The sequence below is a fragment of the Rhododendron vialii genome, chromosome 11a (genome assembly GCF_030253575.1).
Source record: "Rhododendron vialii isolate Sample 1 chromosome 11a, ASM3025357v1".
Classification (NCBI taxonomy): domain Eukaryota; kingdom Viridiplantae; phylum Streptophyta; class Magnoliopsida; order Ericales; family Ericaceae; genus Rhododendron; species Rhododendron vialii.
In genome coordinates, this window is record NC_080567.1 from 4,042,807 (window position 1) to 4,114,895 (window position 72,089).

At 41.5% G+C, this 72,089-nt stretch overlaps 4 protein-coding genes across 4 annotated transcripts; 2 read left to right on the forward strand and 2 right to left on the reverse strand.

Moving 5' to 3' along the window:
• Positions 1 to 21,243: 21,243 nt before the first annotated feature.
• On the reverse strand, positions 21,244 to 24,560 carry LOC131306780 (uncharacterized). The gene is made up of 4 exons (XM_058333207.1): positions 23,920 to 24,560; positions 23,512 to 23,838; positions 22,837 to 23,192; positions 21,244 to 22,753 (listed from the first exon to the last, which is right to left on the reverse strand). The coding sequence occupies exons 1-4, from the start codon at positions 24,049 to 24,051 to the stop codon at positions 21,244 to 21,246; spliced, it is 2,325 nt and encodes a 774-aa protein (XP_058189190.1). The 5' UTR covers positions 24,052 to 24,560.
• A 15,878-nt stretch (positions 24,561 to 40,438) lies between these two features.
• Positions 40,439 to 41,044, forward strand: LOC131306781 (trihelix transcription factor ENAP1-like). The gene has a single exon (XM_058333208.1). The coding sequence runs from the start codon at positions 40,439 to 40,441 to the stop codon at positions 41,042 to 41,044; it is 606 nt and encodes a 201-aa protein (XP_058189191.1).
• On the forward strand, positions 41,045 to 41,578 carry LOC131306782 (protein FIP2-like). Its single transcript, XM_058333210.1, has one exon. The coding sequence runs from the start codon at positions 41,045 to 41,047 to the stop codon at positions 41,576 to 41,578; it is 534 nt and encodes a 177-aa protein (XP_058189193.1).
• Positions 41,579 to 58,947: 17,369 nt separating this feature from the next.
• Positions 58,948 to 61,022, reverse strand: LOC131306783 (uncharacterized). The gene is made up of 3 exons (XM_058333211.1): positions 60,822 to 61,022; positions 59,369 to 60,363; positions 58,948 to 59,233 (listed from the first exon to the last, which is right to left on the reverse strand). Exons 1-3 carry the CDS (start codon positions 61,020 to 61,022, stop codon positions 58,948 to 58,950), a joined length of 1,482 nt encoding a protein of 493 aa, XP_058189194.1.
• Between the last annotated feature and the right edge of the window lie 11,067 nt (positions 61,023 to 72,089).

The following is a 72,089-nucleotide window of genomic DNA, read 5'->3' on the forward strand; positions in this document are numbered from 1 at the left end:
GAGCTTAGAAGGTTGTCAGGCGAGCTTGCCACCTCCTTCTGCATATCTCCTGGCAGCAGAAAAGCTTGAGACAAGGCAAGGGCAGTGCCTTCTGACTCAACACTGTCCCGAACAGTGATAGCTCGGCTCCCGTGTGAGAATGGAGGAGCCCAGAGGGGAGCAGGAGATGAGGAGGATGTAGGGGGTCTTTCTTGAGTTTCCTCCACTCGTTGACGTTTTTCACGGTGAAGGGTTTCAATCTCTTCAAGGGAAAATCCAGGGGGAGCATCTGTTTGAGTTTGGAGGCGACGACCACGACCTTGAACATTTTGGCCCCGACCACGACCTCTACCAGGAATGGTGAGGAGGCTGCCCAAGTCAATTGGCCGGTTCATCTCTGAAGTTGAGAAGGTACGGCCGCTGGAAGACGAGTTGGATGTGGAACTGGAAGCTTCCTCAGCAAGGGGGATAGGCTCGTCAGAGATTGGAGGAGTCTGGGAACGCCTCTCTTCTTGTTCGGGAACTGGTCTTGAAGGACCAGCTACTGCAGGATTATCAGCTGCTCGGGTTCGCCGATCAATAAACCCACCATATGAAGCTTTGTAGCTGAGAAGTACTTGGGCTGCTCTTGCTCGGCCTGCAAGGTATGTCCCTTCGCCGTTGAATGCAAGTGCTCGTCTGATATCAGCTACGTGAACTTGAGGGGTTATAATGTTATAACCACGGTTGATATTTGATGCTGAAAACAAAAGGCACAACGAAATTAGAAGCACGAAAAAGCTCTTCCTATGAAAAAGGACAACACATATGAAATTAGGGAAAAGCACTAACGTGGGCTCCCGAATATGTGAGGGGCATGAAAACCAATCACTTGGCCGTCCTCATCTCTGGGTTCGAAGTTGCCCGTGACAATCAGGAAGTCGTCGTCATCCCCTCGAGCAGAGTCAGGGAGTTCAAGGACTAGCTTTTTTCTAGAATCCCTACTTTTTAGATAATAAGTAAGGGCATCCCCAGTTCTGGAAATACTGTATAGATGGTGAATATCATACAGGCCTAGCGAAGTTCCTAACATTTGGTTTAAGGTATTTATGCCCATAACTACCCTGAAGAAATTAGCAGAAACCTGCATTGGCGAAAGCCTGTAATACGCTAAGACTTGGCGGAGCAGAGGGGCTAGGGGAAACCTAACTCCGCCTTCAACGACGGCTACTACTGGAATATGAAGGGTGTCAAAATCGAAGCTTTCACGAATGGCATCCTCAGGAGCCAAAACAGTAGCTACGTTGTCAGGAATCCCATATCGAGATCTGAAACTAGCCATGGCTTGAGGAGTACTACAGTGCCTACGAAATCTACCCATTACCAGATAGGATTTTGGAATTCTACGAAGTGTAAAACAATGGGGACAATGAAACCCTAAACTGCGGTTGAAAACAATCCACTAGAGAAATGGAGTTGTAAGAAGAAGAAATGATGACTTACGAGAATAGTCGATGGAATCCTTAAAAGGAGAGGTCTTGAGACGATGAACAGAGCTTCAATGGCGGGCGAACGCTTGAACAGTTTTTTCTTCTGCAGAGGGAGTCTAAGGGGAAGATTGGGGTGTTTTGAAAAATGGGACGAAAACCCAAAAATACCCCAAAAGTGGGTGGCGTACGTGAAACGTCATACCAGACGCCGTTTGAGCGTTCCGTTTTCCCATAAACACGACAGCTCGTATTTAATGGAACGCAATACGATGATCGACGCGTGTAAAGGTTAGGGCTAAAAGCCTGTGACGGCCACAAGAAAAGATGATTTTTTCTTAAGCAAAGTGGTGAAATATTGCACCAATATGTGAAATAAGGTGCAGAAACAAAGTGAATTTGTTCGCTTAAAAGCTTTACTCGTCATCTGAGTAAAATATAAACGAGCAAAGCTGGGGAGCAATTGTAGGGAGGTATTCCCGAACAGGTGCAAAATGAGCCCGAGCATGGTCAACTGAGGGTCAACGCACTGTGGACCACTGATATGAGAAGTCAATAGTCCAGAGAGGTTGTACGATTCTCGGTACAATAACATGAGATGTTATTAGGACCAAATACAAGAAAAGTGACATGAGATGCCACTGTTCATAGAAACTTGTTCGGCAAGAGAGAGCCGAACAGGAGGAAAGCTCCTTACAAAGGATATGGTTCAAATTATTTCCTCAGGACCAGTAACACGTGAGGTAATTGGTCCAGGCCATCTGTTCGGCCATGAGATGGCCGAACAGAGAGAGAAGTACTATTTGAGGGAACATTCTGGAAGGTTCCAGAGTAGTCATATCCCATAAAGGGATAAAGATCCCAAGAATATAGGATCTGAGAAAGATACCCAACGAATATGGGATGTTCGGCTCTTAAAGGAAAAGATTCCTAAAAGGACTCTTTTCCATAAACTGATAAAGGAAACGAGACTCCTTGATATCCTGGGTTTCCTATACGAGTTAGGAATCCTATGGCAACATGGATGCTTGGACAGCAAGCATCCATAAATCTATAAATATGAGGTAAACCTAGAGGTGAAAGGTACGCAATACACTGCATTCTTATTGCTTTCCTACTGATAATTAGGGTTTGATCATTAGTACGAAATACTAACAAAGGCATCGGAGGGCCTTTGCCACGAGAGGCAAAGGTGCGCTCACTCCTTGTCTGTTTTGCAGGATAAGGGTTTCTCTGACGAATTAGGGTTACGTTCAAGAGGCACGTGAAGCCGCTGCATTCCAGTGCTGTTCAGAGCACTACTTGAATTTATCCACCTACAGGAGTAATAGCGCTGAATAGGATTTTGGGGACCCAACTGGGAATTTGAGACATCCAGTGGTGGTATAGCATTGTGCTAAACCCCGAATACAACACATTTTATTTCAAAGTTAGGAAAGCAGACAAGCGTCTTGTGCTCAATTTGCCAGATTCTGCTCGTGACCACGAGGTTGATTTTCTTTACGTAACGGGAGCGTTCGAGCCAATAGGGGAGGACGGCCAGGTGGTGGGTTTGCATTGCCCCCACATATGGGGTTACCCACGTACGCTCCTAATTTCACTTTGTAATTCTCGTTTACTTTCTTCTCATAGCTTTTCTATATGTCCAATTGTAACTTTGAATTTTGCTTTTGCAGCTGAAAACGCTAACAGGCGTCCAAGACGAGAGCTGAGCTACGTCCGAACAGAGGACATCAATAAAATTTTAAAATACTCAGGTGTACTTGGTACCCGAACAGCAGGTCGTGGTCGTGACGCTGATATACTGCTGGGATACGACCCTTCGTACAGAGGGGTTATAGACAGGAGACTCGCCAACCCAAGTACTAGTTCTGCCTCAACTTTGACTGCTCCCCAACCACGAAGTTCGAGATCCTGTGCTGGGGTTACTGTTGCTGGTCTACCTGGTGAAGTTCCCATTTCAGAAGGCATGCCACTTCCTCGTTTAAGACTCAGAAGATCTACACGTGGACTAGTTTCTGAACAACAACCTGAACAACTGGTTTCAAATCGTGATACCAGCCAATCTTCTTCTTCTGGTTATTCTCGATCCCCTCGTAATCCAGGTACAATGACCCGTCAACCTCTTAACCTGAGCTCGTTACTTACTGTGTCAGTACGAGGTCGAGGTCGGGGGGGGGGGGGGGGGGGCGGCCGAGCATGCTCCCCCACCACCTCACCGAACTAGGGGGTCTTTGACACGATCCTCCACCTCTCCTTGGGAACACGATAGTTCCCAGGAGGCTACAGATGCCAATCGGAACAAACGTCCTAGGAACGAGGACCAGAGTACTCTAACTGGACATGCTGACATAACTGGCAACCAGCCCCCATCTCTAAACTCCCAAATGCTTCCTCAAATATGGGCCCCTCAACTCATAAGGGGAGACCGACCCGTCCATATTGGGGACAGTGCTAGTTCCTCTGAGACTGCACTTGCGCTTGCACAAGGCTTGCTGCTACCTGTAGACATCCAGAAAGAGGCTGCATCTTCTCCAGATCGATTGGTGTCCACTGGTCTCGTCAGTGGAATCAAGGTAATAGGTCTTTCTGTACAAGTTGTTCTCGTAGTTTGTGTTTTTGGTAGGCTCTTGATTTCTAATAACCACTAGTTGCTTGCCAGTTTGTTCAAAAAATGATGATGCTGGGTCAAAAACTACAAGAGATTGAATCAGAACGCAATAGGCTCTTAAGAGACAACACCAGGCAACTGCAGACAATTACCAGACTTGAGAGAGAGAGAGATAAAGCTAAAGCTGAACTTGAGGGGACAAAAAGTAAGCTCGAAACTGCCGAGGGCAACCTCAGCCAGGCTTTATCTGAGATCGATGGTACAAAGAAGATAGCTTTTGAAGAAGGCCACCAAAAAGGTTTTGACACAGCTACAGCAAGTTACGTGGAACAGATGCCAGGAATTCAGGATCAAATTTGGGCATCCTGCTGGGAGGCATGTCTTACTAAATTAGGGGTTGCCGAGGACTCTCCTTTCTGGGTTGACAATGATCTGCCGAGCACTCGTGCCCAGAGCATTCAGGATCAAGCGGAGCATCCTGAAGATGACATTGAGCAACAGATTGAAGAGTTTGCCAACGCTGAAAGGGAGACCCCAACAGATACCCGTGAAGCTACGACGGAATGTTCACCTGTCCAGGACCCAGCTAATGAACCCATAAACTTGGAGGAGAATCCAGTCGAAGATGGTGCCTATACTGAGATCAACACCGACGTTCCAGAGGTTCAGAATGTGGACTGATTTGGTAAGTATATGAACTGTTTTGGTTGCTGGTCCTGCGTGACCATAAGCATATTTTGGCCCTGTGAGGCACCAGTACAATCAAATACTTTGTTAACACAGGTATTCGGCCCTTCGTGGCATAACCTTTATGTTTTGTTTGGCTATCTTCGTGTTTGCATCTGTTTGGATGCAAATAGTTTTAATCTTAAGTATTTTGTACTTTGATCCTGTTTTGCTTTCAATACATAGCAAATCTTGTGAATCATCATCGCCCGTACTTTTTCAGGTACTTTAAATGCTCTAAGTATCTCGTACTTTGAGAACGGCAGTTAAGTTTCACGTACTCAAAAAATTTCTAAGTATCACGTACTTTAAAAATACTTATGTTTGATAACATTTAAGTTTTACATACTTAAAAATCCATACAAGTGTTTCATACCTTCTAAGTGTCACGTACTGATAAAATGGTCCAAGTTTCTCGTACTTCAATAGTTGTGGTAACATGCTTGTTTTTCCAAGTGTCTTGTACTTTAAATTCCATACAAGTGTTTTCATACTTGTATTCGTTAAGTTTCACATACTTAAAGAATCATACTTGCGTTTAAGTTTCACATACTTAAACAAGGCATACAAGTGTTTAAGTTTCACGTACTTAAACAAGGCATACAAGTGTTTAAGTTTCACGTACTTAAATATATACCCTGCTCCCCAATATGAATGAGGGAAACTAATCTCGTAGTTCGTATTTAAAACAAATACCAAGAACACAATAGTTTATACTAAAAAAGTAACTTCATTCATAATCTGTAAAACTCAAGAGGGCGTTATTCGTACCCCTTGCAACTAGAGTAGCAAATCGAGAACACAAGAGAGTTTTATTCGTAACTCTCACACAATCACGATGTGCATAAAGAAAAACATATTCATATAAAAGACTTTCTCAAATTATGGACATTCCATGGTTTTGGCACTGGGTTCCCGTCCAGGTCTACCAATCGATAAGCCCCAATGCCCACGATCTCAGTAACTCGATATGGGCCTTCCCAATTGGCTCCCAACTTTCCCTCATTAGCCACTTTAGTGTTGCCCAGCACCTTTCGTAAGACCAGGTCTCCAACACCAAACTCTCGTGGATGCACATGTTTGTTGTAGCCTTTGATTAGCTGCTCTTGGTATGAGGCAAAGTGCACCAGGGCCCGTTCTCGTCGTTCCTCAGCAAGGTCTAATTCAATCTCCAAGGCTCTATCATTTCCTTCACTTTCAACCAGAGTGGTCCTGTTGGTCGGTAGACCTATTTCCAATGGAATAACACCCTCTGTTCCATATGCTAATGAATAGGGGGTCTCTCCCGTAGACCTCCTAGGCGTTGTTCGGTATGCCCAAAGTACCAATGGCAATTCATCAGGCCATTTCCCCTTTGCTTTATCCAACCTCTTCTTAATTCCATCAAGAATTGTTTCGTTAGAAGCTTCTGCCTGTCCATTACTTTGAGGGTAGGCTGGAGTCAAGTAGTAATTTCTTATCCCATACTGGGCACAGAAAGTTTTGAACTTCTTCTGAAACTGGGATCCATTGTCTGTAATCAACGAATAAGGGACCCCAAAGCGAGTGATGATGCTCTTTCACACGAACCTTTCTATCATAGGTTCAGTGATCTTGGCCAATGGTTCTGCCTCAATCCACTTAGTGAAATAGTCTGTTGCAACTAGCAGGAATTTTTGATTCCCAGTTGCTTTGTGTAGTGGACCCACTATGTCCATTCCCCATTGAGCAAACGGCCAGGGACTTGTCAGAGGCACCAGATCCTCGGCTGGTGTTCGAATCATCGGTGAAAACTTCTAACACTTCTCACAAATTTTAACGTACACCTTAGCGACTTCTTGCATGTACGGCCACCAATATCCTTGGGTGATTGCTCGGTGGGCTATGGACCGGCCCCCAGCATGGCTTCCACAAGTTCCTTCGTGAATCTCGTGGAGGAACTTTTGCACCATTTCAGGATGCACACAAAGTAAATAGGGTCCTGTAAAGGACTTCCTATACAATTTTCCCTCTGGGGATAACCAGAACCGAGCAGATTTGGTCCTTATTTTATGAGCCACCTTTTTGTCTGAAGGGAGTGTTTCATCTCGTAAAAACTCCACAATTGGGTCCATCCAACTTGGTCCTTGGTTCACGTCCAAGACCATCTCTATGCTTCTCCCAATACTCGGCTCAGTCAGATATTCCACGGCTATTTTTCTTTTAAACTCAGATGGTACAGCTACGGCTAACCATGCCAATGAATCTGCGTGAGCATTCTTTCCACAACTTATCTGCTCAATATACACCCTTTCGAAGGTATCGAGCAGATCTCTGGTCGCCTGTACATAGGCCGCCATCTTCTCGCTCCGGGTTTCATATTGTCCGGACAATTGATGGACTACGAGTTGTGAATCACAATACACCCTAACACGTTCAGCTTTTAGGGTTTTTGCACTTCTCAAACCAGCTAAGAGTGCCTCGTACTCTGCCACGTTATTTGATGCATTGAACCCTAGCCGAACAGATAGTTCCAACATTGATCCTTCAGGGGGTAAAAGCACAACCCCGATTCCTGATCCAGTGTTGCAAGCTGATCCATCAACGAATAGCTTCCATTCCAGAGGATCTTGTTCGGCTGATACCTGTTTCTTCGTTACAGGTGTCTTTGCTTCACACTCCTTTCTCGTAGGAGGCAAAGGTGCAACTGTGGGTGAGAATTCTGCCACAAAATCAGCCAACACTTGGCCTTTGATTGTTGTGCGCGGCTGATAATCAGTGTCGTATTGGCTCAACTCAACGGACCAAGTTGAGATCCTTCTTGAGAAGTCTGCTTTTCGTAGCAGTGATTTTAATGGGAACTCAGTGTAAGTCACAACTTTATGGCTCTGGAAATAATGTGGCAATTTTCTGGTTGCTGTCCTTAGTGCCAGGACTAACTTCTCGAGGGGCAAATATCTTGTTTCGGCATCTAACAAGGTTTTGCTCACATAATAAATAGGGATTTGCTCGGATCCCTTATTTCTCAAAAGGACTGCACTCACAGCATGCTCAGAAACGGCTAAGTATAAAACTAGAGACTCACCTGGTTCTGGAGTCGAAAGCAGGGGAGGAGAGGCCAAATATCCCTTCAGATCCTGGAAGGCTTGTTCACATTCTGCTCCCCATTTGAACCCTTCTCTTTTCTTTAACAGTTGAAAGAAAGGTCTGCACTTGTCACTTGACCGGCTAATAAATCGATTAAGAGCCGCTGCCATCCCAGTCAACCGTTGGACTTCTTTCGTTGTCCGAGGACTCTGCAGATTCTGTAAGGCCTTTATTTGGTTGGGATTCACCTCTATCCCCCTCAAAGTTACAAGGTGGCCCAAAAACTTTCTAGAACCGACTCCAAACGCACACTTCGAGGCGTTGAGTTTCAACTTGTATCTCCTCAAGATTTCAAAAGCTTCCTTCAAGTATGCTATATGGCCTTGCCCAGTTTTACTTTTCACCACCATGTCATCTATGTAAACTTCCATAGTTTTGCCGAGCAATTTTCTGAACATGATGGTTGCCAATCTCTGATATGTTGCCCCTGCATTCTTCAATCCAAAGGGCATGACATTGTAACAATACAACCCTCGTGGTGTAATAAAAGAAGTCTTCTCTTGATCTGGCCCAAACATGGCAATTTGATGATATCCCCGATATGCGTCGAGGAAGCTCATTCGCTCGTACCCAGCAGTTGCGTCTACCAACTGGTCTATCCTTGGAAGAGGAAAGCTATCCTTTGGGCAGGCTTTGTTCAGGTCTGTGAAGTCTACGCAGACTCGCCACTTTCCATTCTTTTTCTTCACCACAACGGTGTTGGATAACCACTCTGGGTAGTAGACTTCACGTATTGCTTTGGCCTCCAACAAACGGTCCACCTCTTCAATTACAGCGTCAACGTGCTGTATGGCTGCCCTTCTTTTCTTTTGAATGACCAGCTTATGCTGTGGATCTATATTCAAATGATGGCAGATAAAGTCTGCACTCACCCCTGGCATTTCTTCTGGTGTCCAGGCAAATACGTCGACATAAGTGTTTAAGAAACTTATTAATTCAATCTCTTCCTCTGCTGGCAGTGATTCCCCAATCAAAAAATACCTATCTGGATCAGTCTCGTTGATCTGTGTTTTCTTCAAACCCTCAACTACCCTCTCGGTTGGATCCTTACTGATATCCTCAATGGTCGGCTGATCTGGAATTTCCACTGTATTGACATGGTGGGCATTATTGATTCTCTTTATGATGGATACCAAACATTGTTGAGCTACCTTTTGGTTACCCTTGATTTGTTCAATCCCATTGGATCCTGGGAACTTTACCATTTGATGGAAAGTAGAAGAGACTGCCCTCATCTTATTAGGGCTGTTACTCGAAATCGGAAAATTGATCGAAACCGGAAAAACCGGACCGGACCGGATTTTTTAAACCGGTTGAATAATTTCGATCCGGTTCCGGTTTGTAAAATTTTATAAACCGGAAAAATAATTTCGATCCGGTTTATGTGTTTTAAAAACCGGTTGAAACCGGAACCGGTTATATATATGTATAATATATACATATATATATATATATATAATATATATATATATATATATATATATATATATTATATATATATAAACATAGGGGAGGAGTTGAATTATGGGTTTTTGGTTGATAATTTGTGGTGTATATTGGTCTAATAAATATATTTATTAGATAAAAACTATTTTTATGGGCTTAATTATGTTTTTATGGATTTTTTTTTATGTATTGGGCTCAAAATTGATCTTTTTTTGTTGGGCCCAAAAAAAAGGATTGAATTATAGATTTTTGGTTGATATTTTATGAGTTGATATGTGAATTTTTTGATGTGTTGAGCAAAAAATATGGCCCATGAATGAAAACCGGATAAACCGGATAAACCGGACCGAAACCGGTTGAGCCGGTCGAAACCGGACCGGTTTTATCTCAACCGGTTCCGGTTTCTAAAAATCTCAAACCGGATATCCGGTTTCGACCGAAAAATACACTCAAACCGGTCGAAACCGGACCGGTATCACCCCTAGTAACCATGTTCTCCTTATAATTAATCACGTTATAGGAGGATGGTACATCCACCACTAGGAAGTCGGTTCGTAGCACCACTGTCCCGGCCCGAACAGGTAAAGTTACTTTTCCCAATGGCCAGACTGCTGCTGCTCCAAATCCGACCAAAGGGGTTACTGATTGTACCAAGTCTTCTTGAGTCAGTCCTACTTTCTTGAATGCATCGTAATACAGCACTTCGGTGCAACTCCCAGAGTCCACCAGGATTCTTTCCATGTCATATTCCCCAACTCGTAGGGTTATGACTAATGCGTCATTGTGAGGTACCTGGACTCCTCCCAGATCTTCATCTGAAAAAACTATGCCTTCTTTGCATGCCTCTTCTTTTCGCCCTCTCTTCTTTCCTAACTGCATCACATGTTGGTCGTGTTTAATCTGTCTCTGAAGCAATCTCACCTCATTTCTCGTATAAGGCTCGGCTAATCCATGTATCATATGGATTACTCCCTTTAGATTCTGTTCGTAATCCAATTCCATTGCTTTTTCTTTATCCTTGAGATCTTCTTGGATAAATTCTTTATGATAACCTCGTGAGACCAGATCATCAAGATGCCATTTAAACATCTCATAATCCTCTGTCATATGGCCCCAATCCTTATGGTAGCTGCAGTGCTGATTCGTAGCACGCTTTGCATCTTTATTCCCACCTAGAGTTGGAGGCCATTTGAAATATGGCTGATTCTTTATTCGATAAAGAATTCTGTAAATGGGCTCTTTCCAGACCGTATTTATTGAGAAGAATGACTTTGGATCCGGAGCTTGTTTGTCCTTGAACTGCTCTTTCTTTGCTTGCCCATAATCTTTCCTTTCACGATAAGTTTTGGGCTCTGGCTTTTCTGCTTTCTTTATAGGCCCCTTTACTTGCTCGGCAGCCAGCTTACCATCCTCCCGTAGAATGTCATCCTCGTTCCTAGCGTGCTGCTCAATTCGCTCCATTAGTTTTGCCAATGTCTGCACTGGACTCATGTTTAGGGACTTACGCAGTTCCCCCCGAATAGGTAAACCTGTCCTGAACGTGGCTATTGCGTATCCCTCGCTACAACCTTCAATCTCGTTGAAGGTTTCCCAGTACTTTTTTGCATATGTCCTGATCGGCTCGTCCTCTCCTTGCTTCATAAAGGAAAGACTCTCAAAGGTTTTGGGAGCTTTCCTGCTCGTCAAAAACCGTGCAGTGAATTCCTCGGCCAACTGTACCCATGTTCAGATGGAGCGTGAACCCAATCTGTGAAACCAAGACAAAGCTACTTTCCCTAAACTCGACGGGAACATCTTGCACATAATTGCATCATCTCCTTCATGCATAAACATTGCCTGCTGGTAATGCTGTATATGTGCCACGGGATCAGCATCTGTCTCGTAGAGGATGAATGTTCCGTGTTTCACTCTGGTCGGCAACCTAGCCTCCTGTAACTTTTTTGCAAAAGGGGAGGATGCTATATTCTGAAGTGCTTTCCGTGCTGCTTCTCGTGCAGTCATGGTTTCATCCTCTGGTCCTTTCTTGGATCTAGTTCTTTCCCAGTCGGTATCATCAAGTAAATAAAAAAAAGCATAGATTGTAAACATAACTGCCGAGTAATTTTTTGTAATACTCGATCTGAACCGTTAGGATTTCACGTCTTACCAATTATAGCATCGTCACCAAAATCAAAGACCATTCGATATTAGCGACCACATAATCAAAAACATATTTAATGCGTTCGGAGACGTTTCAGTGTTATAGTGCACTAACCGAGCCCCGCCTGAGGCCTTATTTGGCAATCCAAATCATCTATCTTTTACGTAATACAAATTAGATCATTTGTACCAAGAATGAAGTTAATCATTCATACCAAGAATGAAGTTAACTCTATTTGAATAGATATTTGATCAGACAATAATATTCTTTTTAATTAACAATTTGTGTGCCGATAAACAGCTTTCCTTAACCCAATCAAGCAAAAAATTTACAAAAAATCTTATGATTAAGAAGGAAAAAAAATTGAACGGTTTCGATCGGGAAGGTTTCATCGTGTGATCGATGTCGTCGAAACAAATATTGATTTTCTTGAAATTTTGTTTCAAAGAGAGGAAAAATTTATTCTCCAACCAAATGTAATTTTAGTCAGCAAATATTTCTATTCCCTACTAAATTATTTAAATTATTTAGTTGGAAAATGTTTTTCATTTATTAATTTTTAAAATTTGCAAAAAAAATAGATATTCGCCGACTAAATGTAATTTTAGTCGGCAAATATTAATATTCCCTACTAAATTATTTAGTCGGGAAATGTTTTTTCATTCATTAATTTTTTAAATTTAGGAAAAAATAGATATTCGCCGACTAAATGTTTTAGTCGGTAAATATTAATATTCCCTACTAAATGGTTTAGTCGGCAAATGTTTTTCGTTCTTTAATTTTTTAAATTTAGGAAAAAAATAGACATTCGCCGACTAAATGTATTTTAGTCGGCCAATATTAATATTCCCTACTAAATTATTTAGTCGGCAAATGTTTTTCGTTCTTTAAATTTTTAAATTTTAGAAAAAAATTGATATTCGCCGACTAAATATAATGTTAGTCGGCAAATATTAATATTCCCTACTAAATGGTTTAGTCGGGAAATTGTTTTCATTAATTGGTTTTTAAATTCGGGGAGAAAATTGATATTCTCCGACTAAATTTATTTACTAGTCGGCAAACATTATTATTTCCCGACTAAAACTAATTTTAGTCGGCAAACATAATTATTTCCCGACTAAATAATTTTAGTCGGCAATTGTTCAATAATTGGCGACTAAATTTAGTTTAGTCGGGAATTTTAGTCGGCAATTGTGTAATTTCTTGTAGTGATACTCCTCGATCTCTTGTCTCTTCTTATCAAGAACGTCTTCACTACGGTACACACTCCTGGAGTGTGCAATCGATTCATCCCCTCGATGGGATTTAGTCCTTCTCGTGGACTTCGATGCCATCTCTCCATCTCTATTTTTGTAGTTGCCGTGGACGGTAAGGGGGCGGCCCTTACTCGTGGTCCTATTGTGTCCTCCCTCGGGCTTTCTCAGAGCCCCGGGTGGAGATTTATCCCCTCCTCCAACTAACACATCCTTTGGGTCGTGTGGTGTTGCTGGATCTACTTCCACCATGGTCGTATTTCAAAGGGAACTCTTTCGTTTCCCACAGACGGCGCCAATTGTAGGTGGACAAATTCAAGTAATGCTCTAAACAGCACTGGTTTGCAACGGCTTCTCGTGCCTCTTGTTCGGAACCCTAATTTGTCAACGAGACCCTTGATCTGCAAAACAGACAAGGAGTGAGTACACCTTTGCCTCTCGTGGCAAAGGCCCTCCGATGCCTTTGTTAGTATTTCGTACTAAAGAAACCCTAATTATCAGTAGGTAAATATCGAATGATGCAATGTATTGCGTACCTTTTACCTCTAGGTTTACTCTGTTTATATAGACATTCGTATGCTTGGCGACCAAGCATCCCTATTGCCATAGGATTCCCAATTCGTATAGGAAACCCAGGATATCAAGGATTCTCGTTTCCTTTATCAGTTCATTACAAAAGAGTCCCTTTGGGATTCTTTTCCATTACTGGCCGAACATCCCACTCTTATTGGGTATCTTTCTCAGATCCTATATCCTCGGGATCTTATTCCTTAACGGAATACCTCTGTTTCTGGATTCTTCCAGAATGTTCCCTATGCTCCAATACTTGACTAAAGTCCTTTCTTTTGTTCGGCCGTCTCATGGCCGAACAGACGGTTTGGACCAGTTACTTCATATGTAACTGGTACTTGAGCCCGTACAGCCTTCCTGGACCATTGACTTCTCATGTCACTAGTCCATATTGCCGATCATTTGTCTAGCATGATGACTGTCCTGTCTTATATTCAAACCATGGTCCCTCGTACCATTTGTTCGGATATCAATTGCATTGCTTTCAACCCATGATCCCTCGTATCATGTGCTTGGTTCTTACGTCATCTGTTCGGCTGTATCATAACCGAACAGTCTACTTGGACCAGCTACTTCACATGTAACTTGGCCCAAGGTAATCGGAATGTCTCTATCCGCCGAGCAGTAAGTTTATACCCATGACTTCTCATGTCATTGGCCCTTATCGCTGTTCAAAGCACTGACCGGCGATCAGTCATGCTCATTTTCCCACGTGTTCTTATACACCACGTGTTCGGCAACTAGATGTATCTGTTCGGGAATACCTCCCTACACAGCCTACTAGTCCTTCAATTCCAGTGTATTAATCATACAAATTATCTGAGCCAAATGTCCATTGGCTCAGATAATTGGATCTCCGATAACATTGTAAATGTCCCTTGTAAATAAAGTCCGTTATGTATATTGTGTATCTGCCGTTAAGTAATGAGACATTGGATCTCCGATAAAATTATATGCTTGTCTATCGGTCCATACGATCCGATATTGCCCAATATATAATTGTATCATCGATATGATTAGAAAATGTCAACATTGGAGCATTGTATCCCTCTCCCACGAAATCATGAACAATGGTTCTGTCCAGTTTCATCTCTAAAGGTATTGAATAATTTCTCCACCCACAAGGCTCAGCCACCTCAAATCCAATTTCAATTGTCATCCAAATTCGTTGCCATTTATTTGTTCTACCTTTTTTTTTAATAAATAACAACTAGATGAACTAGTTGGATGAGGACAGCAAATTACAAGCCAACAAAAATCAATCAAAAAAAAACCAAAAATAGAAACAAAGGACATTTGGAACTAAGGTTATCACTTTTTGACTAACATTATGACATTAATTTATATATAGTTTGGCAATGAAAGTACCAAATGTACTGTGGAGTTCAGAACCTCAACTACCATTCTCCGAGAAAGTTAGAGCAAGTATCAATTACTGAAAGAGTATATTTTATTTTCAACAAGACTACAACTTCGAATCATAGAGAGCATTTATTTCTTTATAGAAGTCTGGAGTATAGAATAGTATGTGTGACCCACCCCATATTCCACCAGGCCTTTTTGAAAGGGGCCCATCTAAGAAGCCTAGCGAATCTTGTCAGAAATCTACCACCAATATATCTTCACATACTGTATGGAGTTCAGCACCTCAATTACCATGGTCCGACGTTTGACTACCGTATGACCTCAACCAACTTATTCAAAAATTTCATAAGACCGAACTTACTAATCTAAGACAATTACATCAAATATCTGTGTACACCATATAATTAATGGAGTTTAATGCAGTAACAAGACATTTGTTGCATACAAAATTGATTTCATCTGCCTTAAAATGGCCCAAATAATTTACAACCTTAATATGGACATAATCTTGATCACATAGGTCCGTCAATCAAACCTGCGTAAATACAACGTCCATTAAGTTTGTCCCCTCCCTAAAAAAACATAACACCACAGAAGTCCTTGCTGTTTCACACTGCTTGAAATGCCAACATGGGCAGCCATCTGTGGGGATTGCTTGTTTCTGCGTCAAGCCAAATCAACATAATAATGTAGATAGCCACTTTAGGTCACCCCGGTTTGCAAGCATAACACCACAGAAGTGAATATGCTTGACAGTGCCAGAAGGGCTGCCATGACCAGTCTTCATCAACATGCTGCGGATCGTGACAACAAGTCAATATAATAATGTAAATAGCCACTTTAGTGGTTTTTTACCAACACCGCCCATAACATACCCACATAGATAGGTTCACACATGCAATGCACCTATCATCAATTTGATGGAAAAAGCAACTGCCTGGAAAAGCTCGTGAGATATTGTCAATGAAAACAAATGGATTTGTTGGTTTTCGAACATGTATCGAACTCAGCGTTCGAATTTGTGAGATATGCTCCAAATGGGTGTCAGAATGACCTAATAAGGTAGATAGCCACTTTAGTTTTTATTTACCAACACCGCCTATACCCATGAAGAATAACCCAACAACAAATGTATATAACCATAGAGTATGAAGGAAGGGCATTTCAGAAGTTTGGATTGTATTGTTTGTTTATGGGTTTTTGAACGGAAATGGACTGCATCTTGTTCACGCGAAGCAAGTAGAATTTTGTTAGGACAAACAAGTTGGGAAACTTAAGTTTGGATTGTAGTCAAAGCTGAGGTATGAAGAAAGTTGGGATGAGAATTAAGGGGAGCCATCAACCAATCTATGAGGCAAAAAGAAGACGAAGTCAGTATGTTGAGTTTTGATTGTAGTTATCATTGTGGGTTTATGACTATGTGAACCTAAGGTATATAGAAAGTTGGGATGGGACTTGAGGGGAGCCAACAAACATTGTATGAGGCAGAAAGAAGATGAAGATGCAAATTAGTTCCCTATCTCATATTTATTTATACACATCATTTAGTACGATAAATTAAATAGTGATAGTACTACGATTGCTATAGAGTTCAGCAGCTCAACTACCATTCTCCGAGGTAACAGGAGCAAGTAAATATTTCCCAAAGAGTACATTGTTTTTTCACAAAGAATACAATTTATAATCAGAACGAGCACTTTGTAATTTACGTAACTGTTGGGTATGGAATATTTAGTGTGAGGCATTCCCTATTCCAGCTGCCCTATGAAAGGGGGCCCTGTGAATCTTGTCATTAATGGACCCTACCAATAATTCTTGACTAACATTATGACATTATTTGGACATAGTTCCACAGTGAAAGTACTACCAGTACTATGGATTTCAATAGCTCAACTACCATTCTCCGAGGTAACAGGAGCAAGTAAATATTTCCCAAAGAGTACATTGTGTTTTCACAAAGAATACAATTTAGAATCATATGGAGCACTTTTTCATTTACATAACTGTTGCGTATGGAATATTAAGTGTGAGCCATTCCCTATTCCAGCTGTCCTAGGAAAGGGGGCCCACCACGGGGGGCCAGTGAATCTTGTCATTAATGCACACTACCAATAAATATTGACTAACATTATGACATTATTTGGACACTAGCGAATGGCCCGTGCATACGGCACTACCCATGTGGTTGGAATTACCTTTTGAATATTCGTAGTAGCTCAATCACTAAATCGATTCACGAAATAAATTACTTGAGAGAGATAATTTGATCATCTCATACCTAGAACTAAGTGAACTTCTCCACTAATTCATAGACCCCCCTTGCATGTGCATCAAAAACAACTGTGCAAAGCTCGTGAGATGTGGAACATAGTTGTGGAGGAAGTGAGATGTGGAAGTGAGATGGATTGTGGAGGAACTTCATGTTCTCTGATGGCATTGTTGTAATAAATGTGGGGATGTGGGCACTTTAATTAAATGAGAAGAATGCCTCTCCACCATTAAATCAAATCAATCCCAACCCTTGGATCAACATTGTCTTGTGTGGAGGCCCACACTCTTGTGTTTTATTAGGTACATAGTTCCACAGTGAAAGTACTATCATTACTATGGATTTCAGCAGCTCAACTACCATTCTCCGAGGTAACAGGAGCAAGTAAATATTTCCCAAAGAGTACATTGGTTTTTCACAAAGAATACAATTTAGAATCATAAGGAGCCCTTTTTCATTTACATAACTGTTGAGTATGGAATATTAAGTGTGAGGCATTCCCTATTCCAGCTGCCCTATGAAAGGGGGCCCACCACGGGGGGCCGGTGAATCTTGTCATTAATGGACCCTACCAATAAATCTTGACTAACATTATGACATTATTTGGACATAGTTCCACAGTGAAAGTACTACCATTACTATGGAGTTCAGCAGCTCAACTACCATTCTTCGAGGTAACAAAAGTCCCTATGCTAATTCAAATGAAAGAAATTTAGTACCCACTACAAAAGTCATAATGCTAATTCCACCATTATTCTCCTCCATTCCACCGGAGTTGAAGATGTACCTAATACACCATCCTTATAAGTTTCCATAAAGTTGTTGCATAAATCGAAGAACAATACTACTCCAATTTATAATTACAACAATGGAATGAAACACAATTACTCCTATTCGTCATCGGAGTAATCAGATACTTCAGGGTCGGACGCATACTGTGGATCCCTCTTAATTCCTGTAATAGACTCTCTAGGGTCGAAGCCGTCCCTTTCAGCTTCCCTTACTTTCTTGACTATCAAGCCTTGACGAATTAGTCGCCTGCACATGGTAATCTCAAGCTGCAGCCTTTCGCACATGTCGTTATGGAGACAGTTTGGCCTTCTTCCGTCCATCATATGCGCTGACCATGCTTTAGGCACCTTAAGTAGGTACTTATGACATTTTGCTTCCAACTTGTTCCTATGTACAAACATATTAGGCCACTTAAGTAAATCACCGGCTTCACCCTCAAATGAAGATTGGTTCCAATCTAGTTTGAAATAAGCATCTTCAGTTGCATCGTATTGCACCAAAGGTTCGAAAAATGTTCGTTTGCCACGCCTGTCGTATGTAGCAAGCGTATAGTCCAATCTTGGCAGGAGACATTGATCTTCACGTGGATTTACCATTGGCGGTGGTGGTTCATTGGCTATCCTTGGCCACTTATGAAATGAATTGCGCGACATGACCCCGCGGTACCCACGCATAAGGTGTATGGAAAAAGCATCACGAGTCCTTGCTTTGTTGTCGGCCAACCAAGCATCCTTAACAGAAAGCTGTGATTGTCGACGATCGTCCCCTTCATCCATCTCACTTGCTTGTCGGAAACGATGGAAACGGGAGTTGTTCGACAGATCAACACGTGGGGGGTTTACTGGTGGCGGCACTTGGATTGGTAATCCACCATATTCGTCTATCGATCGTTCCACAATTTCCCCGTTTGTTGTGAGAACTCTCATAGTTCTTCTTTGAAGTAAACGATGCAGTTCATCATCTTGTACCGAACCAAAGGAAGGATGGATGTTCGGATGTTGAACAGGTGGGGGGGGGGTGCCCGTGCCCGTGTACGAGAACCAGAACCAGAACCAGAACCAGAACTCTCGCCCTTTTGTAGTCTTCTTCCAAAAGGCCAATTTGGATCCATATCGTAATTGTGAGGAATGATTCATCAATGGCCCAGCAAGTGTGTATATAGACAGGTAACTTAGTTGATTTGACCTTTCACTGGCCTCCTTGTCGTGTATATGGGCCAACTTATTTTCATAGTAAGAGCAAGTAAATATTACTGAAAAAGTATAATTTTTTTCACAAAGACTACAACTTTGAATCACAAAGACCAATTTTTTTTTTTACATAACCGTGGAGTATGAAATATTCATTGTGAGGCATTACATAACTGTGGAGTATGAAATATTCATTGTCGTAGGTGAGTTTGCTTATGTTATTATATAAATGTGGACTATGGAATATTACGTGTGAGCTATCCCTTATTCTATCTGCCATTTTCAAAGGGGCCCAGCGAAGAAGTCCAGTGAATCTTGTCAAAAATGTACCCTACCAATAAATTCCATAAAATATTGGTTTGTACATTAGGTAGATATGTTGAGAGTAGTGATATTTGAGAGAGTATGTTGGTAATGTTATTTATGAGCGTTTGTGTATTTATTTTTGTTTTTTTGTGAAGGCACATTGAAAGAAGTTTGAACAAAATCATGGACAAGTCAGACCCAAAATGGAAGGGCAAAGGCATTGCAGAATGTAGTTCGGGATCAGAAAGGGTACGTCATCGAAGGATTCCCTGACCAGCTGGTGTTGTTCAAGAAGCATTACATCACTGAAGGGAAGGGGAGGGTGTGTTCGTAATGACTACACAAGAAGTAGTTCATAGAGCCCTTACGATAGAGAGTGAGGACACTGATTTCATAGACAACCCAACGTTAATAAATATTGTAAAGGAAGGATACCTTCAGTTGAGTTCAAATACAAAATAATTTATTCTAGAAAAAGAAGGCCCCAATCAAACAATTCAAACCCATTTATTTCTTTAATCCGTAGCCATATCAGTTTACATTTGGTTTTTTTTTCCTGTATGAAGAGGACAATAATGAAGAGGTGCTAAGAACCAAGCCACCCTCCAAACCTTCTTGAAACATATCAAACATTGTGCAAGCACATAAGATTGAAAGCTTTGGTGTTACTCAAAATACAAAGAACCATTGATATGGCCTGTCACCACTAGAATTGAATTGAAGGCTTTGATGTTACTTAAAAATCCACTACAAAACCACCAATACGTAGGACAACCAAGTTGGCTATTAACTACCATGATTTCAACATATGACCATTACACTGTAAGTCTCAGCAATACTTGTAAGAGAGATAAGGGCTAATTACCGTACATGCCAAAAAACAATAAAAAAGTTCAATTAGTGGTACAAGCAATGAAGTGGAAACAATTAACAAATGGCATCCCAACCATGTGGTCGCGGCCTGCTTCACCAATAGTTGGATACCTACTTACCAACCTTTGCTGCCAACAAAATCAGGAAAAAAATTATGATTAGAAGATGTTAACAACCCTACAATTATGCAAGAATTTCAGAATGTGCAATTCCATAAATTTGAACATCAATTCCATAAATTTGAACATTACATCTGACGTCACATAGGAGTAAGTATGGCACAAACTGTACATATTTTTTCAGGTCGATGAATGTAGTTTCGAAATCAAAAATCAGTTTACGATTTCATCGAGCATAAATTTATGGCCATTTCCTCAACATGTGTTGGTGCAGTCAACAGTTCTTAAATTGAGTAATGCTACGTTCAGAATTTATATAGAATAAAATTCCCCAAAATCAAACAAACATGGGTATTTCAATTCTGCAGAAATTGAAATATCTTTTCTCACTTCAACTACATACCAATACTGAAATTGTACTTCAAATCAATTATCCAAAGCATGTATTGAGCAAGTGTATGTGTGACATGTGGTAACATATGCTCCAACTCCTATTAACAAATAAAACAAGTCAATAACCCACATGGTTAGCCTAAAATGCAACATAGCAGTAACTCTAAGCACAATTAAAGGCCAGGGGTATTACAAGTTACTAAGGATAAGGCAAAAGAGTTTGACTTTTGTGTGAGTGTACCTATCATCCTGGTATTGCGGATTGGCATGTGCTACGGTTGTGCCCTGGTTCGTGACAGCGGCTGTAAAAAACTGTGCCCTTATCTTGTGTCTGTGACTCAATCCTTCTTTTCTTCGGTCGGTCGGCCGGCCTTTTCACAATGGGGGGACGTAAAAAAGGATCAGTACAAGAGGCACTCATAACATTATTATCGTTCAGGTCATTGACTGCCAAAAATGATTCAGCACTAGGCATGTCATGCAACGACACTGGGGACATGGTATTCTCATATATCGCCATTTGCATCTCCCTTTTTAGAAAAGGATCCACCATATCGTAAATAGAAAAACCAGAGCTTTGAATAGCACGAGCAGCATAAGCGCAAGGAATTCCAGACATCTGCCAAGCAAGACAACTTCAACTACGTGGGATCAGCTTGACTGCATAAAGTCGCCTAGTGTCATTAGCGACAATGAACTTAGTCGGCGAGGAGTTACGATGCGTAAATTTTTGTGCATATTCTTGAGACTTCTTAATGTCATCCTTAATTTGTTTCCCAACTGGCAATTTCCATTTCCTAACCTCGATATGCTTACGAAGCAACAACTCAGTGGTCTTGGACACGTGTCCTGTCATAAATTGGATGATGTCCAATTCCCTTAATGGCAATAGCCAAGAATTGAAACATTCAGCCAAATTTGTGTACATCTTGTCCCATCTCTTGTAAGGGAAAAAAGCATTCGACCAGTGCTTTGGATTGTTATCTTCCACCCATTTTGAAAGATCAGGACAAATCCCATACAACTTGCCCAAATGAGACTTGAATGAGTCTTCGGTCCTTGCATACGCAAGATCATTAACCACCTTTAGAGCCGTGTTCCGTCTTTCAGCTTTCAACCCCTTTGAGCTAGCAGACTTGCTGAAGTTTTCCTTTAGGTGACGGAGACACCATGAATTACAATCCCCGCCAAAAACCTTAATTATACTACTCAACAAAGAAGTGTTCCGATCGGTGACCAACACAACTTGACGTCCTCCAATAACTTCCTTAAGATTAATCAAGAACCATAACCAGTCTTCATCATTCTCACTAGACACAATGGCATATGCTAGGGGGTACAACCCATCGTCCGCATCATGTGCACTAGCCGATATAACATGGCCCCGATAGTATCCAGTCAAGAAATATGCGTCCAATTTCAACACAGGCCTTAAATAACCTTTTCTGAATGCAGCAATAGAGCAACCATAAGAAACAAATAGTTGCTTAAACTTGCCTTCATTTGTCGACGTCCATATTGCTCTCGTGTTTGGTATGGCTTCAACAAGCCGTCGACACATCCATGGGACTAGGTGGAAAGTCATCGAAGGAGGTCCTGTGATGGCTTCCTTTGCCTTTTCTTTCGCCCTCCATCCTTGACTGTAATTCAGACAACATTGGAAGGTATGCTCAAAGTCCCTGCAAATATCCCTCGGCAAATATCCAGGCTTGTCCACAATTCGGTTCTTGAAAAGCAAGCCCACTTGTTTACTGCGAAAGGTCAACTTATAATTACTAGCATCTTCTACATTATGTAGGTGTTCATTCCTAAACATTATGATACGAACCAAATCAGTGGAACCCTCACATTTTGCCGTAAGCTTCCAAGGACACCCCACTACTTTACATACCAATCGGTAGTACGTTCTACTATTATCCAAGTAATTGAAGCTAAACTTGTTCGATGCAGCAAATAGTAGTACTGATTGCTTGAATAGGTCAGGGCTATCAAATAGTTGACCCTTCCAGGTTAATATCTCATTTGCATTTTCCGGCAAGTACGGTACCAACCCCATCTCTTGGCTAGAACTATTGGTTACCTGACTGGGAGAAGGTACTGCCACTGTTCCTCCAGGCGAGCTAATGTTGTGAGTGACCATCGATTCCCTAACAAAATATATGACATTGGTTATTCAAATGCAAACAAATAAATTGTAAGTGTTAAATTAAGATGAAACAACTCATCTAACCTTGTTGAATCGTAAAAGGTCGGGATATTGTCATTATTTTGTCCTATATCTTCTACGAACAAGTCGACATCATCTTCGTTCAGGTGGAACAACATTGCAACACCGTTGTCATCATTCAATGTTACATACTTTGTCTTGTCCCTCTTTGTGTTATAGAAGTACAATTTACCTTCCAAATTCATGTTAAGGGCACCACAAACCTTCTCACGTAACTCATTTATTTTACTTCCTTCCTCAAGTAGAACAGCTACACACGTCCCACCGTTGTACAAGAAGGTGCCATTGGCATTTAACTTTCGTTCCCCACTCCAGTAGCAAAAACCTGTCAATGTTTTCTTTTCCGCATTCTCCATAACCTAAAAAGAAAATGTACCTAATGTATTTAATTCATGACCCAACTTATGTACACCATAACACAACAAAGTTATTACATTTCGTGTCAAACCACACAGATATAGATACGACAATATTAGATTAACATACACAACCATTAACCGTGTCAACAATACACATACACAAAATATTACCAAGTTTGTAATTTACATCCAACAAATTACCAAGTTTGTAATTTACATCTTAACATTATGGCATTTCAACCCATGTAAGTCAACGAGGTAACGCAATTCCCTCATCCCTAACCCCATAATTAAAAAAAATGCTTCCGCCTACAAGAACCAGCAGTGCCACGAGCAATTTCATCCAAATATTTATTTCCATTGTCCTAGCCTCCTTAATTTTCTTTCTTTCAATTCTCTTCATCTCCTTAATCCTCCACTCATAAACTTGAGTCATGTTATCAAACTCTTTTGCCTTATCCTCATACTCTTGAGCCTTCTTCTCATACTCCTTGGCTTTGTCCTCAAAGAAGTTGGCTTTCTCTCGCATATACTTAATCTGGTCATACAACTTGCCTATCATTTCCTTTTGTTCAAGAATAACAGCCTTGCCACGCTTGCATATGGGATCATCAACCCATTCGAAGAAACTGCAACGGTTTGGATCCTACAAAGTATACCATCAAATGACACTAAACCCTCTCTCTCCTCAAAGAATGAACTAAACAACAAGTGAACATAAACTTACCGGATATTTAGGACACCCAAGAAACCTCCTACCAGGATTCAAATCAGTTCCAGAAGGCTTCAAAACAACTTCATCACCACAATGGCACTTTCTCGTCAAACTACAACCTGAACTAACTGAACTCGAGGACATAGCCTTCAACAATGATCGAATACCATCAACCACAATTGTTATTTTAAAACTTCCCTAATCTAAGTCCATTTCCACAATAGTTTTTTGTTTTCCACCTTCCTATCGTCAATGTACAGTTGTCTAGGGAGAAAGTTTTTTAAGGAACACCAGTCTGGTGCATAGAGCGTAACAAAAGTTCTTATAAGGAGTTACATTAGGTAACTTAATAGAGTAACTATTATATTTTCAGCAAAAAAACATGTTACATGACTTGAACAAGAACCACATTTCATACATATCAACACACCTTTGTAAAGGGACAACCATTGAAATGAGTTAAAATATAAGTCACTGCCCTGGAGCATCCATTATTACATACAGAGCAACAAATTTTCTTACAAGGAGTAACATTAGGCAACTTAAAGAGCAAGTATTATATTTTCAGCAAAAAAACATGTTACATGACTTGAACAAGAACCACATTTCATATAGAGCCACACATCTTTTAAAATGGACAACACACATTGTATATTTCTGCTGTACAAACTACAATTTCCACGAAGGGGGATGGACGTAGGAAGGGAAAGTAACCTTATGCCAAATTAAGGTGATAGCCCAGAATCATCTCATGGCTACACTTAACAATAATTCCATCTCACCCTAAGAAATAGATAAGCATATATTAAAGGACTAACTCATAGTAATCTATATTTCCTTCTTTCTCTCATCCATGGGTGTTTATATTATTAACTTCTCTTTTTAGACAGAGGCGTTGGTTATATTTTAATAGAGATCAAATTTCACAAGAAAAAGGCAAAAACTAGAGTTTTTTAGTAGGGGGTAGGACACAGAAACCATTTTGGGAGCAAAAAAATTTCATACAATTTTATTTGAAAAATTAAACTAATAGATTTGAAAGAGATGAAACATAGAGAAACTAACAGCTGCCTGTCCCTCCAGCACATGACAAAAATGGGGAGTAATACAAACAAAATATGAGACATCCACCTACTCAATACCCAATTCTAGGGTTTCCTTAACCTTTTCTCCAAAAATTATAGGTTTTTATTAACTTTGCATCAATCAACCGAAAAAGAGAATCCATATTTTGCCAAGTTGGACGACATGTCTGCCTTTGAACACAACTTCCAGATTACAGAGACTCATCATTTCGTTGGTCAAAAACAATGCCAATGTCCATTGTTTTCCCAAAACCAAACCTAGTAGTACTTATCCTTGTCCACATATTTCCTATACAGAAACAAATAGACAGCACATGCAAAACCATTCTTATCAATTGAACAACTATTGTCCTTTCGAATTAATTCGTTTTGAACTTTAAAAAGTTACAAACTTGGATACATAGGTTTGCAGATAACATAAACAAGCATTGAAACAGTAGTAATGTCATCAAAACAACTTGATAGTATCAATCTAAAGTTAGACCAAGGAAGAAAAACAAATAAATAGCATTCAGCGAATGCCCATCAATGAATGGCATCAGTTCTATTTGTACCAAAGCTAGTCAAGAGTTTCCATCACACTAATCCTGCGCAAAATGTCCATTGTCCAACTATAGAGCAAAGGGCACGCATGAGAATTGGAACAAAGAGTTAAACTTAAAACCAGTTCAAAAAACCAAAATAGCCTCAACAGTTACACATACAGTTCATAGATCAGATTTTTTAGAAAGGAAAAGGAAAAAAGCAAGTGCTACAACACACAAACAAAGGACCTGAACACAATAACACCATAACAAAGAGGCCACTATCTCATACATGAAAAAAACCAAATTGCTTGCAAACAGATACACATGGACGAAATGAGAGAAGAGAAAAGAGAGAAAACTGCAAATAAAATTGAAAAACCCAAAACATTCCTTACCAGATGCGTACAGTTACGAACTCGCTTGGTCAGGGAGAAGACACTGCTTCTTCTTCGGTGGAATGGAGAAAGAGATATAGCTTACAGAGAGATGAAGTGAGAGAGGAAGAAGAGGTGAGGGAGAACGGTCATTGCAGCAAACGAGCAGAGGCGGAACCCTCCCCTGTAGGTCTCTCCTCTTCAGCAGTGTACGAGGGAAGGATGGAATGAGAGAACAGTGGCTGGGGATTCAAAATTGGGGAATTTAGGGTTTCTTTTAGCAAGGGCATATTAGTCATTCTAGGTTGCCCTCTTCATGTATAGGGGATTATTTTTCTCCTTCTAATGTCCAGATGAATTCAGGAAAAAGTGGTCCATGAACTGGGCAATATTTGCCCCTTGTTCCACTGTTTCGTTATTTCCCCATTAGTTTTCAACCGATTAGTTGGAAGAACCGAACTACCAATTCACCTAGTTACAATTTCCTAACCCTAATTGGATATTTTTGACCATCTTTGAGCCTTATGAACCTTCCTAACCCTAATTGAACCATTAGGCCATTAGAGATAATCATTAATATCACATGACTAGTCATTCAAGTCCATACCTACCTTCTTTATTTCTTTATCCATTGATTAATAAATGCTAGGGAAATTCTTATCCCTTGGACAATAGAACATTTGACTTACCAATGTGTATATAACTTGGACAAGACAAGTCATAGCCATCATGTTGCTTCCAAAAAGAAGCAAGCCTAGCCAGGCCATGCATGCAAACCTAGGGTATAGCCTTAAGCCTAATTACTCTAGGGTTACTTTCCTAGATGCACATATATACACACACACACACATACACACACTTATATACATGTATATATGTACTTCATAAGCTATAATAAGCATACCTATATGAGCCTATACTTGCATAAATACACTTTCTAGGAAATTTTCCTCCATTGAGTAGTCACTTGAAAACTCTCCAAGACTTTTTCTCTTTCAACTAGACTTAAGACTACCTAGACCTAAACCTACTTGGTATATAGGCATCTAGTACGAGAGAGAGAGAGAGAGAGAGAGAGGCCGAAAGAGAGGGAGAGAGAGAGAGAGGTGTGTGTGTGCATGCTTTTGTACACTCCATCAAGTTATCTCTTTTTGCCATTCTCACACTCAACCAAAGTACAACTTTACAACCATTTCTAGTCTTCCTAAGTATAATCTAGCCAATCATCTTCTTCTTCCTTGTAAGCAACCTATCCTAGGACATGACAAGACTGAAACCCTTCATAATAACCTAAGTTATGACCTAGAATAGAAGTGACAAGCCTTGGCATGCTTGAAAGTATTGATTTGACCAAACAATGGAACAAAACCAATGGGTAATGGGAGAGAGAGGGAGCCCAAATTTTGCTATAAATAGGACCCCCCTCATGCCATTCAACTCACACCTTCCAATCCTCGAACTTCTCTTTAGAAAATCCTTGTGTTCTTACTTTGTTCTTCTTGTTCTTGAGTGTTCTTGAGTTCTTCTTGTGTTCTTCAAGAAACTCAACCTAAACCACTTTTTCGATCCATAAAGTTTAGAAGTTTAGTCACAATCTAGTTTTGAGAGAAACCTTTCTCTTTCGAAGCTACCGGAAGCTTACCCTAGGAAGTTACTCTGCCCGACTGTCAACTTACTTTCCGTAGTCATCACTACCACCAAGAAGAAAGGTAGAGTCCCTTGTCCACTCACTCAATGTATAGCATAGAACCTTATGTTGGAAAGTATAACGCAGAATCTTCTTATACCTTATCTTTGAGTATATAAGGTTATCTATCACCTATAATGTTTGAAATGCAAGATAGTTAGTAAACTTATTTTCGCTAATGGAAGTATGAGCATGTTGGAATAATCGACTTTTACTCTAGTAAACATATGTTGTATTGAATTTCCCACAAAGGAAGAAAGAATGGTTATCAAAAGATAAAGACTTTATCATTGATAGAAGTATTTGTATTTTGATCTTTAGGATGATTATGAGCATGTATTATGAATTGTTTGTATTACTTGCCTTGTTGTAAAGCATAAGTGATTTTCAATCCAAAGGCGTCCGTACATGTGGCGTTATGCTTTAAGTAGGAATTTGAGCATGATTAGTAATATAGAGTTGGATGATCTTGCTAGTTAATTTCGATAATACCATGAATGATTTTTGTGACAATGTATGTGAAAAGTCATACTGCGGAGTCCTTGCACGAGAACAAGACACGAAAATCTAGAAAGTAGAAACATGGCACCTAGGGTGTGGTTAATGAAAATGCGTGTTTTGAAAAGGTAAAATGTTTTGAAAACCGTAATGTGGCCGGACGTGGTAGCCCATTGTGTGGTGTGTGTTTTGTGTGCCAATGGGAACCCGGTGCGGCGGAACCATTGTGAGGATACTCGGGAGACCGGAACGGCGGAACCGAGGTTGGGTGTGTGGCTTGGTTATCCACGGAGAGGAGCCAATGCAAAGTGTGCCAATGGGAACCCGGTGCGGCGGAACCGAGGTTGGGTGTGCTAAGATAACGATTTTGAAAATGTTGATTTGGTTAATGAAAAGTGGAACCAATGACACGGTCTACGAAATGACGTGTAGGAGAAACTCGAAAATAATGGACACCAACGATAGTAAATGTGGATGTATCGTTGTTAACTGTTTGACAGATATGCATGTGTTAAGTAGAATTTGCCCTAAAGTTTGTAAGTTAAGGGTTAGTGGGTATGTGTTATTCTATTGAGCTTTTGTAGCTCATGGTGTTACCCTTTGGTGACCCTGGCATATTATATTGGTGGCGACGCCGATATAATTTGTCAGATCTTGTAGATGAACAGGGTGAACTCTACAACTTGAAAGCTTTTGGAGCCGAGGAGCTGGCCAGGATGGAGGAACAAGCGGAGCAGTAGATAGAAACCCTAGTTCCCCCTTGTTTTGTTGAATAAAAGTACTTTTGTTAAGTTTATGATGTAATAACGAGCCAGACTCTATTTAGTTTTTCAAAGAAAATGTCTATTTAACGTTCCCAAAATTAGGGGCGTTACAATTTAGGTAAGACGTTGTAGATGATTAAAAAAAAACTATCATAGGTCATACTATTGAACATGAATTTTCTTTTCCCTTCCCCGTAGTGATTATCTTTTTCTTTCCATTTTCTGAAATGGTTCCCTAATATTATTTTTTCTTAGCCATTACTTCAGCCTTTCATTTATAATCAAAATCTTTAATGTAGAAACTAAGAGGTCATGACATGAAAAACTGATATTCTACCACGCCAAATAATTGATTTATTGAACCAATCGACCCAAACTATTTTACCATTTTCGAAGTTCGAAACCGAACAAAAGTCTTTCATAGGCTGTGTATTAGCAGAAATCAAACTCTCAATCAAAGTTTGGAAAATCAAACTCACAATCAAAGTTTGGAAAATCAAACTCACAATCAAAGGCAGTGTATTAGCAAAAATAACACTCCCAATCAAAGGTTGTGTATTAGCAGTGGGAAATCAAATTCCCAATCTAAGGCAATTACTGCAACAGGTCACATAACTTCAACAAAATTGCAATTTCGGGAAGCAAAATTGAAGATGAGGGGAGTCATACCGGAGAGAGAGAACCTAATTAATTTCATGGATATGGAGAAGATGCGTACAAAGATTGAGGCAATCAATACGAATTTGGATCACAAAAAATAGATTTTTAAAAGTTATTTTAAACCTATTTCAATTGTTTTTATACTCAAAATTGAAACATGCGAATCCAAATCAAGCCTAAGAAGCCCAAATAGTTGAAGACACGACCTTGCAGCCAACATATTCAAGTATGCGACCTTGATTTTCTCCGGTTGATTGGTGGGTGACAGCTCTTCTTCATACGCTGAGCAGTGGGTTCTGCGGAGAGAGAGAGAGAGAGACAGAGAGAGAGAGAGTAACTATGGAGGAAGGGAGGAAACACGATGGAGAAAGGAAAACTGCTGGGTAGACAAGCGTGAGTGAAGTAGGGTGAAATCAATAATTCAATCCAACGGCTATAACCTATTGGAATTTCGATTCGACGGCTATAAACGTGCTCATATTTGTATGGATAGACAAAAAAATAGCTCTGTTTTATTATATAGATTGTAATCGCTTCAAACTATCTCCTACCATCCTATTGTCGAGTCGGGAGAAAAAAATGTTTTCCTCAACAAATTGATCAACACAAGAGGTAGAGGATAACATTTTTTTTTTTGGAAGCGGAAGAGGACAACTTCTTTAGGTTTTTTAAAAATTTGTACTCTAATAAACTTTAAAAATTTAAACCTCAAGAATTTCATCCTCACCCATTTAGATAAGCCAAAACCATTACATCTTTCAATCGAAAGGCCATGTTCTACTAAGGGTTTTTCAAAAATAAGTACTTATTTGTAATTTTCAAACTTAAAGATAAAGTATTTAAGAAATAATTTATCGATTTTTTTTTGAACAGCAAAAAAATTTCATTAATCTTTGAAATTGTTACAAGACCAATAGGAACAAGAAGATTGACATCAAATTTCTAACAAAGCTAAGAAAAATCCTGTGCTCAATCCGAGACCCAAACCCTCAATTGGCAATAAACCAATTGAAGAAACCCAAAGGGCTCAAACCCACACCTAAAAGGCTGAAGCCCGAACACCAATTGGGACAAGCCCATCCTAAAGAAACCTCCCTAAACCATAACACCTGCCGCCCCAAAATACACCACTGCCGCCCCAACGCTGTCTACTCCCATCGTGTTAAGCATACTGGATTGATCCAGGTGACAAACCCACCGGAAGAAGCACCGCCCCCAGCCGCCCGAGCGCTCACATTGCCGTTAGGCAGACCCAGAATCATCCAAGAATGAAGATGAGAGGAGCACCAAGGCAAAGACTGCCGCAGCACGAGACACCTCTTGAAACAACCCCATCCATCTGGATCCCGTTGCTCCCATGCTCGCTCCACCCGCCTCCGCACCTCTTGCAAACAGCTTGCGATGAAGAGTAAGGAAGATGAAGACATCACGATAGATCCAAAGAAGAAGGAGATGAACGAAGTCAAGACAGCCCAAAAAATGACAACGAAAATGGGCCCAAAAAAATCCATGATTGGCGATGAAAAACCACAGATGGAAGACGAGAAAGCCGTGGGGGCTTGAAGAGGAAGAGGCTGCGGAAAAAGGTTAGAGAAGGGAGAGAGGGGAGGGGGGGAACCCGAGCTAGAAACTTTTGTAGAGGGAGTGTAACGCCCCGAATTTTGGGTACGTTAAATAAAACATTTTATTGAATAAAAGCTGAGTCCGGCTCTTTTATTACATCAAAAACATAAAAGGAGTACTTTTATTACAAACGGAAGGAAACTAAGGCTCCTAACTACAGCTCCGCTTGTTCTTCCATCACAGCTAGCTCCTCTGCTCCGAAGGCTTCCAAGGTGTAAAGTTCACCCTGTTCGTCTATGAAGTCTGACATATTATACCGGTGTCGCCACCAATATAATAAGCCAGGGTCACCAAAAAGGCAACACCGTGAGCCATAACGCTCAATAGAACTATCCAAACCCTCTAACCCTTAACTTATGGATGAAAGATCATAACAACAATTCTACTTTAGATCATGCATATGTTCAAACAAGTATTCAAATCCACAATCCTTACTTGACTAACGTTGTGTTCATTACTTAGACTCATCGTAGACCATGTTTTTACTTCACTTTCCTTTTTACCCAAAAACTCCTTTTTAACTCACCCAACCTCGGTTCCGCCGCGCCGGTTTCCCGAGTATCCTCACAATGGTTCCGCCGCGCCGAGTTCCCATTGGCACACAACCGCATTGGCTCCGTACCGCGGATAACCAAGCACACACCCAACCTCGGTTCCGCCGCGCCGGTTTCCCGAGTATCCTCACAATGGTTCCGCCGCGCCGGGTTCCCATTGGCACACAACCGCATTGGCTCCGTACCGCGGATAACCAAGCACACACCCAACCTCGGTTCCGCCGCGCCGGTTTCCCGAGTATCCTCACAATGGTTCCGCCGCGCCGGGTTCCCATTGGCATACACACACATAACTCACATAATGCACCTAAAACCGGTCATTATGTAGTTTCCAAAATATTTCCTCCCTCGGATACACATTTTTTTCTTTGTTAACACACCCTAGGTGTCATGTCTCTACTATCTTGTTTCTCGTGTCACGTTTATCATGCATAGACTCCGTGGTGTAGGACTTTCCACATAAACAAGCATTTATAAATTTCCAAAATGAATACAACAATATTATCCAACTCTTGATCACATAACATGCTTGAATAATAACAACATCATGCATCTCATACATTCTTATACAAAGATAACCTTATCTACATAATCTTAATGATCAAAGTTACTATCAAATGAACTTATTTTAGGGTTATGATACAAAACTTTGTTATACTTAGGAATAGGGATAAGGAATTTCTACCGGGATGGAAGTTAAGGAAATCCTACATTACACTTTAGGTATAGAGATAAGAAATCCTACCTTGCTTCTTGGCGGTAGTAGTCGGCTAAGAAGATTCGGTCGTCGGTTTTGGATTTCAGCGGCGTAACGGCGTCGATTTTGCTTCGAAAGGAAAAGAGTTGTACTTTCTTTTCCTAGAAACAACTTTCTAACTAACTAAGCTACTTTAAAAGATCTAACGGTGGTTTTGGGAGGTGGTTTGGTGGTTTCTCTCAATAACACTCAAGAACACAAGAAAACTAGAACTTGGAAAGCAAGAACTTTTGGAATTTCTAGAGAGAAGTTGGAGCAATGGTTGAAGGTGTGAGTTTAAGCTTGGAATGAGCTTCTATTTATAGGCAAGGGCTTCTCCTCTCCCTCTCTCAACCGAATCTCTCTCTCTCTCTACATCTTTGATTTCTTTCACTTGTCAAGCTTGATTGAAAGCTTGATGGGTGAAGTTAAGGCTTGGTTGGAAGATCAATGGCTAAATGGTAGGCTTGCATGGCTACTTTGGTCCTTGGATTTGATCTTTGGAAGATATGTTGGAAAGGGGGAGACATGGGTACAAGATTCATGGTTTAAACAATTGGAATTGGTACAAAGGAGGACAATGGTGGTAGATATGGAAGATATACATCTTCCAAGTTTGAAAAGATGAAGAATCACCAAGTACAAGTCCCATCTTTCTTCTTCTTCCTTCTTTCTTCCTTCTCTCTCTCTCTCCCTCTCCCTCTTTCTCTCTCTCGGCCTCTCTCTCTCTCCTCTCTCACGGCTCTCTCTCTCTCATCTCTCCTCTCTCTCTCTCTCATGTCCTAGCTATATATATATATATGTATAAGTATGTACAAACATGTAAGAATACAAATAAACAATAGGTACTTTTGTACAAAAGGGCAATTTAGTCTTTAAGGGTCAAGATTCACCCTTTAAACCAATACAAAAGGTACCGTATTTAATTAATAAAATAATGTACTTTTGTACTCCCGGAAATCTTAACAAAATATTAGTTTAATGGGATAAGTACCTTGTTTGAAAGATGAGCCTATTACCCAATGGTTAATAGAATCCCTAACGGTTATTATCCAAGGGATAATAAGGTACGGGTACTTTAAATACTAAACTAAGTTTTTGGAAAAGACTACATGTCCTTTTTGAAAATACACATGTGATAAATATATATGTACTTACCAAATAAAATAAAGAAAAGGCTTTTGTCCAATGGATAAAGATTACCCTAATGGTTATTGTCCAATGGTCCAAAGTTACTTGGGTACTTTTATTAGAAAAAATAATCAAAAGTACTTTTCAAATGTCATTTCTTTAAAAGATCAAAGTACTTGTTCAAATCTTTCAAAATCCTTTTAATATAAAGAAATGGGTTTCTATTATCCAATGGATAATAGTTCCCCTAACATTTATCGTCCAATGGATAAAGAATAAAACTAAAACAATAAAAGAAAAACAATTAAACCATTTCTAGTCTAGGGTTCAAAAGGTTCAAAAGGTTCAAGAGGTTCAAGATGGGCAAAACGGTCCATCTTTGGTTAGGGAAAGTAACGAGGTGACTTCCTAGTTTGGTTACTCCATCAAGCCGGTTAGAAGCTAACTAGGCTTGCTAAGTCGGACTTAATAGTCAAGAAACGATCTTTGAGGGCTAAAGTGCAATTAGGGTTTCTAGTTGAGAAATACGATGATAAGGCGATCGATTGCTTAAATACAACCACAAGGAAATCAAATAAGAAAATCAACGAGCAATTAAGAGAAATTAAGGAATTTCAAATAACAACGAGATTTTTATTGAACGAAAAATCGGAGTTGTTACAGGGAGAGGGGAGGCAACATGTCTAGAGAGAAGTAGTAGGGATGGAGATTTAGCATTTATTGATTTTTTTGCACCATTCAAAAGATCTCATTGAGATCTGTTAAATAAGATCCATATTACAAAAAAATTATTTCAGTAAGTCAATTATTTTTAAACTTAAAATTACAAATAAATACTTATTTTTTAAGAACCTTAAGTGGAATACAATAAATTAGATAGACACAGGAGTCGAGATGAAGTCTCCTGAAATTTAAAATAAACTACCATTAATTAGACACTAAGGTTTTTTACCCCTAAAAGTGATTATTTCTCAAAATATTTGGATAAGAGTAAAAAAAAGAAGAAGTTATTTTTCCGATTCCTCTCGTCGAGACGAATCAATAACCCACAAAATTTGAGTGCAAAAGTAACAAATGCGAAAAAAATTCAAATAAGGACAAAATTTCCAGATTTAAGTTCAATTCATCATTACGCAGCGTAAGTCTAAGGCCATCGCACAAAACCATCGCAAGTTCATGGGGCCTACTCCAAGCCCCATAAAAATACAAAAAAATATTCATAAATTTTAAAATATTTTTAAATGGGGCTCTATAAAAAATCAGCTCCAACGGATATCGGTAGGTATGTTTTTTGAATTTGTAATGGTTGAGCAGTTGATCGAGCCATTTGTAGGTGAAACTGAGCAATTTAAAAATATCCTTTTTAGGTTTTTTGTTTTTTGCGTACAGGCTTTTATTGAGAGTAGTTTTAATTCATTAAGATGTCAAGAATTTAGTAATTTTAGTAATTCATTAAGATGTCTAGAATTTTCAAAAGTGTTTGGACTACACGTCATCTATTCTAATATATAAAGGGAGAGCACCACTTTGGTGTCTCCCCTGTCATGTTTTTTCATTTCCAAAACTGCCCACAAAATATAAAAAGATTCACGCACAATTGAAGTTATAGAGGACTTAATTGTAGGGACATAATAGACAAACTAACACCAAATAACCACCCAACTCAATAACTACCCACCCAATGAACCCCACGTTAGTTTTCTCCCACTACAACTACTCCCCTATCAGAAAATCTACTTCGTTCCCCTTTGTTTCACCCGGTCACCCCTGAACATTACCTGTACCCATCTTCCTCCGTACACTTGCACCATTGGACACTTTCCACGCACAAGCTCTGTGATTCCTGTTGCATCAAGCGTTTGGTGTTCTTCATCATCCTCTGTGCAACTCTGTAAGTCCACATGATGCCCTCATGTAGAGTTTTTAACTTTACACTCTTCCTCTACCCATCGGACCAAACGATATTTATCATTTATATGTTACTAGAGATTGGGGCACACGCGATGCATGTACAAGTCGAATTTTTTTTAATCGTGACTCAAGTAATGCTATACAGACTAAAAATTTTGACAACAAAGGGGTAGCTAGCCGAATTAAGGGGGACCTGTGGTGACCCAACTAACTACAGGATTGTAATGCCCCAAACTGTGTCGTTTTGGGGCTACAAAGGGTAGGAGAAAAAAGCCTGTAATGCTTGGTTTGGGGGAAAGTCGAGAAAAAAAATCTACTTCTTTCTCCTTTGTTTCACCCGGTCACCCCTGAACATTACCTATACCCATCTTCCTCCGAACACTTGCACCATTGGACACTTTCCACACACAAGCTCTGTGATTCCTGTTGCATCAAGCGTTTGGTGTTCTTCATCATCCTCTGTGTGTGCAACTCTGTAAGTCCACATGATGCCCTCATGTAGAGTTTTTAACTTTACGGTCTTCCTCTACCCATCGGACCAAACGATATCTATCATTTATATGTTACTAGAGGCCGGGGCACACGCGATGTGTGTACAAGTCGAATTTTTTTTTAATCGTGGCTCAAGTAATGCTGTACAGACTAAAAAATTTGACAACAAAGGGGAAGCTAGCCGAATTAGGGGGGCCTGTGGTGACCCAACTCACTACAGGATTGTAATGCCCCAAACTGTGTCTTTTTGGGGCTGCAAAGAGTAGGAGAAAAAAGCCTGCAATGCTTGGTTTGGGGGAAAGTCGAGAAAAAAAATCTACTTCTTTCTCCTTTGTTTCACCTGGTCACCCCTAAATATTACCCGTACCCATCTTCCTCCGTACACTTGCACCATTGGACACTTTCCATGCACAAGCTCTGTGATTCCTTGCATCAAGCGTTTGGTGTTCTTCATCATCCTCTGTGCAACTCTGTAAGTCCACATGATGCCTTCATGTAGAGTTTTTAACTTTACACTCTTCCTCTACCCATCAGACCAAACAGTATCTATCATTTATATGTTACTAGAGGCCGGAGCACACGCGATGCGTGTACAAGTCGAATTTTTTTTAATCGTGACTCAAGTAATGCTATTCAGACTAAAAAATTTGACAACAAAGAGGTAGCTAGCCAGATTAGGGGGGGCCTATGGTGACCCAACTCACTACACGATTGTAATGCCCCAAACTGTGTCATTTTGGGGCTTTAAAGGGTAGGAGAAAAAAGCCTGCAACGCTTGGTTTGGGGCAAAGTCGAGAAAAAAAATTAAGTGCTCCAAATTTCAATTCGTTTGAATCGGTGCGAAAATCTTATTTTTTTGATTATTTTATCCTAAAGAATCATAATTAAATTTTGACTCTAGGGCTCTCGTTAATTGGCCATAAGAAAGTCTTAGAACCAAATATCTCTTAGGGCTAACTAACGAGAGCCTTAGAGCCAAAAATTAATTTTGACTCTTTAGGATAAAATGATCAGAGAAATAAGATTTTCGTACGGGTTCAAATGGATTAAAAATTGGAACACTTAATTTTGTAACCATATTTTTTACATAAACTGTCTAAAGATGGTTGAAAAAATAAGTGTTCTAATTTTCAATCCATTTGAACCGGTGCAAAAATTTTATTTTTTTTATCATTTTATCCTAAAGAGTCATAATTACTTTTTGGCTTTAGGGCTCTCGTTAGTTAGCCCTAAGAGATACTTGGTTCGACGACTTTCTTCTGGCCTATTAACGAGAGCTCTAGAGTCAAAATTTAATTATGATTCTTTAGGATAAAATAATCAGAAAAATAAGATTTTCGCACTGATTCAAATGAATTGAAATTTGAAGCACTTAATTTTTTTTTCTCGATTTTCCCCCAAACCAAGCATTGTAGGCTTTTTTCCCAACCCTTTGCAGCCCCAAAATGACACAGTTTGGAGCACTACAACCATGTGGCGAGTTGGGTCGCCACAGACCCCGAGGCCGGGGCAGTGGGGTCTCTGCACCTTCTAAAACTTGTAAAGTTTTTAGAACTAAGATTTAGGTGAATGAATTAAATATTTATGATATCAAAGAAGAAATCCGTCACCAAAAGATGTAGAAAAGTAATGTTTTGTCCTCAATTCAACTAACTTTAATTTCTTGTTCCGGGCGTGACTGTCAAACGAGCAGTACTGGGACATCTTGAGGAATATTTATTTGGCTGCAAATCGGCTGAGTGAGGCAATGGTGGCTGTTGGTGGGACAGGTCCGTTCGGGGAATGCGTAGCAATTAACATCCACCGGAAGGTATGCTAAAAATTAGCTTGGATGGTGCACGGAAGAAGGATTCATTAATTAGTGTGGTTTGGCTGGAATGAGGTATTGTCTTTGGACTGAATTCCTCCATTGTGGTTACTTACTCCCTTATTAAGGCTTCATTTGTTTGGACGTAAAATGTTTTCTAATAAAATATTTTACTTATTTCAATGTTTGGTTGTATAAAAAATGAGAAAAATATTTTCCATCAATTGGACGAAATACTCAATTTGCTCGACCATCAATTCTGACCCACGTTCAATTCCAATAATCTCAGATCTCTCCACCGTTTAAACCCCCCTCTCTCTATACTATTTTGTTGATTTGTGAAAATATTTTCAAGTATCAACCAAACACCAGAAAACAAAAATTTGAAGTTTGTTTTCTGAAAAAACATTTTACATTGTAAAACATTTTACATCGAAACAAATGAAGCCTAAGACGTTTGTTCCTCGTGATCTGTTTTGATGAGTTATAGTATCAATTGTTATCGTTGAAAAAAAAAACTTTTTCCGCTCACATGAGTTGGCCTTGTTGGTCATATCAAGTAGAGTGTGGGGCCTACATGTATGTGAGAGGTTGTGTTTGAATTATTATGTAAGTATCATTTTTATAGAGAGAGAGAGGGGGGGGGGGGATGTCATACAATAATGATAACAACAATGCTGTTGCCAAAAAAGGAATTTCTCAAAAGCTATTAAACCAGATTAATAAAATTTCTCTCTGTTGAGAAAAAAAGAAGAAGCTATTAAACAGTGTGTATTATTTTTGGAGCCGTCCCCTCACCAGTTTCTTGTTCTAGTCACTGTCAAGTATTTTATATCTGGTCGAGAACTTCAATCACTTAAAAAATCATGTTGATCGGATACCGTTTGATATTTGATCGTCACACATTTTATATTGAAAAAAAACAAAATGTTCACACTAGATTCAAACATATTTGTATGTATTTTTCCAATATAAATGGGTGCCGATATGGTATCTAATCAACAAAATTCTTCATGTAGTTGAAGATCTCAACGAGGTCTACAACACGAATGGCTTTGATTGTTGTTGTGGGTCCGGAATGAGCTCACAAAAATGCAAACTGAACAATGAAGAGAAAAATCGAAAAAGAGCCAGATCCGTTTTTATTTTCATAAAATAAAGAAAAAGCACACACCCACATAGATCCAGGGACCCTGTAGTGAGCAAAGTCACTATAGGGTTACGTGAGCAGTTTTAGCCGTCCAAAATTGCTTTAAATGGTTCAAAAAAAAACTTTTCCAAGAAAGAATTATTCTTTTCCATAGAATAGTTTCTTTAAAATCCAAACCGTTAATTGTTGAGATAGACAGCTGAGATGCTCACTACAATCCTATAGTAACTCTACTCACTACCGGGGACCCCAATTCCTATCGATAGCCACACCCTTGTGGCTCTATGCCTCTGCTTGTACTGAACTCTAAAGCCCGGCTCATTACTGCCTTACCCGCATGAGAAAGTAAATATAGCCTAGGTAGAAGATCAAGCCCGCACCATTTTTCAACCCACCATCACACCACACTCACTTGTCACTACTATCACCACGGCGCACGTATGGGTGCCGCAGTCAACCCTTACACCACCCACCCCCAGCCAATTTTTGTGATCGTAGACTTGTTAAAAAAATAATTAGTATTATCGAATAACTGTAAGTGATTGATTCGATTATCTAATTTTTTTTCAAAATCCATTAAGATTCCAGAATTCTAAATTATGAAAAATTATCCGATTGAACTGATTTTTTGGAAAATAATTTTAAAAATTGTTTCAAGATTATTGAACAGTTGGAAATTATTTGTATAAGACGCCGAAGAGGGCTCCACACACCAATCTGTGCATAGATCATCGTATCATAATGAACAAATAATAGTAATTCTTTCTCAACTTTCTCTACCTTTTCCTTTTCAAGTTTAACTTTGTTTTGTTTTTGTTTTCTAATCATTACCATATTTCTCTCTTCAATCATTATCATATTTCTCCAATTATTACTTTCATTGCTCTCTATCTCTCCTTACTCATTACCACTCTTTCCAATCACTACCCTATTTCTCTCTCCACCTACTATCAAAACTAAATACCCAAAGATAAAAACCAAACGAAAGCTTAGTATTTTGTGTTTCTTTCCTCATTGCAGGATGGTCCTTGTGAAAAGATATAAAAAGGTTGGACAGAAATCATGCCCACACCTTTTTCAGCCCACCATCACACCACACTGTGACTACTACCACCACGGCGCAAGTATGGGTGCACCAGTCAACCCTATCCCCACCCACCCCTCAGTCCCTAGAGAGAGAACAAACAAAACATCATTTAAGAGAGAGAGAGAGAGAGAGAGAGAGAGAGTGAGTGAGTGAATGAGTGAATTAGGTAATAGGAAAGGAATGGGTGGGTGGTGGGGTGGGGAAGTCCTATGGTGGTAGCATTCTGGTGGAGTAATTGTTTGGGGCGCGCACTTCAACCCCCTGGCGCACTGTAGCATCACCCACCCTAACCCCACTCACCATCCACTCACCCGGTGGCCCATCCCCCTATTCCCACTCATTACTCCCCCCATGCCCCCCCCCCCCCCCCCCCCCACACACACACACACACACACAACCCTATCCCCTCAACCTCACCATAACCTCTCTCTCTCTCTCTAAAATCATGTCCTCTCCTCCTCTGCCAGAGAAACCCCCTCGAAAATTCCTAGCCCTTTGTTGGACCCAATCCGAAACCCTAGCCCTGATCGACGCCTACCGCGATCGCTCGTACGCCCTCCGCCATGGCTACCTCTGCATGGCTGATTGGGACGCGGTTCCTACCGCCGTCACCGGCCGCTTCCTCAACGTCTCCCCTGCCAAGACCTCCGCCCAGTGCCGCCACAAGATGGAGAAGCTCCGCCAATGCTACCGCACCGAGAAGCAGTGCTCCTTCTCCTTCCCAGGCCACTTCTTCTCCTCCTGGCTCTTCTTTGAGAACATGGACTCCGTGGCCGGCGACAGATCGAACCCGAACCCTAACCTTAATTTAGGTAACAAGAAGATCGACACCGCAAAGTCGAATCCGAATAATCAGGAAGATCTTAGGGGTAGGAATCCTAGCCCTAATTATTGTTCTAGGGTTTTGAATAATGGGTATGAGCCGTATTTGGAGGATGGATCTGATGATGATGTTGGTGATGATGCTGATTTGGGGGAGGGGTACGGTGTTAGGACCCCGATTGATGTGAAATTAGCACCCCCAGTGTTTAGGGCTAAGAAAATAGACTAGATGCATAGGAACTTCAGGCCTAGTTACAATTTGAATCATGGTGGAGGCAGTTCTGTCAACAACGGTGGTGGTTTTTGCATAAAACCCCCCAGATTTTACAATTTTGATGGTGGGTTATATGTGAAAATTTTTGGAGAGAGATTTCTAGTAGCGAAAGTGTTTAGGACTAAGAGGTCTGGGAAGAATGATGGGAATCCGTGTGCGAATCCCGATCCTAGGTTTGCGAATGGGTTTTCGTCGTCTATGGGATTAGGGATAGGGGATAAGAGTGGTGATAGAGGAGGTAAGAGAGAGAGGGATCCGATTGGAGACGTGGTTTCGTCGATTAAGCTTTTGGGAGAAGGGTTTGTGAAGGTGGAGCAGATGAAGATGGAGATGGCTAGGGAGATTGAGAAAATGAGGATCGAGATGGATATGAAGCGTAGCGAGTTGATACTAGAGTCGCAGCAACAAATTGTCGATGCTTTTGTTGCAGTGTTAATGGAGAAAAAGAAGAAGAAAAGGGAAAGCACACCAGCAATGCCGGAGTCATAGTTAAGATAATTGAGGTTTTCTATCTTAGTTTCTCTTAAAAGTTTCTTTCCAGCCTTTGGAAAGAATGGGATCTCTCTGCTCCTTTAATTAGATAGAGATGGGCTAGGAAGATTTGATCTTTATTGTGCTATTTAGTTTGGGCAAGTATTTATTATTCTATTAGACCATGGAACATTTTGGCAAGCCTTTAGATAGAGATGGTCAAGTTAGATTTGATATGTTCTTTTCATTTACTTTATGTTTCCACTGATCTGCAGTTCAAAATGCTGTTATGCTGTGTGTCCTTGATTTGTTTACTGCAATGTACTCCATCTTTGTTTAGAAGTTTCATGTTGTACAATAATTCTCTCTTTATAGAATGAATGAATATTGAGGCATTGAACTGGAGGTTTTTCTTCTAATTGCTGATGCTGATGCTGATCGTTATTTACTTTTACTAAGATTGAAATGGAAAAATACTTTGGGGAGTTTGTGGTGGCTAAAGTGTCTGTAGACAACAACTACAAAAACTTGGGAGCTGAGTTGGAACCTTTAGGAGTTGAGTATATTGATATTGAAATTTGTGTCTTGAACCACATATCTTATGTCTTCGATTTGAAAGCAACCGATTGAACTGTTGGATCGAATGTCAGGCATTGATTTGCAATTCTGTGCCTTTTCCCTAATTTAGTCAATTAGGTTGGTGTGTAAACTTGAAACTACATTGTTACAATGCATTGAGGAATTTCAAGATCCTTTTATTTGATGTAATGTGGTGAACGATAATATTAGTTGCAGTTAAAATTGACTGGTAAATAAAACAAGCCTTGGTTGCATTGTATTATAAAAGAACTTGTATCCTCTTTTTATGTAACTAGTGGATACAATTATATGCATATTTGATAAACTTAATTGCATTGTAATAGAGATTGAAGGTTTTCATTTTTCTTGGAGACGGTTCAGAAATGAGGTAGCTTATGGACTTAATGACTGGTTATCACGCTTTTTATGTTTGTGACTCTTGTGGGGTCAATCTATGCGGACTTTGATCGGCCTTGTGGACGGTGAGATTGGTCAGTAGGAATTAGTCAGTTATGCACATAAGTTTGTATGCACTTTATGGTATCAAAACATCGACTACACTGAGGTAACTGTTGGATTGTTTTGTTGGTTCAACAGATTCAGTTTCTTTGCTCTAAACTTAAGGTTTGTGGATATAGTCAAGTCTTGATTATTATACAGCTACTTACCGAATTCACTTAGAATGCTGGTTGGGTATTTGCCAAATCAAGGCATATTTTCTAGCAAATCTCATGAAATATAACTGCAATTCTGGTGACACTCTCCTCACAGCAGTGCAGGCCCCTTAATATGTGGTAGATCTTGATGATGGTCGATCCCACAATTGTCGCCAAATTCTGTACTTCTTTTTTTTTTTTGGGTACACCAGAAATTTCTGTACTGTTTTCTAAAGACCACCCATAACGTACAGTATCTTAGTTTGATTCAGCCAGTCTCTTTTATGACCGAGAAAGCAAATGAGTAGTTACAAGGAGAATCGGTCTTGCTATTGTCAGCCCACTGGGCTGACGATAAGCACATTAGAAGGCAAGAAAATATGTATTTCTGTTTATTTTTTACACCCTTTAATACACATTTATACACCTACTATTGTAAGCCCATTGGGCTTATTTTCGAATTTTTCTTTTACTATTTTGCCCCTTCTTCTTAACTTTTTGTGTACATGTCAATTTTTAGTAAAATTTATGTTTTTAGAATCAACTCCTGACCCATATTATTTTGGACAAAAATACCCTTGGCTATGTGAACTGGCTTTGAGGACTGCCAATTCTCATAGCCAGTTAACATAATATTTCGAACAAAAATATCCCTGCCAGTTCACATGGCCCGAGTTAACATATTATTTTGGACAAAAATACCCTAGAACTATGGCTATGAGAACTGGGGCTATGAGAGCTATATTTTTAGAATCAATTTTTGAATCATATTAATTCAGAAAAAAATAGCCTTGGCTATGTGAACTGCCAAGTCTCATAGTCAGTTTCAGTTCTCAAAAAGAACTGGCTATGTGAACTGAGTTATGAGAACTGGCTATGTGAACTGTCAATTCTCATAGTCAGTCCTATGAGAACTGACTGTTCTCATAGAGAACTATCTTTGTGAACTGGTTAATAGAACTGGACTATGTGAATTGGCTATATTAATTGAAAAATACACAATTCACATAGTCTTACTACACACTAAAAAACACAGTTCTCATAAAAATACACGATTCTAATAGACAGTTCTCATGAATAATACATAGTTTTCATAGCAAAATGCGCAGTTCTTATAGAAAAATACACAGTTCTCATAGAAAATGTACACACGAACAAAAATTGAACAAAAACAAAAAAGGTAATCAAAATCAAATATAGTTATAAATGTTCTCACCGCCATGTCTTAAAAAAGTAATCAAAGTAAAAAAAATGAAATAGTTCACATACGAAATAAATTAATTTAGAATTGAATTTTTAACTGTCAAGTCTTATAGTCAATTCTATGAGAATTGATTGTTCTCAAAGAGAACTAGCTTTGTGAACTGGTTATAAGAACTGGACTATGTGAACTGAAAAATACACTGTTCACATAATCTTACCACACACTAAAATATACAGTTCTCATAAAAAATATATAGTTTTCATAGAAAATACACGGTTCTAATAGACAGTTCTCATGGATAATATACAGTTCGTATAGAAAAATACGTTGTTTTCATAGAAAAATACACAGTTTTCATAGAAAAATACAGTTTTCATAGAAAATACATTGACAAACAAAAATTGAAGAAAAACAAAAAAGGTAATCAAAATTGGAGCGATTCTATTTTTGATTTTGTTCTTTCGTACGTACTCACCCAAAAACCTCTCTCTCACCTCAAGTTTAAATCAGCGGACATTCAATCTCTTTCCACTTCTTTCTCATAGAATCTTCAGCATCCTTCCTCTCTGCTGACACCATTTCCACCACAATAACCAAGAAAGTTCAATAGCAAAGCATCCAAAGTAACCACTCAAAAAAGGTATTTCTGTAAAATTAATCAGAATATTTTCAATTTATCCAAAGAATCAAATAAAATACTTACGTACACGTTAGTGGAATTTACAATAGCAGATATAAACAAGCAGATCGGAGAACACCAGCACAACCAGCGCTGCCACCACGTGCTGGAACTTGCAGCGCGAGTTCCTTACCTCGCCAGAGCACTTTGCCGACACTGACTTCTTCCACCGCTTCCTCCAGCGCCGGCGTGCAAACAATCGGCGACTCCACCACCAGTCTTCTTCTCCATCCTCGTCGGGGAAAAACTAAGGGAGACGCTGAGATCAAACAACGTCGCCAGCGATCGGCTCTGCCTCGATGGGTTGAGCCCTCCATTGCTGTCGCTGATGACAGATTCTGTTGAGGGAGTGTTGGTGAAGGATGCGAAGAGGATTTTGGTGTTTTCGAAGTTGGAGAGGTTGAGATCCGCGGTTAGAGAGACGTCGACGAACTCGATTTCGTACGGGAAGTTTGTGAAGGATCTGTCGCGGAGAGAGAGAGAGAGGCATCAGTGGGATTCGTGGAAAGATCGTGGCTCTGGTTTTGAAGGAGCGTGGTTGGATTGAGGGTATAAAAGTCAGGATGCAAATAACCGAGCCTGTGGAAGTTTAGGAAAATATTTCAGGGTTGGGTTCAAACTGAACCTAAAAAATAGGGGCGGCCTCTAATTTTCTATAGTTGTTAATAGGCATGTAAAGCAAACTAGCGTTTGTGCCCGTTCGATGTATGGGATAAAAAAAATTCCTTTGGTTTATTTTCCATCCTCTGTATCAAATGGACAAAAATGCTAGTTGATAAAAATAATAGTTTAATATTTTATCCGGTCTCGTGTTCGATGCATGCTAGCATTGGTCTCATTCTCCCTTACCTTTTTGGTATCAATTATAAAAGTATTACAAAATGATATATGCTTCGATGTGAACAAGTTAAATTCTACAAGAGATGAATGTTTGAAGACATACTTTGCCAAGCTAAAAAAATAGTATGAAACATCAAGGGGCTTCCGTGACAATTCATTGTGCGGGCATAATTCATACTTCTGCGACTATAATTACAAGAAGATCAAGTGCTTTAAAAATCCTGTATTGTTTAGTTATTTTGGGGTAAAGAATTGTTTTAAGGCCCATTATACCAATTTGTAACAAGCCCAGTCCATCTCATTTTTCCACAACAATTCTAGTTCAGCCCATTCTTTTTTTTAACACCTCAGGTCCAGCTTCATTTTTTAGTGGGACAAAATTGCCCCTTCTTTAATAAACTGCAAACGATACGTTATACTAACTGACGATTACGAGAGAGAAAGAGAGAGAGAGAGAGAGATTGCGCAGTGTAGATCGATCAAGATTTCTCACCAGTTTGTGCGAGCTCTTTCGTGCAGTCTAGATCAAGACACAAGATCCTTTTCTCCGTTGATCCGAGCTCGAACTAAATCGATATGAGAAAAGGTTCATTTTAAGATGATTTCTTTTTGTTCTAATTTGTTCTAATCGATTATAGAAAAGGTTTTGATGACAGTGTTTGATTTGATGATACTTAAATGTTCAATTGTGACTTTGATGATAATGTTTGTTTTATGCCTTTGATGATAATGTAAGTTTTATTGTACCTTTGAGTTGAATGTTCAGTTTGTTCTTTCAATATCAACTTCTTAGGAAAGCTAACTTGACTATTGTGGCCCTAGTTCCTAAGGTCCCTATTCCATCGAAAGTAGGTGACTTTAGACCTATCTCTTGCCGTAATACAATTTACAAATGCATCTCTAAAATCCTTGCAAGAAGAATTCAGGTAGTACTTCCTAATTTAATAGATCCTGTGCAATCAGGCTTTGTTAAAGGGAGAAGGATTGCTGATAATATCTTCCTGACCTGGGAACTCATGAGAGGGTACCATAAATCATCTCCCTCTCCTAGGTGTGCCATGAAAGTGGATATCATGAAAGCCTATGACAATGTGAGATGGGAATTCCTTTGGGATGTACTAGCTACTATGAACTTTCACTCGACCATGGTTAAATGGCTTCAGGCTTGTGTCACCACTGCTAATTACTCGATAAGTATTAATGGTGAAGCCACTGGGTACATTCATGGGAAGAGAGGGCTAAGGCAGGGGAATCCTTTGTCCTCATACTTGTTTGTCATTGTGATGGAAGTACTCACTTTGTTGAGAGAGAAATCCCTTCTTTCGGATTTTCACTTTCATTGGAGATGTGGTAATACCAAGATTATCAACCTATGCTTTGCTGATGATCTGATGATTTTCTGTAAAGGAGATCTGTCTTCAGTTATTCACATTCATGATGCTCTCACTGAGTTTCAGGAAATGTCAGCCCTATCCCCTAGTCCTGGGAAGAGTAGCATCTTCTTCTCTAAAGTTAATGCCACCTCTAGGCTAGCCATTTTGAATGTCTTAGAGTTTAAAGAAGGTGCACTACATGTTAGATATCTTGGTGTACCTCTTATCTCCGCTAAACTCAAAGCCTCTGACTGTCAACGCTTAGTGTATAGCATTACTGCTAAAACAAAGTGTTGGACAAATAGAGATTTAACATATGCTGGTAGGGTGCAGTTGATAAAGAATGTTCTGTTTTCCATGCAAACCTATTGGTCCTCCTTATTTATCATCCCTAAAAAGGTGATAAAAGAGGTGGAGGCTATTCTAAGAGCATTTCTTTGGTTAGGCCCTGATCTCAGGAGAACTGGTGCTAAGGTCTCTTGGGAACACTTATGCTCTCCTAAACAGGAGGGAGGTCTTGGGTTTAAATCCATGCAAACATGGAATAAGGCGGCCATTGCCAAACATATATGGTTCCTCATTTCTGGAGGGGAACAGTCCATGTGGTGTCAATGGGTCAAATCCTACTTAATAAAAGGGAGGAACTTTTGGAATCTAAAAATCCCTAGATAATGTACTTGGGTTTGGAGGAAGTTACTAAACCTCAGACCTTTGGTGCAACCCTTTATTATTAGTATGTTAGGTGATGGCCATTCCACTTCCTTGTGGTATGATAATTGGCATCCACTTGGCCCCTTGATAGCAAACTTTTGTGCCAGGATTGCTTTAGATTCTGGTATACCTCGGGATGCTACTGTATCCCACATTATCCACAATTCAAATTGGGCTTTTCGCATTACACAAACTATTGATCTCAATGAGATCAGAAGATCCTTACCACCTCTTCTCTCCTCCAGGTTGGATGAGTCAGATTACATTAGATGGTCTCTTAATGCAAATGGCCAGTTTTCAATTGCATCATTATGGGATAAATTGAGAACTTCCTTCCCCAAAGTTGGGTGGCACAAGTTGGTGTGGTTCTCAGGCCACATACCAAAGTGTAGCTTCATTACTTGGCTGGCTGTACAGCAAAGACTATCCACTGCTGATAGACTTATGTTGTTTGGTGTTACCAACTCCACTCAGTGTAGCTTTTGTCAAGGAAGTGAAAGTCATGACCACCTTTTCTTTAATTGTCCATTCTCCCAACAGGTGTGGGGCAATATGCTTACCAAACTTCATGTAACTTGGCACTCTCGACCATGGTCTAAGTGGGTCACTTTTCTCTCAAACAAAAAGGGCAAATCTTTTAGTGTTGTACTTGCCAAACTGGTTTTTACAGCTACAGTTTATCATGTGTGGATTGAGAGGAATATAAGGAAATTTCAAGGCACATCTTGTTCTGGGGAGGTAGTTGCTCATAAAATTTATTCCATGGTGAGGGCGAGACTTTTATCATTACAAGCGTTGCCATCATCTCAAGCTGAATGGGTGGTAAATGAATGGAATCTTAGTAGCCAATAATATCTTGGTGTGGTTGGAAGTTAATTTCACAAGAGTTTTTCATTTATTTTCCTACCCTTATCTTCTTAGCTTGTGATTTACCCTTGGGAAAATTTGCCAGGTGCTGCCATTGTGGAGGGACTGAATTATGGGCTACTATTACTTCTATGTACAAGGTAAATACCTTACTCTTAAGTAGCTGCTTCTGCATTTGTTCGTGTGCTCTTAAATATTGGTCTGATGTGCGGATAACATTGAAGGCTGACTACTCCATTTGGGGGTAGCTGTTACCACTTTCTTTCAGTTCTAATATATTTGTGTGTTGACCATGAGTAGTGTGATTGCTTCCCCATTTCTTTTAAGAGGAGATAATATCTAGTGGGGTAATTATGTGAGTTCAAGCGGAGGGAGAGGGTGGAGCCATTCTTTCCTTGTCCTGTGTGAAAAGTAGAGAGGAAGGTGAGTATGTCGAGGGCGTCTTTGGTTGGTGAGCATCTATAAGGGCAAGTGAATCTCTTTCCTTCCTGTCCTTTGAATGCTTTTGTTATCTGATATGGCTTTAAAGTCAAGAGGATGTGTATGATGAATCCTTGGATCAGTTGTGGCTCCAACTGTGATCTTTTAATTGTGCTGCTGTTGATCAATGATGAATCCTTTTACTGCTACTACTGCTTTCAGCTACTACTATTTGTTGTTTGCTGCTGTTGGCTGCTGTTGTAATGGTAGCAAATTGCTGTTGTTTGTTGGCTTCTCTGTTTTGGCTGCTGTCAAGCTAAGATGGTCTGTCTATGGCTGCTTCTGGAATTGCTACTGCAATTTTCTTGGGTTATGGCTGCTACTGTACTCTGTTTCCTATGCTAGTGTCCAGCAAACTACTGTTAATGCAACTGATATGTTGATGCTACTACGGCTTCTGCTGCTGCTGTCAACAAACTACTGTCCAGCAAAGGAGAATTGCATCGTCGTCAAGAGGTAGAAGTCTCCCATTGTCCGACGTGATTATGTATTTTGGACAGATTTCAGAAATCAGTTGAGGCTTTCAAATGTTCAAAAACTATATTTAATTGGATCTCAATAGTAATATGTCTGATGCCTGCAATTGTCATGTTGGCTCCTTTCCTATCAGTCAGGTTACACCATGTGTAATTCTTTGGCCATCTATTTTGTCTCCCTCTGTTAGATGGATAGGAAACAAATGTTTGTATTGCTCCTAGTCCTATGTAGCCATTTGGCGTAGGTTATCACTGTTTTTTTCTTTCTTTCTTTCTTTTCCTCCTGGGGTATGCCCCTTATAGGCCGTATATTTGGTTAGCCTCTTTTTAATTTCAAGCTGTTTTACCCAAAAAAAAAATGAACATAGGATTCCCAATAACCACTCTCCTCCAAACCTTTTGCGCCATAGCAATAAACTGTGGGTGGTCAGCTAGGAAATCAAAAAATTTAAAAGGTTTACTAGAATTCCTATGACCAGGAAGGATGGTTGTAATGGCTGGGGAATGATCAGATATCCCAGGAGTGAAAAAATGAGCAATGGAACAATTGAAGACCCTTATCCAATGCTCATTAACTAACACTCGATCTAGTTTTGTGCTGACAAAATGAGTGGGATCCTGCTTGTTGGCCTAAGTGAGGAAGCAGCTAGAGTACCTAAGATCATCAAGTTGTGCATACAAGCAATTATTAAACTCATCCATATAAGAGGGCCAAGAAACAGTGCCCCATACTTTTTCTCTAGGGAATCAAATGACATTGAAACCACCAAGCACTATCCAAGGGGATGATGAACCTAGATGATGTAGACTTGACCAAAGGGCTTGCCTACTCAAATAATTGTTCTCTCCATATACAAAAGTTGCAAAGAAGGATGGATCTCCACATTTAGGTTGCACTTCACAATGAATAAACTGATCTGACTAATCAATAACCTGAATTTGGAGAACATTTGAGTCCCAACACACAAAAATCCTGCCCAATGGAGCATGAGGATAGTTCACAAAATTCCATTGAGGGCAAACATACTTCATCACCCTACTAGCCTTATCTTCCTTTATTTTATGCTCTAATAAATCCAAAAGTGAGAGCTTGTTATTATTCACAAAACTGTTAACCTCCTTTTGTTTAATTAGGTCATTAAGACCCCTAATGTTCTAAAAGCCAATATTAAAGGGTTGTTGAGCCATAAAATAAACTTAAAGCAAAATGGAAAATGTAAATGGCAGAATATGAAAGAATTAAGATACTGCCTTAACAAAAGGATGAGGATGCAAATGAGCTAATTCCTGCCCCTGGAGCGAGAACTTAGAGATTGTTCCCATGCAAGCTTCTTCATTCTTCTTTGAGCTTATCTCTGAACCTTGTGGAATTTCCCCTGGAGATCATCCTTTGTGGCTTTGACCCTTACCTCTGAACCTTGGAGATCCGGTGGCTTAGGAGAGAGGGATTGATTCATATCAAAACCCATGTCAGTCGCACGTACTGCAGAAGTTGAGGGTTCTTTTGCACTGATAGTGTCCGCCAATATGAATTGCATTTGCAGATCAGCTTCATGGGTGCTACAGACTACACCTTCTAGAACCTCCAACAATTCTCCCTTAGATTCATTCTCCCTCGCTGAAACTGTATCAATTGAATTACTACCTTGTGGCTGTTTAGGCAGAGATCTAGTTTAAGAGGAATCCATTGGTGCCTGAATGGGATCAGTTGATCATTGTTCTAAGGCAGCTATCTGCTTGCCATTACCTGCTTCAGACTCAAATTGGAAGGCAGATTTTAGAGAGTAAGAAGTGGCTCCCTTAGTACAACGTTCTGTTGAGTGACCAATACATGGCAATGCTTACAAATGGGGGGGGGGGGAGGACTAGATATTCAACAGCAACAAAAATAGCCTCACCTTCCACTGTGATTGCCACCTCATCAAGGAGGTCTTGTCAGCACTAATATCAATATAGATTCTAGCTGAAGTGGACTTAGTATGCAAGAGGCCATGCTGTTTGGGGGTGCTTTGGTATGGTATGGTACCGTTTTGGTATGGTATGGTACCATAACGGTGCTTTGGTACCGTTTTGGTATGGTATGGTACCATATGGGTGTTTTGGTACGGTATTGTACCGTATGGGAGCCTTCGTACAGTGTGGTACCGTTTTTGTAAGGTGTGGTACCGTTTTGGTATGGTGTGGTACCGTATGGGTGCTTTGGTACATTTTGGGAAGGTATGGTACCGTTTTGGTATGGAATAGTACCATAAGGGTGTTTTGGTACGATATTGTACTGTATGGGTGCTTTGATTTATTTTGGTAAGGTATGGTACCGTTTTGGTGTGGTATGGTACCATATGGGTGTTTTGGTATGGTATTGTACTATATGGGTGCTTTTGAACTGTATGATACCGTTTTGGTATGGTATGGAACCGTATTCGTGCTTCGGTACGTTTTGGGTGTGGTGTGGTACCATTTTGGTATGGGATGATATCATATGGGTGTTTCGGTACAGTATTGTACCGTATGGGTGCGTTGGTACATTTTGGTAAGGTATGGTACTGTTTTTGGTATGGTATGGTACCATATGGGAGTTTTGGTACGGTGTTGTAGTGTATGGGTGCTTTGGTATGTATTGGTAAGGTATGGAACCATTTTGGTATGCTATGGTACCATATGGGTGTTTTGGTAGCGTATTGTATCGTATGGGTACTTTGGTGCGGTATGGTACCGTATGGGTGTTTTGGTATAGTAATGTACTGTATGGCTGCTTTGGTACGTTTTGGTACGGTATGATACCGTATGGGTGCTTTGGTACGGTATGATACCGTATGGGTGCTTTGGTGTCGCTTTGGTATGGTATGCTATCGTATGGGTGTTTTGGTACGGTATTGTACTGTATGGGTGGCTTTGTACAGTATGGTACCGTTTTGGTATGGTATGGTACCGTATGGGAGCTTTGAAACATTTTGGGAAGGTATGGTACCGTTTTGGTATGGTATTGTACCATATGGGTGTTTTGGTACGGTATTGTTCCATATGGGTGCTTTGGTTCGTTTTGGTATGGTATGGTACCGTATAGGAGCTTTCGTACATTTTGGGATGGTATGGTGCTGTTTTGGTATGGTATGGTACCATTTGGTTGTTTTGGTACGATATTTTACCGTATGGGCACTTTGGTACGTGTTGGTAAGCTATGGTACTATTTTGGTATGGTTTTGTACCATATGGGTGGTTTGTTTTGGTATTATACCGTATGGGTGCTTTGTTATAGTATGGTACCGTATGGGTTTTTTGGTAAGGTATGGTACCGTTTTGGAATGGTATGGTACCATATGAGTGTTTTGGTATGGTATTGTACCGTATGTGTGCTTTGGTACGTTTTGGGATGGTATGGTATGGTACCATATGGGTATTTTGGTACGGTATTGTGCCGTATGGGTGTTTTGGTATGGTATGGTTACTGTTTTGTTATGGTATGGTATTGTATGGGTGCTTTGGTTCATTTTGGGATGGTATTGTTCCGTTTTTCTATGGTATGATACCATATGGGTGTTTCGGTACGGTATTGTACCGTAAGGGTACTTTGGTACGTTTTGGTATGGTATGGTACCGCATGGGTGCTTTGGTACGTAATGGGAAGGAGTGGTACTGTTTTGGTATGGTATGGTACCATATGGGTGTTGTGGTACGGTATTGTATCGTATGGGTGCTTTGGTACATTTTGGTAAGTTATGGTACCGTTTTGGTACGATATGGTACCCTATGGGTGTTTTGGTACGGTATTGTACCATATGGGTGCTTTGGCACGTTTTTGGAAGGTATGGTACCATATGGATGTTTTGGTACGGTATTGTGCCGTATGGGTACTTTGGTACGTTTTGTTTAGGTATGGTACCGTTTTGGTTTGGTATTGTACCATATGGGTTTATCCGTTTCCCCAACAGAGTTCAAACTCTTTTCCGATTATCTTGTGATGGTCTTCCTATCTTCGATCTCTCGATGCACGATATTTTTATATACTTGTCTGTATTTTCTGTTTGTTTTCTTCTGGATAGCCTTAACAGTTTATCTAGAAATACTTGACTTTACCTGTAGGGGTTCGATTTGATGGGACCTTGACTGTAGTTCTTGTTAGGTTCCTTCCTTCGCGGCTCCGCGCTCTTGCTGCTGGACCTGCAATAAGTCACTAGGGCTAGGGTAGCCCAGTGACCCTCCGACGACCAATTTAGATCTCAGGGGAAGAATGCTGATCTTGGGTTAGGGTAGGATGGCATACCTCTCCAGGTGAGTATCCATTTGTATTTATAGACCTAGGTTTTACTTGGCCTCCAAGCTAGCGCGTGGAGGATACGCTCGGGTAACCGCCTCGGGTGACATCATATGTGACGAATGGGGCAAAGCGATTACGAAGCACATGGCCAGATCTGATCCCAATGATTACGCTTGCCGCACAATCCTCATGGGCCCCATCTGGCGTAACTACTTCACTTGGGCGGCTTCGGGAACATTGAAACAGATACACTCTGTGCTATTAATAATTAATGAAGCAAGCAAAGGGGTCTTGTTATCGAGCGATAAATCGAACAGCACATAGGGACCTTTAGCTTTTACCTAGTTGCGGCCATGCCCCTCAAAGGGCATTGGTTCAAACCACTTGGCTCGGTTACCGAGACGGTAAACAAGGGCACCACAATAGCCCTTCAACTTTCTAGAGCATCTCTTCTTGGCTTTAGGGAGTTGACCCTTCTTGAACCACCATGCTTGAATCTTGTTCACTAAGGTTACCGAGACGACGAATGACTTGGGTAGTTGTCGGACTACTGGCCCCAATTTTCGAGGGCACGTATCGATCATCGCCGAGGTGCCAAAAGTTTATAGCTGTCTCGGCACGTGCCGTGTCAGATGATTGGTACAAAACGTCTTTTCGGGGGCATGTTTCATCACGCCAATGTCTCGGTAATCCGATGCTCCATCCTCGGTGCAGAACCTCCACTACTGACCGTCCAATGAGAACACGTGTCAAAGATCCAACGGCTCGGTGCACGACGCTTTGTTTCCCGCGTAGCCCTTCGAATGCTCCACTATAAAAGGAATGACAATAGAGTTAATCGGCCATCATTGCTCTCTATCATTGATGAACTGTTGCCGCTCGTTCAACCCAACCTTCGATCGAGATTTGGAATGCTTTGGAGGCAGATCTCCACACGAAAACCAGGTATGATGAACTCTAGACATTGGACTTCATGTATTGATTGTTTTTTTCAAGTTTTTCATCGTTTCTGACATGCATTGCGAGTGAGCCACTGCTCGCCGGCATTTGGTTCAGGGCGGCGCTGGATTCCTCCGGCGTTGTTCATGTTCTTCCTGAGGCCTAAATCCTTCCCGAGGCTTGAACTCATCCCGATGCCAATCTTCATCCCGAGACCATAGGAATAGTTACAGACCACAGGGACTCTTCCCAAGGAGGAGTGCTCTTGATAAAGTCTGAGACCTAGAGACCCCAAGGAGCGACGACCATTTTGTCCCAAGCATTAGATCCTTTTGCTTTCCCCTAGGCATATAGCTAACGGGTTTTTGCATACTCTCCTCTTTATTAGGTAAGGGCGAATGATCGTTGAACTCTCTTCGGACAGCTCCAGTAGTTCAGGCTCTTCACTTGTTGAGATTCCCGAGGACATCGTTCAGGTGGTTCGGCTTCGGGCATTCTGCCTAACACCGGTTGATCATATCGAGCTAGTTGACCACTTTAGAGCTCCTCGCGAGGTTACGACATTTGATCCTCGGGAGATGGAGGTCCCCAGCACATCAAACCAAGGATCGGGACCATTTGCGAATTCCCTCGAGGAGGTCCGGGGATGTAGGAGACCGATGAGGCCTTGTCCCTATCGAAATCAATACTTCAATGGCATCCCGGCCTCCTACGCTGAGTTCAAGAGATTTTATAGCATTCCTCCGGATGTCAAGGTCCCGCTGCTTCCGAACACCGACCCCAAGGATCTCCCTCACCGACAGGGGGAATTGATTTTTCCCTTGATGGCAATCACTGAGGGGGGAATCAAATTTCGCCTCCACCAATTTGTGCGACAAGTGCTCCGAATCCTAACTCTCACCTCATCCCAACTTACGGTGAATTCCTACTAAATCATTACCAGTATCATAGAGCTGAGGAAGCAGTACAATTTGACCTTCGGGCTGGAAGCACTCTTCGGAGTATACATGTTAGGGGTCAACCAAGAAAACGCTCGGTACTAGCTCTCCTGCCGGACGGGGTACGACACATTTTTGATTGATCGTTTGCCGGACTCCGAAGAGTGGGTGAGTATTTATGTCTCAGTCTCTAGGAACTTCATGTTCAGGCCCGGAGAGAGCATTGATACTGCGACCATGGTCCAATTCAAGACCGAAACTCCTGGTCGGTAGATTTCTTTCCTTAGTTTATATTTTGCATATATTGTTATGCCTTGTATATACTGACTTTGCTATCTCCCTTTTCGTCAGTTCTTTGCAGTTGACGGGGTCGTGTAAGGGCTTTGGGAGAGGGCAGTCCGGGCTCGCATCACAACTGCTTACGCCATCCCACTCACGAGCCGATACGCCCCAGACCTGCTCGGTTACGTCCCCACCTACATGAGCTATCTGAAGAAGAGACCGAGACACCAGGGGGTTCCGAGAGCGGGGCGGGGACGAGGAAGAGGAGGAAGACGAAGAGGCACACCTGAAGCGGAAAGGAGCACCTCCGGGCCTCGGGGAACTATACGTGAGGAGGTTGACCGAGAAAGGCCTGAAAGAACCGGGCTAAGCGGGGAAATGGCCGGCTGAGGCAGGAAAGTGCTGAATTTGAGATGCCAAAGGCCGAGGGGCCGAGGCGCAGGCTCTGTCTCTGGTACGCCTAGTGCCGGGACCTCGATGGCGGCTCCCGTTTCTCCACAAGGGCCCCCAGAGAAGAGGGCTCGGTATGAGGAGGGAGACGCCGATCGGAGTAAGGAAACAAAAACCATCCTCATTGCCGAGGAGGAGGAAGAAGAGTGGGGGCGTGAGACTGGTGGAGAAATCGATACCGAGACCAGGATCCAACCGAGGGATCTCCTTTGGGCTTCGGAGTTCCGCCATTATGCCGGACGCCAGATCCACCATGCCGACAGTGTTTCCAATCTTAGTATGGCATTCGGGGTGCTCCGGGCTTGCATTCTGCCGAGGGATACCAAAGCCATGCAAGGCTGCCCCGAGGACCTCACCGGGGAAATCCTACAGGCACTCCTCAATGTAAGTTTTGCAATATTTCATTTCTTCCCCTGAATTGGGAACTTTACTCTTGTAATACTTCCATTTTCTTGTTGGCAGGCTGGCGCTCGGGCCCTGACCATCAACGAAAGAAGTATAGCCCAGGAACAAGAGATCGAGAGCTTGAAGCAGGCCCTTGCACAGAGGGAGGATGATCTAAAAATGGCTCGGGAGACCTGCGACCTCTACCTGGCAGACTTCCAAACGTGCGACCGAGAAAGGGTGCTGGCTGAAGGCTGGGCTACAAAAGCCGAGGAAGATGCCACTACTCTGAGAGTTACCCGAGCCCGAGAAGTCGATGCTGTGAAGGAGAAGGGCTTTGATGAAGGTTGGAATGCGGCCGGAGTGGAATATAAGAAACAATTCCGGGAGATTGAGGCCGAGATGCATAGGGAGCATTTCTTGGACGAGCTACGCTACGGCCATGAGACCCTGCTAAGCAAACTCAATCTTTCAGAGGGTTCAGAACTCCGAGCCATCCGCCAACCGCCTCCCGAGGAGCTCGTGCTTCCCGAGGAAAAGGATGAGGTTGTGACAAATCCTGAGGCAGAGATTGCCCCCGAGGAACAAGCTGATCCCAACGGCACTACTCTGGTTGACGCTTAGGATCACTTGAGTCCATTGTTTGCTTTGGAAACGTTTTTTGAATTTTGATTTACCTTTGACTGGACGGTTCCGGACATTTGGAGTTTGCCATTCCAGGGTTTGTAAATATTTCCTGCTATAATAGGCGCTGAATGCCTGGCCGAAGCCTAATCACTTGTAATGGTTTAAGTAAGATTTAAACTTGCTATTCATTTTGTAACTTGTGTGAATGAGTATTTTCTTTTCCTGAACGTTATGTTTATCTTTGAAATGCTTGTATGAATTTATGGTTGCTGCTAGGGAGTTGTTCCCCCTGCTTCAGTGAGACTTGTAGAATTGTAAAACAAGTTTAACCGAAGCATGAACCGAAGCATTCGCCAAGCATACTTAGATAGTTCGGAAAAAAGATGGTTTGTGGGTGCCCTCGGCTTCGAGCTGGCCTGCTGTGTTAAACAAGCAGGGAAGGAATCGAAGCATAGGTCAATTTCTGAAGCACCTACCTCTGGCAAGGTTGGGAGGGGTCAAGTGACCTAATCCGAAGCAAGTATGTAGCAATTTTGAATTTCCATGCCCGTACTTCAGGTCAGGGTGGCTCAGCTAATTGTTAGGAAATTAGTGGAGTGATGGACACTCATGATAATGTAGGGTTACTAGGGGATGTGGGCTGGTGTCCCGAAGGGGAGGTGGCATCAGCTAGGAGTTCAAGATGCAATGAATCCGAGTAGTGGGTGACTTGTTGGTGGGTCAGAATAAGGGGCTCGGGAAAAAGCCGAGTATCCTTAAGGTGAGCGACTGAAAGTCCAGACGACTGCGAAGGCTAGGGTGACTTTGTGGGGATTTTGTTCGAGGGTATTACCTAGGAGAAGACATTACCCCTGAAGTCGATATAAAACGGTCCGAGTGACAACGAACCGAGTGGAAAAAGTAAACAACAGAAACGGAAATAACAAGCATTGGCAAGAAAAGAAAATTCTCATTGATACTTGTTTGGTACTATCGTTACATAAGCAAGTTGTCCCAAAACAAAATTACTTAGAAGATAAATACTGATAAAAAAGGAAGTCGACGGGTCCTTGGAACTGAGGCGCTGCTAGCCATATAACTTCTTCAGGTTATTTGCGTTACAGGACTCAGCAATAGGAGAACCGTCCAACTTCTCTAGCTTGTAATTTCCTGAACCGAGGTGCTTGAGGACTCGGTGGGGGCCCTCCCAATTGGGCATTAGCTTCCTTTTCTTGGACTTCTCCACCACTTTCTTCCAGACGAGGTCATCAGGCTTGAACGACCTAAGACGGACGCTACGGTTGTAGCCCTTGGCAACTTACTGTTGGTACGACGCAAGCCTAATCCTTGCATTTTCACGTTCCTCCTCGGCTAAGTCGAGGTCTGAAGCGATGTTGTCATTATTCACCGACTCATCGAAATTTTCAGTGCGCATTGATGGGAGCTCAACTAGGAGGGGAATGGCAGCCTCCATTCCAAATGCCAAGGAAAGGGAGTGCGAGCGGTGGATTGCCGAGGTGTAGTTCGGTAGCCCCGGAGCACCCTAGGTAGCTCCTCGGCCCATTTTCCCTGTCGTGACTCAAGTCGGCGCTTTAGTCAAGATGAAATTGCCTTGTCTGCAGCCTCAGTCTGCCCATTGCCCTGGGGGTAAGCCGGAGTGGATGTGTCTCATTTGATGTCGTACTCGTCCAATAGGGACTGGTATTTCTTCATAGTAAACTGCTGTCTGTTGTCTGTGATAATGGCGAAGGGAACACCGAAGCGAGAGATGATATTTCGCCAAACGAAACGAATGACGTCTGTTTCTTCAATAGTGACCAAGTGCTCGACTTCGACCCATTTAGAGAAATAGTCAGTGGCGGTTAAAAAGAACTTGAACTCACCAGGAGCAACGGGGAGCTTGTCGACGATATCCATGCCCCATTGAGAGAAGGGCCAAAGTCTAGTGAGAGGGCTAAGGTCACGAGCCGGTTGGAGGATAATGGGGGCGAACATCTGGCACTTCCGATAACGCTTGACAAACTCTTCAGAATCCTTCTTTATTGTTGGCCACCAATACCCCTGGGAGATGGCTCGGTGAGCGAGGGACCGTCCACCGGAGTGACAACCACTGTCACGGGCGTGGAGCTCTTCAATGATGCCTGGTACTTGGTGGGGATATGCAACTAGCAGATACGGGCCGGTGAATGATCTTTTGTAAAGCTTGCCATTCAGATTGAGCCAAAAGAGTGCGGCTTTATTGCGGAGTCGGTGAACGTCCTTCTTGTCGGTGGGGAGGGCATCATCTCCCAGGTAGCCAATGATTTTATCCATCCAGCTTGGACCAAGCTCTATGCTGAGTACCTCTTGGCTCAATACTTCAAGTTCAAAACTGGGCTTGTCAATGGAGCTGAAGGAGATAGAACGATGTCCCAAGGAGGAGCAAGCCGAAGCGAGCCCGACAAGGGCATCGGCATGGGCATTTTGTTCCCTAGAGATATGTTCGACTCGAATGGCTTTGAAATTGTTGATGAGCCGAACAGCAGAGCTGAGGTAAGTACGCATTCGGTCATCTCGAGATTCATATTCCTCCGAAAGCTGGTTAACTACTAATTGGGAATCACTGTAAACCACAAGCTCTTTGATGCCCAGAGCTTCGGTGGTCTTGAGCCCGGAGATCAATGCTTCATACTCAGCCTCGTTGTTGGAGGCTGGGAAGTTGATAGAGAGGGAACTTTCGTGTAAGACGCTGGAAGGGGAGAGGAGGACGACTTCGGCTCCTGCGCCTCGGCTGTTGGAGGTGCTGTTGACATACATCTTCCATACATCTCCATGGAAAAGCTTCCAGACAGTGCTAGGGTTCGCCTGGAGCACTGCTTTTGTGCTTGGAGCTGGAGCTGGAGCTGGAGCTGAGACAGGAGAGTCGGCTAGAGTGAGCTCGGCGATAAAGTTGGCGAGGACCTTAGCTTTGATTGATGTCCGAGGCTGGAAGTGGATTTCATAGTACGCAAGTTCGACAGCCCATTGAGAGATTTGGTTAGAAAGGTCTGCCTTCTGAAGGAGAGACTTAAAAGGGTATTCGATGAGGACAATGATGCGGTGTGACTGGAAGTAGGGAGTGAGTTACTTGGAGGCTGAGATGAGAGCAAGAATGGGTTTTTCCAGTGGTAGATAGCGTGTCTCGGTGGGGGTCATTGTTTTACTGGAGTAGTAGATGGGTTGATGTTCCCGTGCTTCCTGTCGGACGAGCACCGAGCTTATAGCATGCTGAGAAATGGCTAGGTATAGAAACAGGTTCTCCTGGTCCTGTGGCGTGACGAGGAGTGGGGCCTCGGAAAGGTATGCCTTCAACTACTGGAAGGCTCGATCACAGTCTTCTGTCCAATTGAAACTTCATCGGCTGCCCTTCAAAAGGGCGAAGAATGGCTGGCATTTGTCAGAGGAGCGACTGATGAACCAATTCAGGGCGGCGGCCATGCCTGTTAAAAGCTGAACGTCCCTCTTGTTGTGGGGATCCGAGAGTTTCTCAATGGCAAGTAGTTGAGCGGGGTTGGCTTCAATACCGCGTCGGGAGATGAGGTGACCAAGAAATTACCGGAGCTGACACCAAAGGTGCACTTCTCGGCATTGAGGCGGAGCTTGTGCTTTTTGAGCATGTCGAAGGCTTCGGTAAGGTGGGTTAGGTGATCACTGGCGAGCATGCTTTTGACCACCATGTCGTCAATGTAAGCCATCATGGTGTCGCCTAATAAATGCTCAAACATCTTGGTTATCATTCGTTGAAAGGTGGCCCCGGCGTTTTCAGTCCAAAGGGCATAACGAGGTATCCAAAGATTCCGTGGGGGGTGATGAAGGCCATGTTTTCAACGTCTTCTTTGGTCATGGCAATCTGATTGTAGCCCCGATAGGCGTCCATAAAACTGAGTCGGTCATGACTAGATGTGGTGTCGACGAGTTGGTCAATCCGCGGAAGGGGGAAGAAATCCTTCGGGCAAGCGTCATTGAGATTGGAATAATCGACGTAGACCCGCCACTTACCGTTCTTCTTGACCACCAAGGTGTTGGCCAACCACTTGGGCTACTGCACTTCTCGAATGGCCTTCGCATTTAGGAGTCGGTTGACCTCTTTGATGATAGCTTCAGAGTGGACCAAGGAAGTTCGTCTTGCTCTTTGCACAACTAGGCGTTTGGCTCGGTCGATGTTGAGCTCGTGGCAGTTAAACGAGGGATCGATCCCGGGCATCTCATACGGGGTCCATGCGAATACTTCTATGTTCTTCTTTAGGAAGTCAACCATCTCGTTCTGTTCGGTGTCACAAAGTGAGGAACCGATAAGGAAAAAACGGGAACCGTCTTTGGTGATGGGGATGGTGACAAGATCTTCTACTGCTTTCTCGTTGGTCGGTCTGCCGACATCTTCCAAAACTGGGGCCTCGGGAACCTCAATGGGGTTGACCTGGGAAGTTTGCTTATTGCTTCTGATCGCGTTGACATAATATCTTTTGGCCACGGTTTGATCTCCATGCAAGTCTTCCCGGCGTCCATTAGTGCCAATGAAGCGGACCACCTAATGATAAGTGGAGGCGATAGCCTTCAGCTTATGGAGCCAGGTGCGCCCGACAATTGCGTTGTAGGGGCCAGGGACATCGACCACCACAAACTCCATGTCTAGGACCATTGATCCTGTAACGACCCGAATTTTTACCCTATTTTTTTTAAATACAAATTTTAAATGTTAAATACTAATTCAATAATTAATTAGATTGAATAATTAAAGTACATTATTATGTGTATAATTGATATTACTTAGAAAATCGTATTCGAAATATATTATACTTTAGAGATATACATTCATCCCTTACCCTTCCTATCTAAACGTTAATTAGAATTCTATTGAAACTAAACCTCCACTTCCCTCTCACACTCTACCACCTCCATCCTTATCTTCCAAACTTGCATCTCACCTTCCTCCACTACTCCTCAATATTAGTTCCCCACCTCCCCCCAATTTCTCTACAAAACCAACTCTCACACTCCCCCTCCCATGTTTTCTGTAAAAAAAAAAAATTCCCCCCCCCCCCCCCCCCCCTCCACCCATTATTTTCGGCAAAGAGAGAGAGTTCACCTCCCCATTTCTATTTCATTGGTAGAGAGAGAGAGAGAGAGAGAGTTAGGAAAGAGAGAAAAGATCTGGAAAAGAAGAAGCAAAAGGAAGGAAAGAAAGGAGAAAAAGAAGTAGAAGAACGTTCGTTGCCGCAGCCGATCACCTCCATTTTTTTTTTTAATCCTAGCTAGAACTCCACGATCAAGGTAGATATCTCATTACACTTTAACTCTAAATATATTATGGAATGTTATGTGTTATATTATATCTTTACATAAGCCCAATCAACGAAACGCAGATTTTAGGAACGAACGTTGAGACCCATACGCATACTCGATGTCCAGGCCACCAAATCAAAACTCGCGCCCGCCACATGGGACCTCATGACCACTACATGTTAGTTCGCAATCGTAGACTCGGCTCCTGTACTTGACCATATTTTTCCTAGAAATTTACTTGGAGTTGGATTAGATCTTGTTTGGCTATGTTGGAATGTGGATTCTATTTTGATGGGGTTTGACGAACTGTTAGTGTAAAAAATTATAATAGCATTTTGAATCTTAGTGCTTGCCATAGAATAAAACTAGTTAAACTTAGGAATTTCTGGACTCAGTACAAAATGAAAAGAAAAATAATATAACACAAGACTTATATATTAGGTTATTATCTAAAGACTCTACTGAGTTTATACTAGGCTAATAATAGTAATATATATACTTAACGGATACCAACAGGACTAGGCTTTAATAGTTCAAAACCCCTAAAATTAGAGTATCACCTTTAATTGTGTAAAGTATTAACGGGAGTGGCAAAATCAACAGCCTTTATTTTTTTGCAAAATTATAAAATAAACCCTATCTCTGGTTGCTTAGGTACGCTCCGAATTCCAAACTTAACAAAATTTCTAAAGAACCATTTGGTTTACGAAATAACCTTTCAATCCTCAAATAATAGAAATTATAAAAATGAATCTATGTGCAAAATCCTAATGAAATCCAAAAGTCACAAGAACAAATCCGAATACTTTATGTGAAATTCAATTTGTCTTTTGAACTAATGATAATGTTATGTTTCATTGACTCTTTATGAACTGTTGTTATTATTGATACACTTGCAATTACTCTGGTATTGAAACATATCGAAATTGTTGTGAGGTTAGTTTGGACTTAAGCTCACTGGAGGTGGCCTACGGTGGTTCAATTATCTTGTGTATGTGGCGATATTATGATTTGTGTACTCACCAATTGAAATTATTGCTTTGTTGATTGAACTGAGAATGTAGAAAGGACATTTTGGACAATTAAATGATTTGTGGGCTTAGAAAACTTATGTAGACGTTGTTCTGGTTAGTGGAAAAAGGAAACAGATAAAAGGTTATGGGCTTAGCATGACCTCGGGGGTGGCTTGACAGGACCTTGTGTTATCGAGGGTAGCCTGGTAAGACCTTGAGGGTAGCCTGAAAGACCCAGTGTAGCTAGGGTGGCCAAGCAGGGCCTCAGGGGTAGCTTGGTAGGACCTTAGGTATTGAGGGTAGCCTAGCAAGACCTTAAGGGTAGCCTGATGGACCTAGAATTGTGAGAGTAGCCTGCTAGGACCTCGGGATGTTGAGGGCAGCCTAGTAGGACCTATAAAGTATGTCCAGTGAAATTTTTGAGTTTGGAACGTGGTGAATACTACAGTGTTGGAATGATTATAGAAGTTGAGATTTTGAAATTTACTTAAATTGATGGTTATATAATGAAATAAGTTTTGTGCTCTTCTATCTTACCTCCTTTTATTATAAATGTGATTGCTTGTAGAGTAAGGGTTAATGGGTAAGATTTATCTACTGAGTTTCAAAACTCATTATAGTATCGTTGGGATGGCGTTTCATGGCAGGTAATCAGGAGACTGAAGAACAGAATCCTCTACAAGATGATCAGTACCAGGGTGAGGACCTCCCAGCTGAGGTAGGGGAGTTTGTCAAGCCTTGGATGCCTTACCCTTAGAAGCTCTATTATTTTGGAGTACTGTTATTTGAATTTCTAAAAGTGTTATCACATTTGTCAAACTCTATTTTATTTTTGCTGAGTTGTAAGACAATTAAGTAGTTTTGAATTTAGTATTTGAGGGTTTTCGCTGCTAAACTCTGTTTAATAAAATTTCATTTCTTATATATTAGTTTTATGAATTATTAAATCAATTGAAAAAGATTTAATTAACGTATCCGAAAATCGGGGCGTTACAGATCCAGCACGGACGGGTAAAGTGATCATGCCGAGGGGCCATACCGGAGCCCCATTGAAGCCAACGAGGGGGACTTCGGAGAGACGGAGGTCGGTGTCTGAGATCTTCAAATCCTTGAACAGAGAATAGTACATGACCTCGGCCGAGCTGCCTTGGTCCACGTGGATGCGCTAGACGTTAAAGGTTCTGATGCGTAGCGTGACCACGAGGACGTCATTATGCGGGAGCTGGACATGGTCAAGGTCTTTCGCGGTAAAGGTTATGGTCCACTTGGAGCCATCGTCGGTTCTGGCTTACTTTGGCTCGGGACTGACCAATATGACCTGTTTGGAAGAAGAGGCATCATTCAGCTCGGAACAGATGATACGAGCGGCCTCGGAGTTCAGAGGGCCGTGGATAACATGGATCATTTGAACTTCTTCTTCGGTGTGGTTTTTGGCGCGCTGTGCTTGAGCTCTGGTCTTCTCGTGGTCAATGAAGTTACTGAGATGGCCTCCTGCCATAAGCTGCTCCAAGTAGGCCTTGAAGGGCTTGCAGGCAGTGGTAAAGTTAACTTGCTCGTTGTGGTAACTGCATCGGACGATAGGGTTTTTGATTTTCCCATTCTCGGTGCCGAGTTTTATTCAATGTACGATTTTCAGGTTTCACAAGAACAAATCCAACAACGAAAGCAACGATCTAGGGCATGATTCAAACACCAAATTAACACATAAACACATAATAGAAGTGAGAAATTCCTACCTCGAAGTCGAAGAACGAAACCCAAGCTCAATCAAGCAAGCCCTAGCTCCGAAAACCTTGAATCAACTGGATACTCCTCTCTGAGCTTAACCCAACGGACTATGAGCCCAAAATCACGTGTAGATGGTGAAATAGAGGTTAGGCTTCATGGGTTTTGAGTTCTTGGGTGAGATTTTGTGGGAGTGTGAGAGTGAGAGAGAGAGAGCCGGTCGAGAGGAGAGAAAGGCGTGAGTTGAAAGGATGAGAGAAAGTGATTCTCTACACCACACACACACACACCTATATATAGCCATACACTTATAATTTACACTTGCACCCATCCACTAAAAATCTTGCCACAATAACCCCAAATCACATAACCACATTATTATTCACATAATTTGCAATTCAAGCACTTATCAAACATTAGATTATTAAAATTTAATATGGGTCTCTACAACTTACATCACATTTGGCCATGACCTTTCATGATGGTACTTCCAGCTCAATGGGGAGAATCACTTCCATGCCATATACCAAATAATAGGGTGTTGCCCCCGTTGGAGTACATAAGGATGTCCGGTATCCCCAAAGAGCTAGTGGTAGTTGTTCGTGCCAATTCCTTACAGACTAAGTGGTTTTCTCGAGGATTGTCTTGATAGTTTTGTTGGCTGCTTCTACAACCCCATTAGCTTACAGGTGATAGACTGTTGACTTGTGCACTTGAATCTGAAATTCCTCAAGAACCTCTTGGGCTCGTCCTTTGAAATGCACCCCGTTATCTGACACAAAAGCTTGGGGAACCCCATACCGATAGATGGCATTTTACTTGATGAAGTGAGCCACTTGTACTGCCGTCAGTGTTGTGTAAGAAGTTGTTTCTACGCATTTTGTAAAATAATCAATTTTCAACTAGAATGAACTTGTGACCATTGGATGCCGCCGGGGTGATTCTACCAATAATATCGATGCCCCACACAGAGAAAGGCCAAGGTGCAGTCATTCGGTGCAATTCAGACGGTGGGACGTGCATGAGGTTAGCATGAGTCTGACACTTATGACACCGCCGCACATACTCTATGCACTCTGTTTCCATGGCGGACCAAAAGTACCCTTGCCTTGGAACTTTCTTAGCGAGCATCATATCATTCATGTGGGGACCACAGACCCTTTCGTGAATTTCTTGCATCACTTTGTCGCCTCAGCATCATGAACACATAGCTTGTGTAACCCGCAGTGCGACCTCGGTACAATCTTCCTCCGTAGATGATGTATTGGGTTGGCAACTTTTGAAGGGCAATTCAATCCTTCTTGCTTGCTTTGGGTGGGTACTCGCCTTTTTCCACCAAATTCCAGATGTCATGATACTATGGGAGCCCATCGTCGAGCTTGTCAATGACTAGGACATGACTGTATGCGGGCGTGTCCCTTTGTTAAATTATGATTGGTCTCATCTTAACACCGATTGGGATTTCTAACATCAATGCCAACGTCGCAAGGGCGTCGATGAATTGATTCTTCATTCTTGGCACATGAGTAAAAGTTACACTTTCAAAGCGACGAATAAGATCGTCGAGTTCCTTGTGATAAGGTTTCAACTTTTCCTCATTGACTTTCCAATCGCCGTTAGCTTGTGATACCACGGGGTTTGAATATCCGACCACCACGAGTTTCTTGATCCCAATTACCGGGGTCGCCTTCATTCCCATGATGCACACTTCATACTTAGCTTGATTGTTAGTAACCTCAAAATTCAGGTTAAACGAGAGTGGGATGTGTGACCCTTTTGGTGATATCAGTAGCACTTCAATTCCAAATCCCTTTCGATTGGCGGCCACGTCAAAATACAGCTTCCATACACTTTCCTCCATAGTCATTACTTCCTCGTCGGGGAATTTGAATTCGGCGTCTTCTAACCCTTCAATCGGATGGTCTGCCAAGAATTTAGCGATTGGTCTTTCCTTAACAGACTTCCTCATGACGTACTTGAGCTCAAACTCTGCTAGCAAGAGAAACCAACGTGCTAACTTACCAGTGAGTGCAGGTTTCTTGAATAGATATTTGAGAGGGTCCATTTGAGAGCTCAGCACCACTGAGTAAGTGAGCATGTAGTGTCTTAGCTTTTTGGAGGCCTAGACAAGAGCCCAACGTGTCTTTTCCAGTGAAGTGTATGTTTCCTTGCATCCAGCCATCTTCTTGCTTAGATAGTAAATTGCCTTTTCAACCCTATCGTCTCCCTCTTGTGCAAGCATGCACCCCATCACGAATGACGTAACAGATAAGTATAGGATCAAAAGTTTTCCTTGGACAGGTGGCATCAGAATGGGTGGATTTTGAAGATATCTCCGGATCGCGTCGAAAGCCCTTTGACACTTGTCATCCCACTTGAATTAGACTCCCTTCTTTGAGTAGACGAAACATCAGCTCGCAAGTTAAAGTTAACTTGGCGATGAATCAGCTAATGAACTGAATCTTCCCAAGGAAGCTTCGCACGTCCTTCTCAGACTGTGGTGGCTTCATTTCGAGGATGGCTTTGATTTTGGAGGGGTCTACCTCTATCCCTCGAGCGGTGATCATGAACCCAAGCATTTTTCTGGTGGTAGCTCCAAACATGCATTTTGCCAGGTTTAGGCGCATCCTAAACTTTTGGATTCTATAGAAAAACTTCCTTAGTGTAGGGAGGTGACCTTCCCTTTCTTTGGATTTGATGATCATGTCATCCACATAGACTTCCACCTCTTTATGTTTCATGTCATGTAGCAATGTAGTAGCAGCCCATTGGTAAGTTGCCCTACAGTTCTTTAACCCAAATGGCATGACTCGATAGCAGTAGGTGCTCCATTCTATAGTGAAAGTGGTTTTCTCATGATCTTCAGGCACCATGAGAATTTGGTTGTACCCCGAGAATCCATCCATTAAAGAAAGCAAAGCATGCCTAGCGGTATTGTCCACAAGTACGTCAATGTGGGGTAAAGGGAAGTCATCTTTGGGACTAGCTTTGTTCAAATCCCTAAAATCCACACAGATTCTAATCTTTCTGTCCTTTTTGGGGATGGGCACGATGTTTGTGACCCATTGCGGGTACTCAGTTACCATTAGGAATCCAACGTTAATTTGTCTAGTGTCCTCTTCTTTTATCTTTAGCACTCAATCGGGCCTTATTTTTCTCAGTTTCTATTTGACAGGCTTTGCATCGGGATAGAGGGGAATTCGTTGTTTTGCGATTTCAGGATCGATTCTAGGCATGTCCGCGTGAGACCATGCAAAAACATCTTCAAATTCTTTGAGTAAATTTATGTATTCTTGGCACTCCTCTGGAGACAATGCAGAACTGATCTGAACCATTTGGGGATTCTCCTCATCTCTCAAATTTGAAATTACTTCTTGTTTTACAGGCTGGGCATGCCTTTCATCTTCCCTTTAGACTAGAGATCTCAATTCCTTGGGGATGTCCCCATCAAACTCTATCCCTTCATCATCGGGGTCGACACAATTTATTTCGAAGACAAAGGGGTAAGCAAAATCAACAATTTCATTGACTTCATTGGAAGTTCCCTCGGGGGGATACACAACAGTTGACTTGATTTCAAAATAAAAGCTACGACATGGAGGGCCAAGAGGCACAAGCTCTGACTCACAACTAGACTCAGCAGACTCAGTGTCAGACCCAGAGGACTTAGTGTCAGTGCCAGCGCAAGTTACAATAAGAGTGAAAGTGCAATTTTTATAAGTTCCAGTGGCTTCCACATTGAGCGAGGTTGGGCCTTTGATAGCTCCGTCTCCCAGCATCAGCACCTATGCATCCTTAACTGAACCCCCGGGACTAGCTTCCTTAAATAGAGACTCAAGGCTGCTTGAATTAAAAACATCGGCCCAGTCTGATGTTAAAGCTTTCACCAGTTCCTCAAACTTCTCAATTTCCTCGCCATCCTTTGTGATCGCAGCCGCCCGGTGCTCGCATGACCGCTGCATGTGTGGGTAGACTTTACTGAAAACACAACGACCGGCACAACACTATCAAATACTTGTAATTAAACAAATACTCGACAAAACTCAGAGTCGCCACTTGGTTTAGGACCAAGAACCATGAATGACTCTTATGGAAGGCTTGATCCTTGCATCACCACAGACAAGTCTGGGGGCTAAGGTACCGAGTGGGAAGGTGTTAGGCACCCACTCTGCCCAATCTGACGATTGGCCTCTACCTATCACCATTGGTTCAAATCATCTCTATCCTAAATGCACGAGACTCAAGCAAATAGATAGGTAGGTTTTAGTAAACATGTTTTTGAAAAAGGAGTTTTTTACAAGAGGGAAAAATCATTTGAAAAACTACCTTCGTCGAATGCAGCACGCAAAAGAGAAAACAAAATCATTCAACTTATGGATGAGGGCCTAGAGATGAACAATCCATTATCATCCCATATCCACAGGTGATGATCAATAGCCATCCTTAGGTCCTCATATGGTCCCTAGATCTAAACTAGCACACAAGAAAGATTAATCCGCCATTGCGAATGCCGAAAGGGTCCTTACTTCTAGGAGAAGTTACCCTAAAGCTAACGAGCATAGCAAAGGCCTAAATTAAATGGGTGTATGCAACGTGTGATATTAAACTAGACATGCAACTAAACAAAAATAGGAAACATGCATGAACAAGGCTAGACATGGCTGAACAAACATGTGATATGAATGGATTAAGAAACTAGCTAAAACTACAAACCTAACTGGATTAGGAAACTTTCAAATTAGGAAACCCGACCAAATTAGCAAAGTAACCCGATTAGGAAACCACATGCATCGACAGACTACTCATGGATAGACCATGAGGGCAAAATAACTAATTAAATGAACATCATGCTAGTATGCGACATGTTGGGGGAGAAAAGGTAACTTGGCATGCTGGGGTGAAATTGCCAACATAGTGGCTGTAATCAAATAGACTAACAACCGTAATCAGGCAGCATAACGGTATGGGCTAACAGATCAAGGTGCATGTAGACAACATAACAACAGGGGTAAAATGGTAAATGTGCATGCAGGCAGAGTAATGACTACGTGGATGCACGTGCGGGTGAACATACGGACAGAATAATCTATTAAAGAACTAAAACGTGCTAAGTGCGACTAAACATGCATGAAGGGCAAATTAGTCATTATGCATGAACTATCTAAACCCTAAATTATCATACATGAAAGCTACGCTAGCATGCAATAGTAAAACAAATCGAAAAGCCTGAACTTGCATAAACTAGGCAAGAACATAAAATAAACCCTAAATATGCGACTAGCTAATTAAACTAAGCAATAATTAACTAGCAGCTAAACTAGACTAAACAATAAAGAAATAAAAATGAACGACAAACCTTGACTCCACAAGACCAAGCGAACCGCTCTTAGGAACTGAGTGGGAATTGAACTAGATTGCCCGTAGAGGAGCAACCTTGATGCAAGATGCCTTCGGCAGCCTAACGGCATAGAGAAGACTTTACTGTGCTTGAGTACTAGCCAAGAAACCTTGGCCTGCTCTTAAGCAAAATGATTTTTGAACAAGTTAAAACCTATGGAGGTAAGGGGTTTATATAGGATTGTCTGTGAGGAAAAATGAGTTAATTTTTTGATGTGGGACTGTGGAAAATACCGAAAACATGGAGTTTGAGGCGGCAAAACAAAATGACACCGAATCGATACAGGAAGGCTGGCCCAGCCTTGGGGGTGAGTTGGCCCCGTCTTGGCCCATGTTTATGGGCTTGGGTAGGCCTTTCTCAGTCCAGGCTTGGTCTGGGTCCATTCCAATGCATTTCGGCTAATTTTTGGGTAAAAAATAGTGACAATTTGGGCTAAAAATGAATTGTTTTATGGATTAAAAGGCTCAACATTTTTCAAAAGAATATTTTAAAATGGAATGCAACACAATTTAAAAGAAAGTTTGCAACTTGATAGAAAACATTTTGAAAGAAACGACAAAAGGCTATGTCCGAACATCAATGCATCAAGATCACTTTTCTAGGATAATCATAATCGAAAGCAACATTCTCATCATTGGGCGGCCACTTGGCGGGAGGCCTAAGCGTTACGAACTACCAAATGGGGTGTCTACAGATGCCCCTCTTCGGCAGAACTCATGGAACAACATGTGAATAGGAGAGAATGCCAAAGCCGTAGACAACACCTTTCAGGTTGGCCGTAATGCTTAGGCCGACCTTGCCTCAAAACATAACAATAAATCAAGCATGCAAGTGGTCGGGCTCGACAGAGCTGCCTACATATCTCTTTGAGAGAATTAGACCTGCGTAGTTCAATCAAGGTAATTTTGTGAAAATTTGAAACACATACCTGAGCGAGGAATCTTCCTCAACCACGGTCTGATGCTGCAATGAAAGCAATTGTCTGCTGGGGAAATTTTTCTGGAAACCAAATCTCTTTGGTGAATTGAATTTGTAGGGGCGGTTCGGAAGCCAAATCTTTTGGATGAAATGAATTTGCCGGGCACTTTGTAGGCCAAATCTCCTAAGTGAAATGAATTTGCCAGACACTTTAGAGGCCAAATCTCCTAAGCGAATGAATTTGCCAGGTGATTCAGATGCCAAATCTCCAAAGCGAATTGTACTTGCCAGGTGCCAGATGCTTCAGAGGCCAAATCGCTTAAGCGAAACAAATTTGCCAGGTGCCAGATGCTTTGGAGGCCAAATCTCCTAAGAGAATTGTATTTGCCAAGTGCCATATGCTTCGGAGGCCAAATCTCCTAAGCGAATTGTATTTGCTGTGACGGGTAAAAACC

Bases quoted from the DNA above. Each gene is read 5' to 3' on its own strand.
- LOC131306780 (XM_058333207.1), bottom strand. From the start codon at position 24,051: ATGTCCTCGAGTTCAGTTAGTTCAGGTTGTAGTTTGACGAGAAAGTGC. The intron at 23,839-23,919 runs GTAAGTTTATGT...TATACTTTGTAG, and splicing joins TTGGGTGTCCTAAATATCCG to GATCCAAACCGTTGCAGTTT. The intron at 22,754-22,836 runs GTTAGATGAGTT...ATATTTTGTTAG, and splicing joins ACCTTTTACGATTCAACAAG to GGAATCGATGGTCACTCACA.
- LOC131306783 (XM_058333211.1), bottom strand. From the start codon at position 61,022: ATGTTTGAGCATTTATTAGGCGACACCATGATGGCTTACATTGACGAC. The intron at 60,364-60,821 runs GTATTGAAGCCA...CCCTACTTCCAG, and splicing joins TCACCTCATCTCCCGACGCG to TCACACCGCATCATTGTCCT. The intron at 59,234-59,368 runs GTCCCTCGCTCA...TCGTGACCTTAG, and splicing joins GGTTGTCACTCCGGTGGACG to CCCTCTCACTAGACTTTGGC.
- LOC131306782 (XM_058333210.1), top strand. From the start codon at position 41,045: ATGCATAGGAACTTCAGGCCTAGTTACAATTTGAATCATGGTGGAGGC.
- LOC131306781 (XM_058333208.1), top strand. From the start codon at position 40,439: ATGTCCTCTCCTCCTCTGCCAGAGAAACCCCCTCGAAAATTCCTAGCC.